The 72,089-nt window shown below is 33.5% G+C and overlaps 4 protein-coding genes across 4 annotated transcripts; 2 read left to right on the top strand and 2 right to left on the bottom strand.

Annotated features, from left to right (window-relative positions):
- Positions 1-7,058: 7,058 nt before the first annotated feature.
- On the bottom strand, positions 7,059-8,783 carry LOC116026572. Its single transcript, XM_031267894.1, has 2 exons — positions 8,326-8,783; positions 7,059-7,446 (listed from the first exon to the last, which is right to left on the bottom strand). Exons 1-2 carry the CDS (start codon positions 8,767-8,769, stop codon positions 7,315-7,317), a joined length of 576 nt encoding a protein of 191 aa, XP_031123754.1. The 5' UTR covers positions 8,770-8,783; the 3' UTR covers positions 7,059-7,314.
- Positions 8,784-20,006: 11,223 nt separating this feature from the next.
- LOC116027018 lies at positions 20,007-21,116 on the top strand. The gene is made up of 2 exons (XM_031268448.1): positions 20,007-20,820; positions 20,920-21,116. The coding sequence occupies exons 1-2, from the start codon at positions 20,007-20,009 to the stop codon at positions 21,114-21,116; spliced, it is 1,011 nt and encodes a 336-aa protein (XP_031124308.1).
- An 11,666-nt stretch (positions 21,117-32,782) lies between these two features.
- On the top strand, positions 32,783-33,487 carry LOC116027017 (protein SDA1 homolog). The gene has a single exon (XM_031268447.1). The coding sequence runs from the start codon at positions 32,783-32,785 to the stop codon at positions 33,485-33,487; it is 705 nt and encodes a 234-aa protein (XP_031124307.1).
- Positions 33,488-37,933: 4,446 nt separating this feature from the next.
- On the bottom strand, positions 37,934-44,728 carry LOC116027393 (pantothenate kinase 1). Its single transcript, XM_031268984.1, has 10 exons — positions 44,417-44,728; positions 43,645-43,854; positions 42,896-42,942; positions 42,246-42,362; positions 41,593-41,712; positions 39,804-39,898; positions 39,635-39,728; positions 39,059-39,190; positions 38,533-38,645; positions 37,934-38,362 (listed from the first exon to the last, which is right to left on the bottom strand). Exons 1-10 carry the CDS (start codon positions 44,478-44,480, stop codon positions 38,161-38,163), a joined length of 1,194 nt encoding a protein of 397 aa, XP_031124844.1. The 5' UTR covers positions 44,481-44,728; the 3' UTR covers positions 37,934-38,160.
- Between the last annotated feature and the right edge of the window lie 27,361 nt (positions 44,729-72,089).

Below are 72,089 nucleotides of genomic sequence, written 5' to 3'. Positions count from 1 at the left end.
ATAAATAAATAAATAAATAAATAAATTTAATTTTAATTATACTCCAGCAACATTAAATGGATCTAAAATTTGAGATTTTATATTTAGGATCCTTTTTGAAAACTTAGAAAATATCTTTTTGAAAAATGATTTTAAGAAATGTCAAATTTTTTAAAAATATTTTAATTTTCTAGTGTTTGGCTAAAAGTTAGAAAATATATCCTTTTTTTTTTGTTTGATTTAAAATTAAGAAATTACATTTTTTCTATTTGATCTTTTTTTTTAAATGAACATATTATTTGTTTAATAATAATAAGTGGTGATTGTGGTAATAATAATAATAATTTAGAAACTAGCTTGAAAAGAGATGAGAACGAAAAGAGAGACTGGAAAATATAAAATCTGAAAAACGTCTTCCCAATAAAAATCTAGGAAAACATTTTCCGCCAACCAGGAAATTCTTTTATTGACTATAATGAATATTTTTCTTTGATTTTTTTTTTTTTTTTTTTTTTTTTTTTTTTTTTTNATCCAAACACGAAAAAATCCTTAAAATGATTCCCAAATATCATTTTTTGGGTTTTGAAAGACAACTTAATCCGATACCTATTATTCATTCCAATGTACTAAAGATATTCTTGTTTCATTTGTTGCATATTTGTGAAACACAATGGGCCATATACAAGAATCTTATTGACTTGTAAATGGATCAAAATATAAAGTTTATTCTTCCACTCATTCTCCACTACATCAGTGGGGAATGGACAACAAAATAGGGAGGGATAAATAATATGATGATTTTATTGGGCAAGTCTATAATTAAAAAAGAGAGAGAGAGAGAAAAATAAATACATAAAAGAATTAATTCCATTTTTGGTCCTAGATTTATGGATGACAGTCTACTTTTAGTCAATTTTTATAAAAACATCTGCATTTAGTCCTAGTATTATTGTGGTATGACCATTTTTGGTCCATCGCCAAGAAAACCATTAAAATGTCATTAAGTACAATGACATTTCGATCTTTTTTTATACAAAATAGTTTGACCCGCTATATTTTTTATGTTTATATTTTTGAAAAAAATCAAAACTGAAGACTGAAATGTTCTAGTATTTGGCAAAATTTAAACTGTTTTGTTGATGAAGGACAAAAAATGACCATGCCACAATAATACTAGGATCAAAAGTGAATGTTTTGAGAGAAAAAATGACTAAAAGTGGACTGTCACCTATAAATCTAAGACCAAAAATGGAATTAACTCTACGTAAAACTATAGCGTGGTGTATGGTTCAAAGACTAAAAATATAATTAAAGGGAATAGAATAAAATTTCAATAGGAATGGGTTAATAAATGAATAGAATATGAATATTATTCTACTCTTTGGTTCACAAGTGAAATAAACATGGGATTATACGAGGTTATATGATTCTGTTTGGTTGGATTAGAGAATAAAAAAAGGAATTCATTTAGATAACCAAAATACCATTATTCAAAATAAAACGCATACAATGCAAATATATACATACTCACACGTACACCCTAAAATGACAAAATACAAAACATAATAAAAATTATTGTATTATTTCCAAAGCAATTCTAAATAAAGAAAGATCGAAGAAGAAATCAATATTGTTGAAGAATAAAATAATACAATGTACATTAACTTGGTTACGTTGTCTCTCCGGTTCATGTACGTAAACAAAGAAAATTGAATTATATATATTAAAATCAAATATTTTGGTTACAACGGGATGAGAGACAGAGCATATATGTTTGTACAGGATCTACTTGGAGAAGCTTTTACTTTCAGGATCATTTTATTGTGATATCTTTTCAGGATCTATACATGATTTTTCTAGGACGTAGAATGTTTACATAGAAATGGTAGCTCCTATTTATAGTTGTAGGATAGAAGACTTTGGATATGTTTAAACTCCTTTGATATTATCTAATTAAACAAATTAGAAAATATCAATATTATCCAAAATATATTCAAATATACTAATATTAAAGAATTATATTTATCAAATTTTCTGTGTCAACAAATGCCCCCTCGAGACTTGCTTGTACACTACTTGAGAGCATATGCCACTCGAGAGTATGCAGTGCATGGAAATCTCGACACTACGATTAAAGATATAAGGCCGTTTCAACTAGTGCCAATGAGTATCTTAAAAGATATGAGGCCATTCCAACTCATGCCAAGGAGTCTTGAGAGATATGAGGTCGTTTCTACTCGTGTCAAAGAGTATCGTTTAGCTTCTTCCATTCAACAGGGTTTGCCCCTATATCGGTTAAAATGCATGTGCCTATGAAGAGATGAGAAAGAATTGAATATATATATACATATATACATACAAAATTCTAGTTACAAGTAGTATCAATGCAGTATGAGTATAAGATCTCTAGATGGTCCTCTGATTCTTCAATTGGATACCTAGAACACTCCATTGAAGGGCCTTCAAAATTCAAGTGGCTTGATCTTCAAAGAAGAGATTATATGTTTGTTCTTCATTGAAGGGCCTATGGGTTCAAATAGCTTGATTTTCAATAGAGGTTTAGATCAACATGATTGACATAATCTTCATGGAGGGGCTTTTACTTTCAGGATCATTTTATTGTGATCACTGAATAATATTTTCAAGATGTTTACATGATTTTCCTAGGATGATTACATAGAAATGAGAGCTCTTATTTATAGTTGTAGGATAGAAGAGTTTGGATGTGTTCAAACTCTTTTGATATTATCTAATTAAACAAATTAGATAATATCAATATTATTCAAAATATATTCGAATATATATACTAATATTAAAAAAAACATATTTATCAAATTTTCATTGTCAACAAATGCTCCCTTGAGACTTGCATATACCACTCGAAAGTATGTAGTGCAAGGAAGTCTCGACCCCAGTTAAAGACATAAGGCCGTTTCAACTCATGCCAAGGAGCCTTAAGCAATGTGAGGTCGTTTTAACTCGTACCAAAGAGCCTTGAAAGATATGAGGCTGAGCCTTGAGGGATATGATGCCGTTTTAACTCGTGTCAAGAAGCCTTGAAGAATATGAGGTCGTGCCAAGGAGTATCGTTTAGCTTCCTCAATTTCAAATTTCATATAGGGTTTCCCCCATATCGGTCGAAATGTGCCTGAAGAGATGAGAGGTGGAGTTGTCCCACTGGGCGTGTAAATTTGTGAGCAAAGAAAATTGAATTATAGATATTAAAATCAAATATTTTCGTTACAACGAGATGAGAGGCAGAGCTTATATGTTAGTTCTTCATTGAAAGACCTCCAGGTTCAAATGACTTGATCTTCAATCAGGGACGGAGCCAGAAATTTCTTCTAGTGGGGGCGAAACATTAAAACAAAAGAGATAGTTAAAAAAAAAAAGAAAAAAAAAGAAACACTTAAGAAATATAATCATAAACATTGTTGGACATAGGCGAAAAATAAAACACATCAAAAATTTATAAAAATATTCATAACAAAATATGAAACATAATTAATTTGATAAAATAATTCAAATAGAAAACACATTATAAATTATGCATCTCATTATCAAATATCAATAATATATATATATATATATATATATATATATATATATATATATATATATATATATATATATAATGCTGATATTATGATAATTATCCACAAAATTCGTGTAAGAAACTTAAAGAAAAATATGGGATAATTGGAGTACTATCTGCAATAGTTGCTCCATTTGATACTTGTATAAGCTATGTTGAAATCCAAGTTGGTTACAGTTTGTGTAATTGGTAGAATTAGATCAAATTGTACTTGTAAACTTTTTCATAGAGTTTCATTGAACCTTGTATTGTAAAAATTGCGGGTTGATCTTGAGTGAAAAAGTTTTGGGCGTGACCCTGCTGTTTGGGAAGTGTAGCAAAAATGAGTGATGGTGAGTGTATGAGTTTGAAATGTCTTCCTCAAGGGATTGGGGGTTATGGCACGCAATATGCGATCACAAAACTAGGCACTAGCATAAAGAGATCAACAAGAAGCTAAGCAAACAACAATAAGGTAGAACAGATGCTTCAACAACCTATGGGTTAGGGAGAACAAATAACCAATGAATCAAGCGGGAATACACGTAGAAATCCTAGTCTATAAGTCACTTACATGAGCAAATTAACAATGATTAGAACAAGGAATTGAACCACTTTCTTGGTAAATCAACTCCAAGTTCTTCAAGCACAATTAGCATCTTAAACCCCCAATTTCCTCTATTTCCATAGAAGCAAATTGGGTTTAATTATGCAAGGGGTGGCTTGAATTCATCACTCAACTCTCATTGAGGCAAGGAATCCTCCAAATACATGCTAATGAATGTATGTGTACATCAATCATAAGCAAGATATAACTCAAAACCTTTACAAAGACATTAACCCTAGGTTAGGGTTCTTTCCTTTTTTGAAATAATCACAAATTAAGCATAAAGATAGATAATACAACCCTAACTCAAGTCCAAAAACTAACTATTCATGATTAAATAGCATAAAGAACACAAAATCACAAGTAACAACCATAAATCTTGCAAAAGAAAGAGATAAAAGATTAAAAGAAAGGAGAACTAATGTATTGAAAATGGAAAAACAATCTTGAAATGTTGGAATCCAAGATTACAAGCTTCAAAAGTGTTAAAGAACATAAATATAAACCTAATCTAACCTAAAAAAAAAAATATGAAAGGAAGTGAAGGAGAGTGTGTAGGGTTCAACCAAGGGTCAAAACCGAGTTGAAAATGCTCAAAATGAGCTTAAATACAAACAGGGGTGGTGACACGGGCATGGCCGTGTCAGAAAACAACAAAAACAGTGTGCGTACTGCCCTGGTTGACATTGCCAAGGACATAGCCGTGTCGGTGTCGTGTACCTCCTGCAACCAGAAATTTGTGCAGCTGCTTTGATTTCTAGGCTAGTTTTCACCCTAAAATCATTTAATTGGCCTTTGTGGTCTTCAACAAAGTTGTAGCCCTTCAAGTTTACTTTCCAATGGCACAAGAATCACTTCATTTGGACATTCGTAGGCCGATATATGGTTAAAATACCGAATAGTGGTCGAAATGAGCGAAAATTGAAATGCCATGATCTTTTGCTCTTCTTTTGTTTTGGTTTGCCTAAATGACCAAGACCATTGAAAACACCACTCTTGGGATCCCTTATAAGTGTTGCATCCATCTCCAGAGCTTCATATTTGGCCTCTACTTAACTCCAATGCCCACCAAAATACATGAAAATACTCATCTTTGCTTCCAATGCTTTCCAACTCATACTCCTTGCAAAATAACACAAATAAACACTAATTCTCATGAAAATTGGAATGATTAGCAAACAAAATTGTCTAATAAAAAAGGGGGACAATATGTACAAATAAACACTTATCAGTGTTCTCCAACTGCATCATCAAATTCAGCTGTGTACTTAATTTTGTGTTTTAATTATTTACTATATATTGTGTCTGGAATATTATTAAGGATAATTACTCCTGCTGATACTCCATCTAATTTTTAAATTGTTTATGTTTATCTGCATTATATAATTTCATTATTCACTTTTAATTTTTAACCCGATAACAAAATCAAACTTTATGTTTTCTTGTGATAGAAGCAAATTAAATTTCCAGCTTTGCATTGATATTATATGGAAATTCCAAGATATATCCCATTGCTTTCCTAAAATTCAGGTGCTTATTGTTTTTTTTAGACAAATAGTTTAATTAAGTTAGGAGTAGTAACACATATAGCTTAAAATATAATAAAAGTTAATGATAGTAAGGGTTTAATAGGAGATTAAAAATGTGTTACTATAAATAAATATAATGTTAATTTGTACATTGTATTTTTTTCTATTGTGATGGGGTTATGGGTCTTATTTTATTGAAAAAGTCTATGCCCAAGAAGAATGGGGAAATTTTCTTGGACTAGAGGTAGAGGAGTCATGGTCACGACCCAAGAAGGAAGGGAAGTCTTGATGTGCTAATAAGGAGGAAGATAGGGTAGCCCAAGAAGGATGAGGAAGTTATGGTGTGCTAGAGGTAAGGGGGTCATATATGGTGGCTCATGTAAGAGGGGAAGGAAAAGTGGACTGCCTTGGGGGCGGAACTAGCAACGGTTGGCCGCTTCGTTGGGCATATGGTTTGCATGCATGGCACGGGCGGAGGGGAGGGGGTGTTGTACGTGGGAGGAAGGCAAGGGAGAGAGGGGACCTAGTTTATGATGGACTCAGGTCTCGTAAAACCATCAGTTAAATATAATAACTTGTATGTTGTGTTTATATTCTTGTACATATAGAAATTAATCAATTATATAATTTATATATTATGTATTAACTATTTATATTATTTGTTTATAGTTTTATTATAAGATCATGTAGACATTCGGCTTGTTTATGTTAGACATGTATGCTCTAGGAGCCAACAAGAATGTTCTAGTCTATTCGATAATCGTATAACAAGAATCTCTGCCCAGAGTATAATGAAGTTGGATATCAGGTTAAAAATATTGAATAGACATATTGACTAGATTTATGGGTTTGACCAAGTTTGACCATGACTTTTACCTGGTTCAGAACAAATGTTGCGTGGGAGAAATGTTGCATGATATATGTAACGGAAAGATTCATTATAATATATATTTAAATATATTCATGGTCAACTAGGTAGTCATGACATACCGCTTGGTGTCACTAATTACTTACAAGTTATTTAATAATGAGTTATTAAATATTACTCGTTGCTAATTTGACTATGAACCTAGAAAGTCACACGGTTCGTGGAAATGCTGAGAACTTTAAAAGAATCGTGAAAATGCTGAGAACTTTAAAAGAAATCAATAAAGAGTTATCGATATTGAATTAATACATTAATAATTGATTAATGCATTAATTCAATATTGGGTAGTTTTGAGTTTTTAAAGGTTAGCACATTTCGGCCCAAACCAGACTATATATATATAAGTGAAAAAGAGATTTGTCTAATGTGACCTTTCACTTGGCAGGGCCACTGCCACTTGACCACAAGCTAATAGTTTATAACTAGTATATAACATAAATATGAAATAAAATGCATGCTAATTTTATACAGAATAGTACAAGGGGAAGGGGATTGGAGTAATAGGGTAGGGTGACCACGATTACATTTTTCTGAGTACTACCAGATCTGTTACAATATAATATTTGTTTATATATAATTTCTCAATCTCTTAAACTCATCATCTCCCCTTTAGAAGAGTCACTTCATACCACTAAACCACAACAACAATCGCATTTTAATGACTAAATAATTTGCTATCTTGCTATTGTGAAATGGATCAGTCTGCTTCATCCTGCGGTGACTCCGTTAAGCCTGCTGAATCCAAGGCTTTGGAAACCGCTCCATGGCAAGACCCCACCGCCTTCTCCGCCTCATCTTGAGCCTTGAAAGGCTCAACGTTCATATCCACCTATAGGTAGTCAAACTCAGAACAGTTAAAGCTAATCACATTTATGCAATTATCTCAATTGCAAGATGTTGTGTAAAATATATATATATATATATATATATATATATATATATTTTTTTTTTTAATTTCTCACTTGTATAGTAAGTTTGCATATTTTGCAAGCTTGCAACACTGAAATGAGAATTTGTATCTTTTCTTTTTTATTGTCTTGCTTTATATAGAAAGAAGCATTTTGTGTAATTTAAACCCACTTTTGAAAGTGGATTAAATTTGCAAGACTGTATAAACGAATTGTAAATTTAATGATGTGGAGGTAAAACACAATTTTGAAAGTGAAAAAATATTTAAAGAATAACGTTAGTCTAATAGTGTCATATCACTCCATTTCAGAGTCAATAAGCGCTTAATTACACCAAGAAAGTTCAATTTTATTTCTATATAGACCGTCATAATATTTTCGAGAGGCATGGTGCTGGACTTGGCCCTTTACTGGCTTCCGCCCAACAATTTGATTAGATCATTTTTATCCAGCCCGCATGGACTTATTCAATGGTTCCATAGACAGTATTTGAAAGAAGAGACAATAATTGAAACTGGAATGTAAAGATTATGTCTAAAGTAGACAGATTCATTGTGCGCTAGCCACCGAGGTGATTATTTTTATGCTAACAAGTTAATTAAATTGGGAGGGGCCAAAGACCTTGTGGTCTAGTGGCACCCGGTGTTCCGGAAAATACTCTAGATGAGTGGGTTCGAGCCTCAGTGGAGGCAGGCAACTGTTGACCCTTTGTGCTTCAGTAGGTTGAGAAAGTAGCTACATTATAACAGAGTCAGTAACACTCAAAAAAAAAAAAAAAATTGGGAAGGAGGGAGGCTTACGTTGAAATGTTTGAGGGCGCCGCTGCACTCGTAAATCCCTGCCCAAGCGGTGTAAACCACGCTGTCCGTCCTAACATAAACGCCGCGGCGGATCCGCTTGAGCGAGTGCTTCAAATTGTCCAGCGCGTAGTTGTAGCCGCTCTTGCATTTCTCCGCCACGTCCGCCCTGTCCGATTTGGGGATCGTCGGCGGCAGCTTTTCTCCGATGGTCTCCGCCTTTGACTGCTGAGCTTTTACCTTCGCCATTGTCGCCAATATCATCTTCACCACCGCTTCCTCCCACTTGCTTTCGCCCTTCAAAACTTGTGAGCAGAAGGGGACATTGTCCGCCGGCAGGCCCTCGCAGAATGGGCTCAGCTTCTCCGCCGCGGCTTCGCTTGCATAAACGCCTATTAAGGCCAAACACAAAGGAAGAATAATAATGTGATTTCTTGAACCCATCATTTCGATCTGCTTAGCTTTTTCTTCTCTCTTTCTCTCTCTCTCTCTCTCAGCTTTCTGAATAAATATGTATACATGGAGATTGAACATTCCATGAGAGAGGCTGTGCTTGATTTTCTCTTCATCTTTTCTCCTTTATGGATCCAAAGGCATTATATTGATCGTGATGATTGATGATAATCTACGGTGTGGTGTTGGACCATGATCCTATTACAATGTATGTATTAATTGTAACGTCAGATTTGAATCTTTTTTTAAACAAAATTTTCAAATACTATACAAAATATTTATACCATCTTTAATTTTCAAGGGTTAGCAGAAAGGAGAAGTGTTCAGTAATCAACTAGTGTTTAGGTGGAGGGGAGCTAGCAAACCCCCTCCAAAAAAAATCTAAAAATGAGCTAGAGCTAGCCAGTGGGCATGTAATGCCAATCATTATTGCATGGACTATGGTTCACACACAGGATCATAAATAAAAAGTGCATTTTTAATATATTAAAAATACATTATTATTGTACATAAAATATATTATTTAATTTACTTTCAATACAAAAATAATATATTTTTAGTATAATAAAAATGTACCTTATATTCATGGTTTACACAGCTATGTGGATCAAGACCCACACAGTAATTTGCCCATGTAACGAAGGTGGTAAAAGATCATAATTAGACCCACATACCAGGAATGCAACCCGAAGGTCTACGAGTTGGGAAGGCAATGAAAAATCATAGAAGGCCCATATGCATGGAAGATGACCCAATGGGGTAACATGCAATCATTATTACATGGACCATAAATAAAAAGTATATTTTTAATATACTAAAAGTACATTATTTTTGTGCATAAAGTACATTATTTTAGAGTACATTATTTTTGTACTAAAAGTACATTATTTGATATATACTATCAAATAATGTACCTTCAATACAAAAATAATGTACTTTTTATTTTTGGTCTACACAGTTGTGTGGACCATGGTCCATGCAATAATTTGCCGTTAACATGTAGGGAAGATGATGAAAATACTAGTTTGGCCTACACGTAAAGAATGCAGTCCAATGGGTTTGCAGGTAGAAAAGGTGTCAAAATCTTTGTTGGGCATACACATTGGGAAGACGGCCAAGATTGGGACCTAGAAAAAAAAAAAAAACTTGGTCCATTTTGTTGGCTTGATTGCTTGAACGGCAAATTATGCCGTGGACCCAGGTTGTGGATTTAGGTCTAATACAACGCCGTTTTACTATCTTTTTAAAAAAAAAATTACTAAACATATAGCTCTGAAATGTGTGAATGTGGAGGTTTCAAATTATGAATATGGAGTATAGAATTTGTGAATGTAGAGTTATGAATGTGTGAATCTGTAGTAGAGTTAACAGAGTTCTAGCAGCCCTGAAATGTGTGAATGTGGAGGTTTCAAATTGTGAATATGGAGTATAGAATTTGTGAATGTAGAGTTTTGAATGTGTGAATGCATAACAGAGGTAATATAGTTACTAAACATATAGCCCTGAAATGTGTGAATGTGGAGGTTTCAAATTGTGAATATGGAGTATAGAATTTGTGAATGTAGAGTTATGAATGTGTGAATCTGTAGTAGAGTTATAACAGAGTTCTAACAACTTATAGCCCTGCAATGTGTGACTGTGGAGTTCCCAAGTTATGAACATGGACTATAGGACATGTGAATATAGAGTTTTGAATGTGTGAATGCATAACAGTGATAATATAGTTACTAAACATATAGCCCTGTAATGTGTGAATGTGGAGTTTTCAAATTGTGAATATGGAGTATAGGGTCTGTGAATGTGGAGTTTTCAAATTGTGAATATGGAGTATAGGGTCTGTGAATGTAGAGTTTGTGTTCTGTTGCGATGAGGAGTCGTTAACGCCGTTAATTTTTATTTTTTTTTAAAAAAAAATTGCGAAACGGCGTCGTATTGGACCCAGGTCCACGGCATAACAACTGTGCTTGAACTCACCGCCTCCAATGTGGAGTGCAATCGGTGTCACTAGATCATAAAGTCTTTGGTCTAAAACTAAACATTATCAATTAAACCCATTTATATTTTAGTAGGATTGTTGAAATATCATGTAAACCATCATTTATTTATAATTTCACGTATAACATAAAAGCATAATATTTATTAAAATCGTCCATTAATTAGACTCAATTCATATTGCATAAATTAGAAATTAAATAATTAAACTCTATTCACATATCAATGAATTAATTAATTGATTAAATCTTGCCAAGACCTTGTGGTTTAGTGGCACTCGGTTGCACCCTCATATGGAAGGGGTCTCAGTGGAGTCGATATTAACTCTTTTGTGCTTTAGTAAGTTGAGAAAGTAGTTATAAACAAATACTACATTGTAATAGAGTCAGTAGTACTAAAAAAATTGATTAAATCTTACTTTATAAAAAATCAATTTCTTAATATTGCACAATTATGCCACGTTAAATTTCGTTCCAATGTTGAATATTACACTTGTTTTGCCAATTTGCGTATTGTGTATTGTCAAATGCTTACCTATTTATTAAGTAAAGAACTTATATCTCTATAAATTAAGGTACATGTGCTAGTTGTTATGCCATGGACCCGGGTGCACCTTGCAAGTGAACTCATGTTTGTGTTCACAATTTTAGAACTCTATGTTCATAAATTTTTAACTCTATATTCACAATTTTTGAACTTTATATTCATAAGTTTTTTAACTCTATATTCACAATTACGAAACTCTATGTCCACAATTTCAGAACTCTATATTCATAATTTCAAAACTCTATGTTCACACTTTCAGAAATTTATATTCACAATTTTATAACTCTATTCAACAGTATAACACAGTTTTTGAATCTATATAACAAAATTGTGAATATAGAGTTCAAGAATTGTGAATATTGAGTAATGTAATTTTATATATTAAGATTTAAAATTTTGAACATATACTTCTAAAATTGTAAACATAGAGTTTTGAAATTGTAAACATAGAGTTTTAAAATTGTGAACATAGACTTGAGTTCACATTGCAAGGTGGCTCAGATTTATAGCATAATTTGCCAACAAGTGCAATAACCGATATTGCACTTGACCAATATTAGCCCGATCCCTTTAAAAAAATTCTTAGGGTGTGTTTGGTTCGCATATAAGAATCGGAATCGGTATGGGTATCAAATACTTGGTAAGGGTAATGGGTTTTGGTGAAAGTATTTTTCATGTTTGGTAGTAGGATGAAATAGGAATGATTATTAATAGTTGGGGAAGAAATGAGGGAGGGGAATGAGACCCTTATTTCATTAGGGTATGGATTTTTTTCCAATTAATGGGGTATTCCAAACCCATAGTAGTATTCTAAAAACCTATCAATCAAACAATAACAATCACTTGAATACTTATACCTTATGCCTAAACCCACCAACCAAACATACCCTTAGTTCCGCCCATGTGTTTCAACGTCAACTATAATCTATCAACCTTACAATAAAGTAGTGGATTAAGTTTTTATAGAACTATCTTCAAAAAGAAGTTTCTATAGAACTAAATTTTCTTGGGCGAAGCAAAGCTCAAGAATTAGTTCAAATTGTAATGATTATATTGCAAATAAAGTCATAGAATGTTGTGGAAACGAGAGTGCTATATAGAAGAATGTTACATTTTATACTTTACTACATTATGGACATGATCTAACTACAATTTACATCAGCCTATTGGACCTTCGTGGCCCAACCCATGTCCATAAGGCCCCACTTCTCACCTCCAATAGTTATCGTAGTCCATATAGCTTTATCTATGGACCACAATCTAATTAAAAATAACATTATTTTGTGTAATTTTTTTCACACAACCTATTACAATATACATTTTTATAACTCATAATGTACCTTATTCTAACTTATAAAGTACATTATCTTATCCCAGAAATTTCATTATTCTAATACAAGGTACATTATTCTAAAACATAAAGTACATCATTCTAACTCATAAAATTCAACGACATCGTTTTGGACCCGATTCACACAATAATTTGCCTCCCACCTCCCTCTTGGCTCAATCTTATCATCTTCAACTCTACCAAACCTTCCAAAATTGATATGCACACCAAATTCACCATCTTGAAATATCCACATCCATAAATTATTATTAGAAGCAATTTTGTGAATTATCCTAGTCTATTTATTTATGGCAATTTAGTGTTGATAATGCTAAGCGGCAAAAGTAGAGCAGATCAAATGAAGCCATCTATTTATTTCTTAATGTTTGTGGTCCGTAATATTCCATTGTGGACATGGATCATCTGCTTGCTTCTTGTCTCCATTCTTCCATTCTAACTATAAATAGAATTCATCTAGGTAGTTCTAAATCATCAAACACAAAACATTTTCCTTTCCTCCTTCCTTTCTTGTTAACTTTTGAGTAGTGTTTAATGCATTACTAATACACGTTATTACAGAATAATTGTATAACTTTAAAAAATAACATCGTTATGCCTTGCACCTAAATACCAGAGAAATTGTTTTAAATGACAATGATACTTTTTTTATACCATAGGCTTTGTCTTTCTTTCCCAACATTTAGTACCACTATTTAAGAGTCCGTATTATTACTTTTTGTATTTAAGAATATTTATTATTGACTATGTAACTAATTCTATACATTTATCTAAGATCAAATCTTGTAATACTCCTTAAAGATTTCTTCTTCTTTTCTTTTTTTTTTTTTTAAAGAAAGAAAAACACTACATAAAACGTCCAACTACCCCCATCCCAAAGTCACTATTTGACTTCCAATTAAAGATTTCTGAATAAATAAAAGCATAAATTAAAATATTCAGCATGAAATTTCTGGTTAGTTAGAAGTTAGATATTATCCAAAACATGACATTAATTTAACCCAATGATGAAAATTATATATTCAACAACAACTCTTATTCAACTCATAACCAAATGTGGTGTAAGTGTAGAGACTTTTGTTCCCTTTAATAATATCTCAAACTTAAATTTTATGAATAAAATAACAGCAAGGACGTACTCTCAAAATGGGCTCAAAAAGATAATTTTTACTTAAAATCACTGTTGTAAAAATCGACATTTTCCCTAGGCCGAGATGAATTATCCCCTAAGCGGTTGGCTGCCTTGGTTCCCAAATCCCAACTCGGCCAAGTTGGCGGCGAACTCAACCGAGTTAACTCTTCCAATTCAGCCGAGTAGCTGAGTTAGTTAACCGCTTATGCGCTAGGTGCTATTCCCGTCCTACTAATGTCTAGCGACTAGTGCCTACTGCAACTATGCTTAAGATATAGCAATTTTTTATATAGTAAATGTAAGATACATATTAATATTTAGCCAATTTATTACAGTATTATGTTATTGTCTAATGACTCAAACTTAAAATTTTAAAAAATAAAATAAAATAAAATTCAATTGTCAAATTTCATACGCACCTAGACTTGAAGATAATTAAACAATATCATATATTCATATCATGTTAGTCATACTTTGAGCCTAGACTCAGATCAGAACTACTAGAATTTCAATGAATGCTGTTCACAACTACCATGTATGTCCAGTGTTCAACGAATGATGATCAAATAAATGTTTATTTTCAAGGATTAATCATGTTAAGCAACCCTTGGAAATGAAATAATTAACAATATCTTATGGATATATGACCTGGTCATTTATGCCTTTACCTAAATGAATAACATGCATGTCTTTAGTAATATATACTGACTTTCAAACAAATATATATATAATAATATAATGTTCAGTTGACATATGGAATCTCTAATTATAAAATGGAACATAAACCAATAATTTATTTCAGAGAAAATAATATTTTTAGTCCCTGAATTAATTTACTTTTGAAAATTTTTTCTCCGTTAATTGATTTAAACAGATTCAGTACTTAATTGTCCACTATGTTACACTATCAGTTTCTGGTGTTATATAATTATCAAATTATGTTAACAAGTTTTTTATGAAGTTCTTTTTTGTCATTTAGACTTAATATTGCCAGAGAATGGATGAAAACCAGGCGATTTTGTCCAGTGAAAAAAGGGTGGAGAAAGAAAAGAGATGCACTCAAAATGACTAAAATACCTTTTATTATTTTAAATATTCGTACACATAAGTTAAACACATGTATTTGAAAACAAAATCTAAATCTGTTAACTTTTTTAAAAAATTATTTAATATTTTAATGATGAATGTGACATTAAAATACAATTATTTTAAAACAAAAGTTAAATATGTTAATTCTAAAAATTATATTTGTGTTGTGCGTAAAAGCTTTCTTAAGTTGTAAATCTTCAGTGATCGTCGCTTGTAATGTGTATTACGTGATTGTACTAGAATACAGATAGAGAGAGAAGAGTGCACAGGAAAGGTTACGGGGAGAAAATACTCATTCATCTGCATTAACTGTTACAGGATACAAAGTATATACTTTCCTACAATGTAGGAAACTAACTAACTACTAATGATAATGGCCACATGACTAAATCTTCATAACACTCCCCCTTGGACATTATCTTCCTGTGATCATGCCTCGTTAAAAACCCTGCTAGAAAAACCCTGTGGGAAAAACCTAGTCAAGGAAAAGAGTACATGATATATGTAAAATCATGTGTTATAGTGGTTGTCACAAAAAAAACTTTGAGTTAAGAAAACCCGGTGGGAAAAACTTAGCTAAAAGAAAAATACAACCATACACCAAACATAAACCTTCAATCTTCAAGATTTTTGGGGTTTGCCTACGGAAAAATTTATTTGCAACTTTTCCCCTTTTGATATTAATTATTATGTTGCACTCATGTCTTGTTAAAAACCTCACTAGAAAAACCCAGTGGAAAAACTAGTTGAGGAAAATAGTACATGATATATATGTATTCATGTGTTGCACTAGTTGCCTCGTTAAAAAAACCTTTAATTAAGGAAAAAGAGTACAACTGGTCTCCAAGTCCAATCTTCAGGATTGATTCAAGTATAATCTTCAGGATTGATTCAAATGAATGACACCCCCCCTGAAGATAATAATCTTCAAAGTCTACATAAAATATTGCCATATATCATTTGTGCAACACAAGCTTTATTGTCCTCATATATAACCGTGGTGGTGAAACAAAGTATAACCAGTTACCAGTTTGGGGGTTGGCATTATGGGGATAAAATAAGACAACCAATACCCAAGTAGCCTAATAAAACCATACATTGATTTTTCACGTAAATTCCAAAATCTTTGTAACTCGAAGATACTAGAGGATATGTTAAACACCATTTCAATGTTTCATTGTAGGAGGAACACAAAATGTTGCTAGCAATTTCAACAATATTAGGCTTGATGCGATTATAGAACTTCAGGTCCTTAAATGGTGTTCTAACTACAATGAAGTAATTGATTTTTGGTCTAAAAAATATCCATATTATGTTCTTTGAGTCTAAACGGTTCCTTATCTACTTCGAGAGATTGAACAACCATTAATGTGACAAGTAAAAAATCTTCAAGACATTTTTCAAGTAGGCTAACTATTGTATAAAACTCCTTCAAGGAGAAGCTCAATCTTCAGGTCGAGACAATATTTGGTTTCCCAAGTCTTTTATTTTAAACCTTGTTTTTAGGCATGAGCTAACACCATTAAGCTCTTTATATATTTCATTGTATTTATATCAATCATATGGACTAAGTAGATGATAAATAACTCCATTAGCAACTCCTTAATGAGCACATAATGGCACATATTATCTACATATTCCTTCTTCAATCGAAAAAATACTTAATCAATTATTTACGTTTCGGGTCATATAAGGACCTTTAATTTGCAATTTGATAATATGCATTTTGCATTCTTCATTTTTCTCATTTCGAGAACTTTAAATCCTTTAGGGACTTGTCAAAATAAATATTAGCTGCATATCTGATTTGCTATTTACTGCCAATGATATTAAGTAGCGGAACTTAATGCCATTTACCGTGGGAGAGTATTTGATTAAAATCAATCAAGGGTTTCTGCGTAAACCCTTAGCTATAAAACTCGCTTTATCACACCACCTCATTATCCTTATTTCTCTTACGTACAAACACTGATTTATAACCAGCAGGGTTAACCTACAATGGTGTACGTGTTAAAAAGAGAATTTATTTTTGCGAGTTGATCTACGCCTTAATTGCTCATTATATGTTAAATAGTCATGGCACTTCTGGTGCCTAACTCTGAATCCAGATTATCATATCATGGAGCAATTTGTAAAGGCAATCATGTTGTCGACAACTATAAAATATTTTCATAAATTTCTCCCATATTTATAAATTCATGGCAATTTCTAAATCAACCAGATTGTGGTTATTTCCCAAAGATATTTTGATCTGGTCATTCCGCATCCCCAATATTATAATTATTTGGTATACCTTTAAGTTTACTGGGGATTTTCGCCTTCAAGACGAATGTCTTCAGGACATAATTATTCAATATATTTCAAGAGTGACAAAGTTTCTTTACTAGATCTAGTATTATAACTCATATCTTTTACACTTATAGATCTCCTACACTTCTGGCATCAAGGAGTATCTTTTATCTGGTCCAAGTTGGGAAAAGTTTACGGGACCTAGTCACTCTTTTATGATCAGTATGATCAATAGATATATTTGGCAGATTGATTATCACCTGAACTTCCAGTTCAGTCTAACTAGTACGTGGATTTTAAATAACGAAGATCTTTCCACTCCATGGAATTTCTCGGCATTCTATTAACTATTGGACTCTTATCTCCCCCTAATGCCGAGAAACGATCTTCATTAAGTATGTAGTCAGTGTACCTAATTATATATTGATCCCCTATTATGGGCTCTTGGTTATCAATAGACGGAGGTTTCATTGATATGATAGCCTTTTTTAGAGGTACACTGTGGTGGTGATATATGGAAATAAACTACACACTAAAAATAATGGCGCAGATAGGGAAATGTTTGTTTTGAACCATGTACTAGGTGTAAGGGAGTATAAATTTTAAATTAAATCTCAATATATGAGATAAAATTCAATATTCAAGACTCATGTCGAATAGTTTCTATAGCCAAAACTAGCAGTATAAATAGGCTTGTCCTTCGACAAATAATCATTGACTTATGAATCAAGAACAAGTCAATTTGATACTAGAGTCATATAGATTATATTGTCCCAGTGCTCTTATCATATAATAACTGCTATAAAATATAGGGTAAGAGATAAATCATAGCCTATAGCAAATAATTGTTATCCTTGGGAGCAAACTAATAAATGCTCCACTGTGATAACTCACATTGCCATAATGCATGAGATAACAATATGCGATGACATATGCACAAACCACAATTTGCATGCATTACAATTATACAAAATATCCTTTTAATCAATAAACATACACATTATCATATCTCATACATATATTAAAACCATAATTATATAAATTATGCGCATTTCAAAACTTAAATAATATATAATCTACTCAAAAGATGCCTAAATAATACTCCGTATATCATTTATATACACACAGGCAAATTCTTCAAGAAGCAGATTATACATACAAAAAGGCAACCACAAAACAAATAGAGTTAATTCCACTTTTGGTCCTAGACTTATGGGGCGTTTGACACTTTTAGTCCTCCATAATAAAAATGGTCAGATTCTAGCCATGCTTTTTGGACGTCGGACACTTTTGGTCCTCCGTCAGGTGTGCCGTCTGTTGGCCGTGAAGTGGATGGGCAATTTCGTCTTTTCACGTGGTCTTCTTCCAATCCCTCTTAGTCCACGGTCGTCTTACTTAGAATATTCCGGAGACCCCTAAACCAACACCAATTCGAAGAACCCTAATCAATTCGACAAGCAACATAGCAAAAATTCCGACCTAATCCGAACCAATTCCTACGTAATTCGAGCAATTCCCCCCTAATTGGAAGACCCACACCAAGCGAGGACGAAGAACGGCCAAGCACAATGGATGATTTCGGAGAAGGCGACAACGATACTCCAGGTAAAATTCGATTATTACTTATGTGTGATCTTTTTTATGTTCAGTAGGATTGTAATAGGTTAATTTGTTGTGGGTTGTTGATTTTAGATATATTTGCTGAGTTGTTGAGTTCTGTGCGTCTATACTGAACAACTAGTGCAAAACCCTAAGTAATGATGTGAAATAGGTTAAAGAAGTGTGGATTGTTGCTTGTATATATAGTTTCTGGTTATGTGTGTATGTAATAGAATAAGTTCAAATGCAGTAGCTTTAGATATACTGTACATGTCATTGACTGCCTGCTGTTTGCTAATATGGTGGGGTTGTTTGTTGGGGTTGGTGTTGCACTTTATGAAGTGCAGTACACTTCCCATTCATGTGGTGGTGTTTTCAAAACTTTGTATGTTTTTTAATTCAAACTGCTATGGACCACATTTGCTTTCTTTTTTAACACATGGGGACCACAAGTTGCTTTCAAACCTAAGTAATCCCTGTTTTTTGTTACACATGGGGACCAAATGTTCCAATCTTAGTGCCTTTTTAGTGCATTTTTGCTTGTATTGGCTGCCTTGTTGTGCTATGGTAGTTAAATGTTGTCTCCTTTTTGTAACCTTATTAAATAGATGGAGGATGTAGCTCAGGTGAATTCACTTTGAAGTTAAGACATGGTGGTTCTCTTAAAGCACAGGGAATAGGATATATAGGAGGGGTTATTAACAATTATAAATTGGACATTGATTTGTGGGGAATGATCACTCTTAGGGAAACAGTTGGGGAGTTGGGGTACAACATGTTAGACAAGTATAAATATTTCACAGTTATTGGGAGTGGCAGTTTATTTGAATTATCAAATGATAGTGACTGTTGGGCTATTTGCGATGTTGGAATGTTTCCCGAAGAGATTGAGATTTGGGTAGTAGGTGCTGTAGAAGGTGACGGTGGGGGATGTATAGAAGGTGAGGGTGAACCATCAACAGAAAATGAGGGTGAGTCAGAATCTGAGGAGGATTTAGATGACTTTGAGAAAAGTGGTGATAGTATTGGAGATGACCTAGAGTATGAGGCAAATGTAGATCAAACTGTGGAGTTTGAAGGGGTAACACAGAGTGGTCACCCTGATTCCAGAGGGCAGGCAACTAGGGTGAAAGGCAAAGACACTGATGAAGGCCTTCATTTGTCTGATGAAGACAGTCAGAAAGGTAGTGATGATGATTAAAATTTAAATGGCCTGAATTTAGGGCTAGTACTCAAATGCAATCCCCTAAGTTCTATGTTGGTTTAACATTTGTATCAAAGCAAGAGTTTAGAGATGCAGTTTACAATCATGCTTTCAACAATGGGAAGGAATTGAAGTTTATTAGAAATGACAAGAATAGAGTCTATGTTAGGTGTAGACAAACCGGTTGCCCATTTAGAATTAATGCTTGGAAAGTTAAAAATGCCATGACTTGGAGAATTGCCAGTTATCATGAGGAGCATGAGGGCTGTGGTTGGGTGTATGAAAACAGTATGGTTAAATCAACTAGGGTTGCAAAGAGATGGGTGAAAGAGATTGGACACCATGTCACCTGGACAACTGCAGAATTTAGAAAGAAGGTCAAAGTTGATGAGGGATTTGAGTTGTCTAGCAAGCAAGCCTACAGAGCAATGAAGAAAGCAAAGGCAATCCTTGATGGAGAAGCTGAAGAGTCTTTTAGAAAAATTTGGGACTACTGCTTGGAGATTGACAAAACAAACCCAAATACTTCATGCCATGTGAAAAAAACAGAATTACTGTATGATGGAAAACCAAGATTTCTAAGGATGTATTTCTGTTGGGAGGCTTCAAAGGAGGGATACAAGTTTTGTAGGAAGCTCATTGGAGTGGATGGTTGCCATTTGAAAACTAAGTTTGGAGGTCAACTGTTAATTGCTGTTGGGATTGATGGGAATGACAGTATCTTCCCGTTGGTGTATGCAATTGTTGAAGGGGAAACCAAGGACTCATGGAGCTGGTTTTTTACGTTACTTAAGAAAGACTTACAAATCACAGTAGAAGCACAACAGCAACTAACATTTATCTCAGGTGACTTTGAATAAGTGCACTTTGTTTGCTGCCTAAATGTGTAATCTGTCAATTCAAGTGAGTTGTAACCCTTTTTTTTGTGTTTTGTTTTTGGTGCAGACAAACAGAAAGGGCTCCTTCCTGCATTTCAAGAAGTGTTGCCTAATGCCTCACACAGATTCTGTGTCAGGCATCTACATGGTAACATGAAGCTGGCAGGATTTCTAGGCAAAGCAATGAAGGATGCTTTATGGGCAGCAGCCAAGGCCACAACAGTGAACAGCTTCAGTGATGCTATGACAGAAATCAAGGACTAAGATCCAGATGCTTTTCAATGGCTGGCTGATAAACACCCGTCAGAATGGTCAAGGTCACATTTCACTCCCTTTTCTAAAAGTGATGCCTTAGTGAACAACATTTCTGAGAGTTTCAATGCCCTTATCTTAGAAGCAAGGGAACAACCACTGATTGCTTGGGTAGAAACCATTAGGAAATTATTGATGGCAAAATTCTTTGATAATAAACAGAAAGCTAAGAAATGGAAAGGTCCATTTTGTCCAACAATCATGAAAAAAATATCTTTAGTTGAGAAGGCTGCTAGTGGTTGCTTAGGTGCCCAAAGTGATGAGAACTTATTTGAGATAAGGTGCATGTCAGGGTTAGGGGGGATAGAACAACATACTGTGGATCTGTTTAGGGGCACTTGTAGTTGTAGAAAGTGGGACTTAACCGGGATACCATGTAAGCATGCTGTGTGTGCCATTTGGATTAGACATGGTAAAGGTCCAGTGCATCATTATGTACACCCTTGTTACTCCATTAGCAACTACTTGAACACTTATGGAGGAAGGATAAACCCACTAGCTGGTCCAAATGAATGACCCAAGTCAAATAAGGAACCACTTTTGCCTCCACTGTACACAACCAAACCTGGAAGACCAAGGAAATTGAGGAAGAGAGGCAAAGATGAGATCACTAAAGATGGCACCCATGTAAACCCTTCTTTGCTTGTAAAGCACTGCAGAAAATGCAACAAAACAGGCCACAATTCTAGAACATGCCCTGATAATCCAACTGCAAAACAGGTAATATTCTTCTTTTTTATGGATATGAAATTTTAAATGCACTTATATATATTACATTACATTGATCATTCTGGTTTTTATTAGACTGGCAAGAGAAAAAGGAACCAAAGAAGAGAACTCCAGCTCAACCTCCTATGCCTCTTGTGCCTCCTACTGATTCTGCCCCATCAGCCTCTACAACAGTGATGGAAGAAACTAATGTGGACTTCTGGAATGAAGCATCAGAAGTGGCAGCTCTATTTGACAATTTGCCTCAAACGGGTGGCACTCAACCTGAAGAAATCTCTATCACTCAGCCTGAAGGTGTATTTGCCAACAGTCAGCTAGAAAACATTGCTCAGGCACCCTACAACACTCAAGCTGAAAGTGAACCTCCTCCCAGAAGGTCTAAATTACCCATAAAATCAAAGAACAAGCAAAACAGTACTGCTACTGTGAGGTTGACAAGATCCAAAACAACTCTGAAGTCCATGTTCACCAACACACCTGACAAGCCTCTAACCATTGATTGAACAATTAAAGGATGGTTTTATTTTGCCACAAGTCTGGAATGTTATTTTGCTACTTTCAGGATGCCTTTTTTGGTTACTTAGTATCCTACAACACTATGGTTTTTTAGTTTGACACTATGGTTACTTATTTTGCTACTTTCAGGATCTGTTTTATTAGCATGACATTGTCTATGTTGTTTTGTTGCTACAAAAATGTTATGGTAGACAATTGTGAGCAAACTGTTATGGTAGCAAACCATTGTACAAATGGCTTTATTAGAATGACTTATTATCTTGGTGAACAGCTCTGTGTGTTTGTTTGTTTGGCCTCTTTTATTGGCATGACACTACCAATTCAAACCAATACTAGTAGCATGACACTGCCAATAAAAGGTAATACTACTATTACATTGCATTAACACTGACAATTCAAACCAATATTACCATTGCATTAGCACTGCCAATAAAAGGTAATATTACTATTACATTGCATTAACACTGACAATTCAAACCAATATTACCATTGCATTAGCACTGCCAAATGGCTTACAAAACATAGTCAAACAACATTACAAAGCCAACCAAAATACCAAATGCCTTACAAACAATAGGCACCTTACAAACACTACCAAAATACACACCGTCAATTGCCTATGGCCATAACACTACTTGGGCTCTCATTGTTTGCTAAAACACTTGTAAAATAAGCAATTAAGAGTACAAACAAGCCACCAACAATAACCAACATCATGTATCTACATTTTTTGCTCCTACCTTGCATATCTTTGATTTCACCAACTTCCCCACTCGATACACTTCTAAGTTTGAATTTTAACATTGCAATCTCTTCTTCATTTTTGTTAATTCTCTTCAATAACCCAGGTATAATCCTCTTTGATCTAGGGCACATTGGAGGATCATGCCACTTCACAAATCTTGTGCGTGATCCAGCCTGAAATTTGCAAATTTGAAAAAAAAAATTCATTTCGATTATGCAAATCAATATTTAAATTAACCCTCATTGCAAAAACCATAAAAATTCATACTAACCTTACATCTCGAGCATTCCCAATACCTCCTACTCGGGTTATCATTTGTCCATGAAGTTCTCAAAATCAGTTCTTCACCACATTCACATACTTCGATCGAAATCCATTCCCCATACATGTACATATTTCTCGTTGTTGAAGAACTCAAACAGTTGCAGCTCTCTACCTTAGATCCTGCCATTTCGTTGTTGAAGACGTTTCTGAGAAGTACAGTTGCAGCACTCTCCCTTAGGGTCTCAAGCTCTGTTCTCGTTGAAACACACTGCAATGGACGAATAAAAGAGGGATTGGAAGAAGACCACGTGAAAAGACGAAATTGCCCATCCACTTCACGGCCAACAGACAGCACACCTGACGGAGGACCAAAAGTGTCCGACGTCCAAAAAGCGTGGCTAGAATCTGACTATTTTTATTATGGAGGACTAAAAGTGTTAAACGCCCCATAAGTCTAGGACCAAAAGTGGAATTAACTCAAACAAATATTATCATCAAAGCTTTTCATGCCCAATTAACCACATAATTTTCCTGACCAGAATATAGATATACAATATAAATGATTATATTAGGCATATTATACGTGTCATTAGTGCATGTCACCTATCAGTATCCACCAAAGGTTAAAATGATCAAAGCAGGGAGAAGATGGGCCAAAGCGAAGCAGGTGTCGCCGTTCTGTTTTAAGAAAAACGAAGACGCCGTCGCAATCGCCGCAGTGATTAAGCTCCATCGCAAACGCACACTACCTGAACGATTAATTTGTTGCAGAGATGGACACACCGCCGCCGGACTGCGATCACCCTTGATCGCCGCCTGCAACAAAAACCAGTCGTAGAGATGGAAAATCGCTTAGAGAATCGCCGGTTGCGCAACGGACTTCGGAAAATTCGGAGAGCTCCTATCGACAATCTGATCAACTAGGGATGTTCTTCGGAAAACCCCAACACCATCTAAGCCCTCCGATCGGCCATGCAATGACTAGATGACAAAACTTCCTTCGCCGCTACCCAAACGTCTCGGACGCAATCGATAGTTTCCTCCGTCGTTCACCGAGATTGTTCACCAAGGTAATGAAGCCAACGATCGGATAATGTATAGGCAACGATCAGGTCGAACAAATCCAACGGCACATCATAGTATATCACAGTATATAATCGGATCGGACAATCCAAGGGCATATATTAATTAATCATGTATAAGGTACTGTATAAACAGCCATATAATTGCAATGCCATAAAAGTATAAAACAGAACATTATATATTCCTAGAATATACTCATGCATAGCACATAGTTTCACATTGAGTAGGGGGGGAAGAAATCGGGGTTCAAGGTAATCGTACCGTTCACCGAGGATTGACTGAGAGCGTCGTGCTGATAACGTGTTGTGCGTAAAAGCTTTCTTAAGTTGTAAATCTTCGGTGATCGTCGCTTGTAATGTGTATTACGTGATTGTACTAGAATACAGATAGAGAGAGAAGAGTGCACAAGAAAGGTTACGGGGAGAAAATACTCATTCATCTGCATTAACTGTTACAGGATACAAAGTATATACTTTCCTACAATGTAGGAAACTAACTAACTACTAATGATAATGGCCACATGACTAAATCTTCATAACAATTTGCGAATAAAATGAAATTTTAAAATGGTAATCGTTATTACTCCGTTTAAATTTTTTATCAATATAAATTAAACTTTGGGGGTGTATTCAATCACGACTTTCATGAACTTTTAAATACTTTTAAAGTGATGGATTTTAATTGACTTTTGTAGAGTTTTTGTAAACTTTCCTAGAATTTTTTAAACTTTTATAAACTTTGTAAGAGTTTATAAATATCCATAGAACAAACATTTATAAACTTTTAAAACCTTTTTCATATTAAAAAGTTTACAAAAGTCATTAAAACTCTAAATTGAATACACCCTCACAAACATTCCATAACTTCTATTAATATATTATCTATAAATTAGTGCATTGTAAAAAAAAAAAAAAATACTGATGTCACAAAAATAGAGTATATTATTCATAAAGAAAATATAATCAATTTTTATAAATATAACCAATAAAAATATTTCTTGAACTAATGAAACAACTAATGCTGAGTAATATAATTATCAAAATGTTTATATATATATAAATTAATAATTAATAAACATACAATTATATAAAATTATAAACATATTAATTAAATAAAATTTAAAAATTATAAATTAAAAAATTTGATGCTACCAGCGGCAACTTGCTGCTGGTTGCAGCAAATATTTTTGCTATCTTACTGTTGTTCGCATAAATCTGCTGCGAACAGCAGCAGATTCTTGCTGCGATCGTAGCAATTATTTTGTTGCGATGGCAACAAAAAATTTGCTTGAACATTAAAAAAGAAAAAAAAAGTATTTATGAAAGATTTGAAACGTACCGTAAAATTGATGAAAAATTTGCTTAGTTTAGATAGAGGAAAAAAAGTTTGTAGAGAATGTTGAAAAGTTTGGGGTTGGAGGGTTGGATTTTGTAGAGAATGTTGAAAAGTTTGGGGTTGGAGGGTTGGATTTCATCTATTTATTTGAAAAGTTTGGGGTTGGAGGGTTGGATTTCATCTATTTATATTAAAAGTTTGGGGTTGGAGGGTTGGATTTCATCTATTTATATTAATGAAGAGAAAGTCTATAGAAATCCTATTCTGACAGAGTTTGTGAAAGTCAGTAAGTTTTTGAATACCAGTAGACTATTAATAACTCTATAAAAGTCTGAATCGAATACATGTATACTTTTAAAGAGTTTTGAAAAGTTTGAATTGAATACAGGTAGACTTTTAAAGAGTTTATAAAAGTCTAAATTGAATACCACCAAACTTTTAAAGTTGATAAAAGTATTTAAAAGTTCATGAAAGTCGTGATTGAATACACCCCCCTTATTTTTGTTTGTATAGGACTTTAAAATAAATAAATAAAATTCTTTACAAAATCATGAAGATTATGCCCCGAAGGTATATAGGGTTGTACTCTTTTTCTCTTTAAATAAAAAACTTTTTTGTCATAGAATTTTCTTATGGTAAGGTTTTTAACGATGCAACAGAAACAACATTTGAATTACTCATATATCTTGTAATTTTTTTCGTCTAGATTTTTTCCACAGAATTTTCTAGCGAGTTTTTAATGAGACATAATTATGGTAAGATAATGTCCAAAATAGGGTGTTATAAATATTATTAATTGTGGACATTATGTGATTTTACACCTTATCTCTCTACTTTTCAACTTACATTATACTTAGGGATGGCAACGGACCGGGGCGGGGGTGGGGAGTATACTCCCCGTCCTCGTGACCCCGTCCCCGTCCTAGACAAGGAATTGAAAATATTCCCTATCCCTATGGAGAATTAGGCGGGGGACAGGAATTCCCCATTCCCTGTCAACTAGGAGTCAAAATGTTAAATAAATGTAAATTTTAATAATAAAAAATTTTTAAAATATAAATTCTAGTTTCAAATTTTAAAATAATATATATATATATATATATATATATATATATATATATATATATATATATATATAGAGAGAGAGAGAGAGAGAGAGAGAGTCATTTTCATTTTTGGTCCTACTATTATTGGAGCATTGCCAATTTTAGTCAATTTCATTAATTTTTGCCACATTGTGACCAATCTTATTTAGTCATTGCCACTTTTAGTCCACCGTTAAAATTTTCGTCAAATTGACGTCCAAAATGGGGGTATTTTTTGTATTTTCATGCTTTGGTCATCTCCTTAACCCTTTGCAGTGGTTTTCCTTTCACAGTTTCATCCATTGAAGAGGTTCGGCGAAAGCCATGTGAGCCACATTACAAAGCCATGGGTTTTGCCAGACCTCTTCATTGGATGAAAATCTGTAAGGAAAACCTCTACAAAGGGTAAACAAGATGATCAAACCATGAAAATATGAAAATACCCCTGTTTTGGATGGTTATTTGACGAAAATTTTAATAGTAGACTAAAAGCAGCAATGGCTAAATAAGACTGGCCGCAATGTGACAAAAATTAATGAAGTGGACTAAAATTGGCAATGGCGCCCCAATAACAGTAAGACCAAAAATAGAAATGACTCTATATATATATATAAGGGATCATGTGAAATTAGTTCCTTAGGTGAGAAATAGGATGAAATATAGGCCATTGGATTTAATTTTGATAGATGATCTCAGCCATTGCATTTTTAAATTCTCGCACTAATTGAACGTAAGGTTGATTAAAGTTTGAGGGTACAGTTGTTATTAGCATTTTTCACCCATCTTTTCCGCTTCTCCAGTTTATCCACTACAGATTTACAGCGAAGATATCTCTGTTACATCTTGATCAAGATACGCTCCGGCGAAGAAGGCGAAGTGAACTCGATGAAGGCGACGAAGACAATGAATTCAGCGAGCAAATTTCAGGCGAATTCAACGAAGACTACGATACGGCAAAGCTTTGACAGTGTCTATCATTTTTGTGTTTCGTCTTGAACAAGCTACTCTCCAGCGAAGAAGACGAAGTAAAGTCGATGAATTCTACGACTGAACAACGTGCACTGTCAGTTGAGAAAATGTGCACTACTAGGCACAAAAATTTGCACTATATGGTTGAAAAATATGCACTGCAAGTATTTATGAAAAAATAGTGTGTTTTGAGCAATTTTATTTGATTAGCCACAAGAATGTGCACTGGTAGGCACAAACTTTTGCTCTGTATGGCACAAAAAACATGCACTACAGAGCATAAGACTAAGCTAAAAGATGGATGATAGCCCAAACTCTACTACTAAACAATGTGTACTGTTAGTTGAGAAAATGTGCACTACTAGGCACAAAAATTTGTACTATATGGTTGAAAAATATGCACTGCAAGTATCTATGAAAAAAATAGTGTGTTTTGAGCAATTTTATTTGATTAGCCACAACAATGTGCACTGATAGGCACAAATTTTTGCTCTCTATGGCACAAAAACATGCACTACAGAGCATAAAACTAACCTAAAAGATGGATGATATCCTGAACTCTACGACAGAACAACGTGCACTGTTAGTTGTGAAAATATGTGCACTACTAGGCACAAATATTTCCACTATTCCGTGAAAATTATGCACTGCAAGTATTTATGAAAAAATAGTGTAATTTGTGCATTTTTATTTGATTAACCATAAGAATATGCACTGGTAGGCACAAACTTTTGCTCTGTATGGCACAAAAACATGCACTACAAAGCAAAAAACTAACCTAAAAGATGGATGATAGCCTGAACTCTACGACTGAACAACATGCATTGTTAGTTGAGAAAATGTGCACTACTAGGCATAAATATTTGCACTATACGGTTGAAAATTATGCACTGCAAGTACTTATGAAAAAATAGTGTGTTTTGTTTAATTCTATTTGATTAACCATACGAATGTGTACTGGTAGGCACAAACTTTTGCTCTGTATGACACAAAAACATGCACAGAGCACAAAACTAACATCCTAGATGGTTAATAGCATGAACTCTAAGACATAAAACGTGCATTGTTAGGTATAAAAATGTGCACTACTAGGCACAAAAATATGCACTACACGAGTTAAAATTATGCACTACAAGTAACTATGAAAAATAATGAGGTAATTACAAATCTACCCTTAATGATGCACATGTTTTAAAATCTGGAAGGCAATTTCTTACGTTAGATTGAATTAGATCTATGGCTATAATTCCATCTTATTTCTCACCTAAGGAATATAATGTACATGAGTCCCTTCCTCTATATATATATATATATAATTAGTTGGGGACGAGCAGGGCAGGGAGCGGTATTATATATATATATATATAATTATTTGGGGACGGGGCAGGGCAGGGAGCGGTATTCTGCCGGTCCATCCCAACGAGAAATTTGTGAAATTCTCCATTCCCGTTTTCGATCCTTGAATTTTTATTTTTTTTTTATTTCCGTCCCCATTAGAAACAGGGAGGGGCACATTGTCATTCTTAATTATACTATTAATCTAACCCGTTTTATCGGGGAGCACTCCGAGGTAAGGAATCAATTACAACAGTAATATAATTTTGAGAGTGAAATTTTGGATTATCTCGTTTTCTCTTTGTCTGCTAAGTTCTAACCAACATATTAAAATAAAATTAAAAAATAATAATAAAATAAAAGTGTTCTTCTAGATGGGGTATACTTAGCTTGCCACGCACGAGCACAACTGAATAGGAAAAGGAAATTGAAGTGGTGAATCATGTGAATGTCAATGGTCAAGATCCAATATATAATAAGTCAATTTTGTGAAGCCTTCCCAGCGTGAACGGCTGACACGCCCAAACGTTTTCGTTCCCACTTCCTTATGTCTCAAATAATTTTTAGCATTAATTAATCACCCTTCTATCTTAATAGGGATAAAGTTTAAATGATGTTAGAAATAAATGATAAAAATCAAGCACTCATAATAAAGTTTAAATGTAAAATATATTATAAATTACAAAAAATTATTTTGATAGACTATATAATAGTTAGGGGCAGAGTAAAAAATATATACTTGAGTACGATGAAAATGTGAAATTTTAAAATACTTTGAAATGTTATAAAAATATTATGACAAAATATGAAACACAATACAATCAATTAGATAAAATAATTTGAATAGAAAAGATACTATATTCATAAATATTTTTTAATTTTAGTTAGATCAACTTTTAAGTTTTTCTAAATTAATTCGAATACAATGAAGTATAATATAAACTTGTATACTACATTAATTAAATGGTTTATAAAAAGTGAACTAAAAAAAATGGTTTATAAAAAGTAGACTAAAATAACATTTCTTTTGTTAATTAAATGAGTTTATATAAAGTATAAAGTAGACTAAAAAACATTTATTTTGTCTTGTGAAAAGATGAAAGAGGTAAAATAAAAGAGAAAAGTTAAAGGCAAGTGCTGCTAATAAGATTCAAACTCGTGACATAGGCTATTTAACATCAAATTTAGAGTTCCAACCAACTAAGTTACTCAAAACATTTAGTACTTTATACATAAATATAGATTTTAGAGTTAATTTCATATTTTGTCCTAGATTTATAGGCGACAATCCACTTTTAATCCCTTATTATTAGAACATCCACTTTTGATCCTAGTATTATTGTGGCATGACCATTTTTGGTCCTTTATCAACAAATTAGTTTAAATATCATTAAATATAAGGATTTTTATCTTCAATTATGAATGTTTTCAAAAAAAAATAAACATAAAAAATATAGCGATTCAACATACTTTGTATAAAAAAGATTGAAATGTCTTTATATTTAACAATATTTCAACAATTTTGTTGCTGAAGAATTAAAATTGGTCAAGTCACGATAATACTAGGACCAAATGAGAATGTTATAATAAAAAATGACTAAAAGTGGATTGTCAATTATGAATCTAGGACAAAAAATGAAATTAACTCTAGATTTTATATACAAGTTAATATTATATATGTATATATAAACACACACACATATAAGATGATAGGGTGGGAGAAGGGAGTCCGGAGACACCTAATTCTAGGTTCAATTTATGTTGGCATTAACGTTATAATGTAGGATATATGTTTTTATACTTTCTCAATATTTTCAACTTAAAGAATTTAAGTCTCCACCACGGGGTTCGAACCTATGACCACCTATTTGGAATGATAATTAGGGATGCCATCACATTACATGGTAGTTCGTTGGTAGGCAAAAACTTGTGTGAGACCGTCTCACCATGAGACGGTTCGAGTCGGGTCGGACAAGATGCAGATGTAACACTTATATGCACAAATGTCATACTTATATGCTCAAATGTAATACTAATCAGGAATAAAATTTTTGTTACTTATAAGGGTAAATGTAATACTTTTAAAGGAAAATGCAATACTTTTACATTTCAATTTAAAAGTATTACATTTTTCCTCAAAAGTATTATATTTGCCCTTATAAGTAAGGAGCACTTGTCAACATTATTTATTATGAAAAATGTATTACTTTTTCTTTTATAAGTAACAAAAATTGTATTCTTGATTAGTGTTATATTTGAGCATATAAGTATAACATTTGCACATAAAAGTATGACATTTGCATGGTGCGTTGACCCGACCCGACCCGTCTCACGAATAAAGATCCGTGAAACGGTCTCACACAAGTGTGACTCTCGTTGGTAAATACAAAATACATTTTTTTAGTAAAATACAAAGTACTTTAATTTACTCAAAATATTATAATCGAATGGTAAAAGCTTATAATTTTAAAATAAAGAATTAAATTTTGTATGAGAAACTGTATCACGTACGATATGTACTTCATAATATTTTTTAGATAAAATATAATTCCTTTCTGAGATCTATAAAAAAAAAAAGATATTGTACTTTACTTAATACCTAAAATAACCCTTAGCTATTAGCCAATTCAAGTAAATTGTAGCTTAATGACATTTCTGTGACTCTCGGTTGGAAACCCAACCTATACAAACTATACATAATTCAACTATTGCATCTTTTATTATGCAAATCTTGTCTGGTTCTACCAAAATAAATATAGCCCATGTTATTCTCATGTATACGTGTGGGATTGTGGGAACTATAAATTAATCTATGACAAATAATAGATAATTCTACTCTTCTCCTCTAGTCTTTTCTTTTTATTTTTTTTTATTTATTTTTAACGAGTTAATTCTATTTTTTCTTTTTTTTTAAAAAAAAAATTTATATTACACTTTACTTAATGTTATTATGGCATGACTATTTCTGTCTTCTTTCAGCAAAATCGTTGAAATGTCGTTAAATACAATGATATTTTTGTTTTTTATACAAAGTGGATTGACTCGCTATATTTTTTATTTTCATTTTTTCTAAAAAATCATAATTGAAAAATTAAATGTCCTTATATTTTACATAATTTAAACAATTTTGTTTACGAAGAACAAAAACCGTCATGCCACAATAATACTAAGACCAAATAATAATGTTTAAAAAAATTAAAAGTAGATTTTCAAAAAAAAAATAAAAAAAATTAACTCTATTTTTAAACTCTCTAAATCTCTAACTCCTCCATTTTCTGTGTCATTTCGTTTTGTTCCTTCCCAAACAAGGCAGACACGCATTAATCTTCCCAAAATAAATAAATACTATTCCATATTCGAACTTTCTAAGCGTACAACGTAATAATAACATACTAAATCAAAGTTTGACCCTACGGCCAACCACGCAATATATATACACATTTGCCCCTCTCCTCGTTTCTTTCAATCCAAATCCCATTCCCATTCCCATCTTCAACTCTGCAACGTAACATAACACGTTTTACTGTTTTATCAAAACACCAAAATCTCAAGCCGCCATGGATTCTCTAGCTCAAGATTTCTCCAATCAGATCAACTTCGATGAAGAAAAAGTCGACGATAATAATAATGAAGTGAAGATTGATGATCAAGAAGAAGAAGAAAATGATTATGAGGACGAAGATGAAGATGACTTTTCTTTTGTTTTCGACGGGGTTGAAATGGCCGCCGAAGAGACCCGTCTGGTTTTTCCGTTGTTTAACACAGATCTTCTGTTGACCGACAGGCCGCCGGTCAAACATGTTTACGCGGCGACAAGGAACGAGAATCTAGTGGAAACGGCGGCGGCGTCTTCTTCAGGGGACGACGCCATCGCCGGGCCTTGCTGCGAGTGGTCGGCGGCGGCGAAGAAGAGCAACTCGACGGGGTTTTCGAAGCTTTGGAGATTTAGGGATTTGGCCCACCGGAGCAACAGCGACGGGAGGGACGCGTTTGTGTTTTTGAACGCGGCGGAGAAGAAAATCGGCGGCGGCGGAGTCAAAGTCAACGGCGGAGAAATTAACAACGTAACGGCGGCGCAGCAGCAGCAGCAGAAGAAAAAGAAGAATAATAAGAATGTAACGGCGTTGGCTCACGAGCGTTACTTGAGAAGTAAGGCGAAGGACGAAGAGCGACGGCGATCCTACCTTCCTTACCGACCGGAGCTTGTTGGGTTCTTCACCAACGTTAACGGCGGCTTAACGAGAAACGTACACCCATACTAATTTTAGTTTTATTTTTTTCTTCTTTCTTTTTTTCTTTTATTTTGAATATATATGATTGGAAATAAAAATTTGTATAGAGAAATGAAATGTTTTTTTCTTGGATAAAATTTTTATTATCCAACTAACTATAGCAATATAATGCACATTACAAATTGAAATAAATAAATAAATAAATATATATATATATATATATATATATAATATATATATATATATTAGAATAAGCACAATTGGTAACCAAACTTTTAGAATCGTTGATGAATATCTTGATTTCATACCTCATAATGTTTAATTTTTGAAGATGTACGTTATACTAGTTTAGCATAAGGTGATGAGGAAATGAGAGTTTAAGAGATTGCAACTATTTGCAACTAACATTACTTCAAGTTTGATGGCATATAGACGTCGGTTTTAGAATATTATGAACTAAAAAAAAAAGTAATAATAATAATAATAATAATAATAATAATAATAATAATAATAGTAGTGTTAACTATATTATGGTGGAACTCAATACCATTAGTTGTTAGTTATACTTATTTTATTTATTTTTCTTAAGGGAGAATGTGGGACATCCCAGTCAACAGCCTCAGAGTATCTGTTCATAGCTACTTTCTCAACCTACTGAAGCATTGTGAGAGTGTAAATCGGGACACCGGGTGCCACTAGACCAAACCACAAGGTCTTTGGCCTTGATAATTTCCTTTGTTATTGATTAATGTTCATTTGAATCGAGGGCGAACACATAATTTTTTTTTCAATGGGGCAGATATTAAAACAGAGATAGTTTAAAAATAAATAAACAAGACACTTATAAACAAAACACTTAGGAAGCATAGCTATAAATATTGATGAATATGGACGCAAAATAAAATAAATCAAACCTTTATAAAAATAATCAAAACAAAATATGAAACATAATTACTTTGATAAAATGATTCGAATATAAAACACGCTATAAATCACACATGAAGGGTAATAAATGTAGGTAATGATTCGAATATAAAAAACGTTATAAATCACACATGAAGGATAATAAATGTAGGTAAAGCTAGCATGCCTTACCAACTCGATTAACTCATATTTTCTTTATCTTTATCTGCATTATTTTATACTTATACCTCTATTATATGGGTCAAGCTCAAGCAAGAATCTCACGCTTTGTTAGTTTCTCTCTCTCTCCCACACGATTGTTTCTCCCATTTGATGATAAGTTGAAGCTGCATGCAATCAACATGCTTATTTGCAAATATGACTGCGGGTGGCTGCGGGAAAAAATGAGCTTGCCTATCGTGAGTCTCATCAAAACTCTACAACTCACTTCTAAGAATTTTAGAAGCTTTCACCAAGAGTGAATTGACATGAACTGAGTATGGACTTGTATGCTTAGCGTGAACCACCAGGCAAACAACTGGTTTTTGTAGAGAATTTATTTTACCTCCCTTTACTATCAATGAGACAATAAACAGATCATTATCAAACTCTTGTTAATGTGTAAATCACACCAAATATTTATAGACACACATATAAGTGTAATACTTTATATCACAAATCTAATACTTCATAGCACAAACATAATAATCAGTCTGTAGGTAGGTATAATAAATACTTTAAGCATAAACATAATACTTTATAGCACAAATGTAATACTTCAAATCACAAATATATAATCAATACTTTAAACATTAAACATAATATTTCATAGCACAAACATAATACTTCATCTACAGGTAGATATAATCGATGCTTTAAACTTTAAACATAATAATTTATAATAAAAAACTTATACTACATAGCACAAATATAATACTCCATCTACATGTAGATACAATCAATACTTTAAGCTTTAACCATAATACATTATAGCACAAATCTAATACTCAGTATACAAGTAGATATAATTAATAGTTTAAGCATAATACTTTATAGCATAAATCTAACACTTCATAACACAAATATAATACACAGTCTATAGGTAATATAATCAATACTTAAAGGCATTAAACCTAATACTTTATAGCGCGCACAAATCTAATACTCCACATCACAAACATAATACTTAGTCTGCAGGTAGATATATTTAATACTTTAAGCATTAAACATAATACTTTAACGCATAAATGTAATACTTCAAATCATAAATATATAATCAATACTTTAAGTATAAACATAATACTTTATAGCACAAACATAATACTTAGTCTGCAGTATATATAATCATTACATTAAGGATTAAGCATAAAACTTTATATAATCAATACTTTAAGCATTAAACATAATACTTTATAACACAAGCATAATACTCAGTCTGCAGGTACATATAATCAATACATTAAGGATTAAACATAATGCTTTATAGCGCATATCAAATACCCAGTCTACAAGTAGATAAAATATAATACTTTATAACACAAATCTAATACTTCATAGCATAAATATAATACATAGTCTACAAGCAGTATAATCAATACTTTAAGCATTAAACATAATACTTTATAGCACAAATCTAATACTTAGTCTGCAGGTGAATAAAATCAATACTTAAACATTAAACATAATACTTTAGAACACAAATATAATACTTCATAGCAAAAATATTATTCACAGTCTGCAAGTAGATATATTAATATTTAACCATTAAACATAATACTTTATAGCATAAATCTAATACTCAAGTCTAGGGATCAAGAAAAATGATGTGGTTTCTGTCCTGGCCCCCAATATACCAGCCATATACGAGCTTCATTTCACAGCGCCAATGGCAAATGCAATTCTCAACACCATCCACCTCTGCCTTGACGCTAAAATAATTTCCGTCAGTGCCATTATCTCAACGTCCCGTTTTAGTTCTCATTACTGACGAGGAAGATGATGAGAAGAATGCTGGTGGAAAGGATTTGTTTCATTACTTTCATGATTGTTAGGGGAATTGGTACGAAGAAGCGAATTGAAGGAGATGGGAGGAAGAGAAACTCAGAAGAGACAGAAGAGATAGAGCCAAAGGTCGAAGGAGGGTGGAGGGGTTACACTTGTGTGAGACCGTCTCACGGATCCTTATTCGTGAGACGGGTCGGGTCGGGTCAAAGCACCATGCAAATGTCATACTTATATGTGCAAATCTCATACTTATATGCTCAAATATAACACTAATCAAAAATACAATTTTTGTTACTTATAAGAGAACAAGTAATACATTTTTCATAATAAGTAATGTTGACAAGTGTCTCTCACTTATAAGGGCAAATATAATACTTTTAAGGAAAAATGTAATACTTTTAAATCGAAATGTAAAAGTATTGTATTTTCCCTTAAAAGTATTACATTTACCCTAATAAATAACAAAAATTGTATTCCTGATTAGTATTACATTTGAGCATATAAGTATGACATTTGTGCATTACATTTACCCTAATAAATAACAAAAATTGTATTCCTGATTAGTATTACGTTTGAGCATATAAGTGTTACATTTGCATCTTGAACCGACCCGACCCGGCTCGTCTCATGGTGAGACGGTCTCACACAAGTTTTTTCGCATGTCGTGTTACATTTGCATCTTGAACCGACCCGACCCGAACGTGACAGATTTAAGATCTTTCTCAACCCACTCCCATCATCCATGTGGGAGTGTTAACCGAGACACCGGATGCCACTAGACCACAAGGTCTTTGGCCACCGTATAACATATCTAATTGTAATCTCTCTTTTTTTTTTTTGAGTTTCCACCGTCGAACACAATGACTAATTCCCTTACTCGTTGAATTATAGTCACCTCTATTGGGTGGAACAGCTAACCGAGAAATTTTAAAATTGCTCAATACCCAAAGCCAAGGATCAAATCCTTAACCTTTGATTAAGGATAGATAAGCCCCTTCCACTTAACCAAACTCTCCAAATTCATTTATAAAATATATAATCTTTTTTAGTTGAATGGTGAAATTACATTTCACATTTTATTCAATGACTAATTGACTCATTCCTTTATTTTATATTATTTAAATGATTTAAGAATGGAAACAAATGATAAACCTCAAATTATGATGTTGACTAGCGATCATTATTGCATGGACCATGGTCCACACAGTTGTGTGGACCAAAAATAAAAAGTACATTATTTTTGCACTGAAGGTACATTATTTTTGTACTGAAGGTACATTAATGTACTTTTTATTTTTGGTCCACACAGCTGTGTGGACCATGGTCCATGCAATAATTTGCCGTTGACTAGACTCCCCACACAGCCCCACTAGGCAAATTATTCTATGAACACGGGTCCGCCATACAAAGTGGACACGAGTCCAAATACATAATTTACATACTAATTGTTCACAATTTATATACTAAATGTTCACAATTTAAATATTGAATGTTCACAATTTAAATTGTGAACATTCATTATTTAAATTGGACGAATCCACCTTATAATGTGAACTCGGGTCCATGGTATAACTATTGTCTCCCCCAAAAAAAATCAATCAATGTAACTTTGCTACATATTCGACAAAGTTATGTAAATATTACCTATTCCATGTACTATATTTGAACTAAATATTCATCTTTCAAATAATTCATGAAGCAAGCTAGCCATACAGACCACCTTAATAATCAAACAGATCCTATGAGGTATAAAACTGGTCTATGTATGATTTCCTACTCCAACCTGCACTCTGGGATCAATTTTCACTAACACTCACAAGCGTTGAGCTGTGAAATAAATCTTCTACGGCGCCACCTGAGCTCGTTGGAAGTTGTTGTTGCACGAACCGATGGGATAACAAGTCACCGAGATCGTCCTGTTTGTAGTTCATCAGAGCACCTAATGCGCCCAGAAATCCTTCGTGCCTCAAAAACAACGCCTTTGCCTCGCCCTTCGACCTGCGTTATAATTGTATAACAATAAGTAAGAATCATCAACATTTTATGCCTTTGCGGGGAATGAGATTGTGTGTGTGTGTGTGCGTGAAGGTGATTTAAAGGTATGGCATGATAGATGTTCAATTGGGTAAAACAGGCAATGACAATGAGAGTCTGGAATTGAGAATTACCAAAAGTCGACTCCCACAGAAATAGTGTCCATTGTGTAAGCATGACCCCGAATGAAAAATCCTCCAAAAAATATTCGCTTGAGTCCAAAACGTAATGCATTCAAGTAAGCGATCTGCAGAAAGTAAAAAATCAACCGAGTTCAAATATGAGACACAAAAATGAGAATAATTATTTTAGCCATTTCCCAGGTCGCCCCCTCCGCTAGGCCAAAAATCAACCGGGTACAAATATGAGACACAAAAAAAGAGAATAATAATTTTAGCCCTTTCCCCAGGTCACCCCCTCCGCTAGGCCGGCCCTCCCCCAGGAGGATTGCACCAAAAAAGCGGGTAGCCCCTCCTCTAGGGCTCCCGAAGAATAATCATTATAGGCTTATAGCCTTTTCCCAACTTAAGTACCACTCCACAATCTCTTGTGGAGCCGATGTGGGATCGTATCAGAAGCTCTAGCCTTTTAAGTATAGACTGAACTCAAAGAGAAGAAGGTTATCGATGATAAGATATCGTGCAGGGGTGTATCACCGACCTGTGCAATGTTGTTGGAGATCATTCGTAACAATGACCGGGAAATATCTTCAGTTCTGTACTCATCAAGCTCTTTGTTGTCTGAGATTGCCTTTCCAAAGCTAGAAGCGATGGCTGTTGATGTAAGTCCAATCTGTCATCAAGTTCGAGCAAAACAGAATCAATAACTTTTTGTCAGTCCATATTGGAGTTTATATTACATCGGTGTTCCAAAGCAGTAATAGCAAGACAAATTGACGAGTCATCATTTTACTCAAAAACCAACAAATTACTCACTAAAACCTGCAAAATGTTCAATTAAAATCACTAAAACTATGAGTGAACTAAAGGGTCCCTAAGTACAAATCAATATCAATCAATCATATCCTTGAATGGAAGAATCGAGTATCGTTACTGTCCTCAAAATATATACAGAAATCAGCAATTCAGTATACAAATTACGAGTAACTCCTTTAAGTACAAAACTGATAAGAGACTGTTGCTCAAATCCTAATTAAGCAATTTGTTCTGATATAGAAAATAAAGCTTACCAATATTACCTAATGCCAAAAACAAAAGAATCGAGCCTCGAATTTACCTTTGAATAATCCGTTCCACCGTAAATGTCTCCCACAAGCATGTCTACAGCCTTGTTATTTCCTCCATGACTCATTGCCAGTAACTCATCAAAACTGAGCAAAAAATAAACTAATTTTCGATTAGAAATAAATTTTACGAAGCTGAAAACTGTGTGAACAAAGGCTTACCTCTTGCACTGTGTCAAAAGCTTCCCCAAGCCCCAGAAGGTGCCGCCTCCAACACTAGTCCCGCTTACTCGCTCGAACTTGTTGTCCCCATCCACCTAAATGCAAGAAATTAAATGTAATTCCCAAAAATACGGGTATGCAAGGATGAAATTCTGAAACGAATTACACGAAAATGTGTTCTGGTTCTTGTTTCTCTATCCCAATAACATCTCTATTCGCACTTTTCTTCTCCCAAAAGCTTGAATCCCCAATCCCAAGGGCCCGATAGAGTATTTGGGAGTTGAGCCAAATGTGTGCCGGTGCACAGAAGGGATCTGTCCACTTTGGACATAATCCCCACACTGTCACTGTCGAGTTTCGAACCTTGGTCTCTTCTCTTAAATACTGCCTACCTAAACCAGTGAGTTAAGCCTATGCGGGAACCGACATCTCTATTCGCACTCTGTTGGTATAGAAAACTACTCTATATTCCCACTCAATCTTTACCCTAAGCAGGGGGGGTTGGGGGGGGGGGGGATAAGCGTTAGTTTACCTTTATCATGCTAACACCAGATCCAATATTGACAAGAAGATAAGGGTATAAATCACTGTGAGCAATTTGCACATATTCCTTCTGACCATTTATGTGTGTAAAAGCTTCATGCTGGACCGCCTGGTCAAAAACAATTAAGGTAATGCTTAGAAAACCTAGACAGTGGAATTGAAATGATTGTCATACTATGTTCTTTGATAGGTAGATATTGAAACATCACATGCACAGAAGAAGGGAAGGTAATTAAATAGAGAATGAAAACACGAAATTAAAGAACAATAATTTAAGCTATAGAGAAGTCTTGCATACCAAATATTTTATATTTCTTTGATAAGTAGAACACCACAGATTTCACATTTTAAATAAATAAATTGTGATTTTCCAAGATCTATACTAACCCGAAAATAAGTAGTTTTCTTTCTCATGTAACCATCGGTCAAGTGGTAAGCGGTAACTATAAAACACAAAAAACCCACCCCAAATTCCATGCTGGGAACGAGAATCAGAAAATGTCGAGAGTCGAGATTTTAGAACCGAGAGTCGAGAGTCGGGATTTTAGAAGAAAATAACATTAGACTTGGATGCTTCAATTCTAACGGGGGGATGGGAAAACAAACAAAAAATAGGAATACTGACCAAGACAAAAGTCCCACCTTAAGCAGAAAATTTGCTCCTGCAACAAGACAATCCATCTCATCTACCTTGTCCAGAGTAATTCCAAGCTTTTCTTTGAATAAATTAGCAAACTTGAACGCACCACCACCTGTCGCCTTCACAACCAAAACTAATAATTAATAGGTGATGCAGTTGGCCGTCGGTCCTAAAATTTGACAACCACCACAATATTTTATCCTAGATTCGGAGAAATAAAATCAAGAAAACAAAAATTCTCCTTTTGAATCAATAAGTTAAATGAGGGTCACATTCGGGTTAAAATTATGATCTCGCCCTTAAAGCCCAAACCATATAGCTAATCCTTTGAGAATAACCAAAGAGCGTTAAATCTGTTAAGATTAAACGTTTACCAATGCCAAAAGCTATAGCTCGTAGCGAAGGCGTAACTTTATTTCCTTATACCACCACATTTTTTAGAGGCACGGTGCTGGACTTGGCCCTTCAGGCCTCTGCCCAACAATCCCCTAGCCACCTGGTGTTGGACTTGGCCTTCACCGGCCTCCGCCCAACAAAATCAATGGCCAGAGCACCCTTATTTTTNGGGGGGGGGGGGGGGGGGGGGGGGGATAAGCGTTAGTTTACCTTTATCATGCTAACACCAGATCCAATATTGACAAGAAGATAAGGGTATAAATCACTGTGAGCAATTTGCACATATTCCTTCTGACCATTTATGTGTGTAAAAGCTTCATGCTGGACCGCCTGGTCAAAAACAATTAAGGTAATGCTTAGAAAACCTAGACAGTGGAATTGAAATGATTGTCATACTATGTTCTTTGATAGGTAGATATTGAAACATCACATGCACAGAAGAAGGGAAGGTAATTAAATAGAGAATGAAAACACGAAATTAAAGAACAATAATTTAAGCTATAGAGAAGTCTTGCATACCAAATATTTTATATTTCTTTGATAAGTAGAACACCACAGATTTCACATTTTAAATAAATAAATTGTGATTTTCCAAGATCTATACTAACCCGAAAATAAGTAGTTTTCTTTCTCATGTAACCATCGGTCAAGTGGTAAGCGGTAACTATAAAACACAAAAAACCCACCCCAAATTCCATGCTGGGAACGAGAATCAGAAAATGTCGAGAGTCGAGATTTTAGAACCGAGAGTCGAGAGTCGGGATTTTAGAAGAAAATAACATTAGACTTGGATGCTTCAATTCTAACGGGGGGATGGGAAAACAAACAAAAAATAGGAATACTGACCAAGACAAAAGTCCCACCTTAAGCAGAAAATTTGCTCCTGCAACAAGACAATCCATCTCATCTACCTTGTCCAGAGTAATTCCAAGCTTTTCTTTGAATAAATTAGCAAACTTGAACGCACCACCACCTGTCGCCTTCACAACCAAAACTAATAATTAATAGGTGATGCAGTTGGCCGTCGGTCCTAAAATTTGACAACCACCACAATATTTTATCCTAGATTCGGAGAAATAAAATCAAGAAAACAAAAATTCTCCTTTTGAATCAATAAGTTAAATGAGGGTCACATTCGGGTTAAAATTATGATCTCGCCCTTAAAGCCCAAACCATATAGCTAATCCTTTGAGAATAACCAAAGAGCGTTAAATCTGTTAAGATTAAACGTTTACCAATGCCAAAAGCTATAGCTCGTAGCGAAGGCGTAACTTTATTTCCTTATACCACCACATTTTTTAGAGGCACGGTGCTGGACTTGGCCCTTCAGGCCTCTGCCCAACAATCCCCTAGCCACCTGGTGTTGGACTTGGCCTTCACCGGCCTCCGCCCAACAAAATCAATGGCCAGAGCACCCTTATTTTTTGTAACACAATTTTCACTCTATCTAAAAGACACAAACCTTTCTCCTTACAAAAACAAAATAGGAAGATAATGCCCATTAATCTCTTACCTTAATGATGTTCTTGTTTCCGGCAAGAGCCTCTGGAAATCTACCACCTGTAATTGCCTTAAGTTTTAAACACTAACCTCACTTGTCCAAAAACAAAATAAAACAAATGAACTAAACTTGAAAAATCTTGCAAAATTAAACATACTAAAAACAATAGAAATCATAGAAACTGCATTGAATTTCTCAAAGTAAAAAAGCATAATCTCTCCTAGTAGAAAGCTCACCTTTTGAGTTTTAAAATATATTACAACTTTTTGTGTGTGTATTCTAAATGGCATCATGATCCAATGGAAAAAATTTTACTTCTTATTGCTAATAGTGAGCTAGAAGATGGGCATATTTAATGGAACATTACAGAAGTCTCAGCTATTCATCTGAGACCATTCATTTCTCGAGTCACATCTTAACAATAAGTTTTGCTACCATCCTTTTTAAGGCATGGTTTAGAATACTCTTTTGTGATATAAAGCAGCCTTTGATGAGTATGCTAAATCTATCAATAGTTTCCAACCAATATAATACAATGCCCTAGAGGGCTTCTTTTTTCTACAGCACATCAATAGTTTGGCACCCCGTGATGCTCAATTAATTCAAATGTAGTTATATTACAAACAAATAACTAGGATTGAATGAGCACTAAATTCACACAAACAAAATCCATTTATCACCCCCACATTGTTCTCAAGCTTAGACTAGCTCAAGTAATATACCAATGTTATATCGAGGAATACTCTACCAAGGACACGTACCATTGCAGTTAAGCTGCCTTGACGAGAGAAATTTTATACATTCATCAATCTTGGCTGTTTCGAACTTCACAAACTGAAGCCTGCCATGTAGAAAGTCGTAGTTCACATCACCATTGGAGTCTTTTTGCTTTTCTTTTATTACCCTCATTCCATTATCATCTAAAGTGCAACTGCTGTTACTTGAGAAGTACACCAACTTAATGAGAGAGCCTGCAAAAAACAAGGGTTCTTGGGTGGGAAATAATAATGCAAGTGTCATAAAAAATGAGTAATCAATTACTTGATTGAGTGAAACACAAAAAGTTAACTCAAAATGAATTCTCAAATCAAAAGTCCTCTCCTCTCCTCTTTAGCTCTATTGCTTTTTGATTAGCAAAATAACCAAATGAATAAACAAGGCCAACTCTACTGTTATTCAGCAAGATTCCCAGAACACACACACAACTCATTTTAGGAATCTCACAACAAAGCACACAAATTTTAAGAAAGGGGATCGCTTCTTCTGTGTAGGGGACCCCCCAAACCCCCACCCCCACCCCTTCAAAGCTAAACTCAAAATTCGAAGCACCCAGAAGGTCAGGGCATAAGAAAAGACAGAAGAACAAGAAAGATCACTTTTTTTCCCTCAAAGAACAAAAAAAAAAAGGTTTGACCCACGGTGGAGAAGAATAAGAAAAACAGAAAACTAGTAAAAGATAGTAGAGATGAGTGTCGTATAATTCAATCGATCAATCAAACAAAAAAGGTGCGACCTTTGAAGATTCAAAATTACCTCCAATGTCAATAGCCAAGTGTAACATCAGATCAGAGTTGGAGCTAGTAGCAACCCTTTCCATCTCTGTATAAGAATTATTCCCCCAAGTCTCTCTCAAGAAGTTCTATCTCTCTCTCTCTCTCCTCTCTTTATCTATCTTTCTCTGTGTCTCGCTGCTCTCCCACTCAACTTCCACCTTATTCTTATATAGAACATCGTCAAGAAAGGCTGCTGATTATAGAGCTGCGTTGTGAAGCTCATACCCACCTAACCACATAGTCGTCAGGAAGGCGTGATAAACCAAGTTCATAGTCTTTCTATTCCTATTCTTGGTGCCTTTCCCTCGTGGCCTATCCTCAGAAAATGACTGTCTTTTCTGTCCAATTTTTTTTTTTTCTTTTTTCCTTAGACTGTACAAACAACAAAGTACAAACACACAGGTCGTTGCTTGCGTGTCTTTCCAAATGTGGTGGTGTGCTAATCTTTTTTTTTTTTTTTTGTATTATCCATACAAATCGTACTGGGTTCAAACACGTTACATCCCATTTTAAAAAGTCACGATTATATCATTTGACCTCACGATTTTTAGCATGGTGGGTTAATCTTTTAAGCCTCCACCTTCAACTCAATTTTAGCTTCTTCTTTTTTTTTTTTGGTTTCTTCTTAAACCAAAAGTGTTGTTTGGTTAGACAATTTTGTGTATATTATTAAATTTGATTCTACTTACACTCTTTGTTTATTTATTTAGTATTAAGTTTGTTATTCAATTGGTCTTGTGAAAGGGCATCTGAGTAAAAAGTTGTTTACATATCACCAGCACGGACAGTTTAATTGATTCTTGAATAATAGATTGTAGACAAAGACACAGGATCGAACGTTGGTCCTCTTAAGTCTTATTAACCTAATGGACCGCTGAGTTGCCCTGATTTGGTTACATGTTTTTCCAAATTGATGGTAGGTTAAAGAGGTTCAAACACTTTTTTTTCTGAAATAGAACATAAATTCATTCCCATAGATAAAACATTACATAGTGAGAGTTAGAAACCCACTTCATATAATCAGACATAGAAAAAGACTGCCTAATAATAATAATCATATAAGCAGTTCGGATAGCAGATCGCTTAACGAAAGATAAACTTACATGGGAGAAAACGCCCACTAAATTTTTGATATCCCTAAGAATGAGATGAAAATAAGAAGCTGCACTAAGGACAAGTCTTGAACTACTAGTAGAGAGTTTGATTCAACAAGATTTTCTCTAATCGCCACAGCTTCAGCTTCCCTTGGTGAGAAGATTCATCTCCATTATATTGAACTCCTTTAGCTGCAATGAAGGCTTCATTTTCATCTCTAAGAATATATCCAACTCCCATTGTTGACGAAAACAGAACAACAACACCCACCAAAAGGTAATGAGGAAAACTCATCTTTTGATAAAGACAAGAAGGACACATATCATAGAAACAAAAGACAAACATGGAATAACAAAAGCAATAACAAGGGCTGAGTTGGCTTTGAAAACCTCAAAGCCACTAATAGGCTTCCCACAACCACTTAAGCTTTACAAAGGGAGAAGTGGGAGACAACCAGCACCCTTGGCAAACTCTAAAGCCACTAAGGACTTTTGTACGAATTTTTAAAACCCACAAAAAATGAAAAGAAATATTAAAGTTCAAGGAGACAATGCAAAAATACACGGCCATCGGACATACTACAAACACACCAGAGAAGCACAAACGAGAGAAAAACGGAGAGAGAAAACCTAAAAGAAAAAAGTAAAGGGAAAAATAAAGAGGGCTAGGAAACTTGTTTGAATCTGGTGAGACTCTCCGTAGGGTGACCAAGGGCACTGCCAGCTCAAAGCTCCATTAGAGCTTTGGCCATAGACCGACGACAACGCGCTTAAAAATCACCAAGGCCAAAGAAATATTTGAAAAGAAGAGAGAGAATTGATAGTTCAAACACAAATTTTTAAGCTTTTGCTACTCTAGTCTACTATCAACCTCAAATTAGTTGTCTTTGTTTTTTTTTCTTCTTAAACTAAAGTGTTGTTTGGTTAGACAACTTTGTATTATATTATTAAACTTGATTCTAATTACCTCCTTTGTTTGTTTATTTAGTATCAAAGTTTTTTATTGAATTAGTTTTGTGTAAGATCATCACATATGAAATGAGTAAATAATTGCTTACATGATTGTCTTTCCAAATTGATGGTTGGCTAAAGAGTCTCTACTACTTTGCTACCAACCTCAAATTAGTTGTCTTTGTTTTTTTTTTTTTTAATTCCTTCTTAAACTAATAAGGTGTTGCTCTGACACCACCAACATTTATGACTATGTAGGCATTGAAATTTAAACCTAACATCACTATAATCGGGTTGCGGGTTGTGGGTTGCGATTGATGATCCTCGAGATCTCCATAGGTTTTCAAATCAATTTGGAAATGACAACATTTACTTTGAATAGAATGACAAAGAGAAAATAAAAAATTAAAAAAATAATGAGTCTTTGACGACAAGTGACATTTTTTGCAGAAAAATAGAAAAAAAAAAGTGTTTCATTGCTAACCTTGATTTTCTTCTCGATGACAACATCAAGGGAGAGAATTGTAATGAGTTCCTCAATGAAAATGTCGAATTTGGGGGAGAGTGAAGTGAAATCAACGACTCGTTAGGCTCCAACCATTGTAAGAAGAGTATGGTGATGCACTTCGTGAAGCAACAATGATGCTGCTTAGTTCCAACTGAATTTGTTTACTCATAGTACTTGAAAGAGGTAGGGATATCGTCTACAATTTGAGAATTTTGATTTTTAAGGGTTAGTTTTTACTTTTGATAAATAACTAAATAAGGAACTTGACATAAAGTGATGTTTGGTTAGACAATTTTGTATTCTATTATTAAATTATTACATTCTTTGTTTATTTATTATCGAGTTTTTTATTCAATTAGTCTTGTGTAAAATCATCACATACGAAATGAGTAAAGAGTTACTTACATGTCTTTCTAAATTGGTGGTAGGTTTAAGCCTCAACCAATAACTTCAAATTGATTTTTTTTATAATTTCATTCTTGTTTTTTTTTTTTTAAATAGGATAAACTTAAGTAACATTTGGTTAACTAATTTTGTACCCTATTATTAAATTTGATTCTAATAATCTTCTAATTGTTTGTTTATTTAGTACGGAATTTTTTATTTTATCAATTTTGTGTGAGATTGTCAAGCATAAAGAGAGTAAAGAGTCCTTTCAAAAAAAAAAAAAAAGAGAGAGAGTAAAGAGTGTTTTTTAGTAAAAAAGAGTAAAGAGTTATTTGCACATCTTTTTAAAAGGATGATGGGGTACATTAAAGGGTGGAGAGTCAAATTTTTTAAGTCTCAACTAACAACATCAAATTAGTTGTTTTTTTTTTTTCTTTAAAAAGGAGAAACTTAATGGCATTTGGTTATATTTTTTTTATTCTATAACTAAATTTATTTAAGTGCTCAAATATAATGTTATAATCCATTTTATTTTGGAAGACTGACACTATAACGCTCCTAGCACTCTCAAGAGGTAGTGAATCAGTTTTAAGGAGAGTGAGAGTACACGTGACTTGTATTTTTCCTTCTTACGTGTTCTTTGGAATTATGACTTAGATTCAAAATCATGTTATTGTTTTTATTTTATATGATTTAATCAACTTATTCCACCTACAGGCATGTACCCCTTCTATCTTATTTTATCTGTCATATTTAGTATTTATTGGCTAAACTAACTATTTATTATTTGCCTATTTTCTTTAGTATTTAAAAAATATTTTTAAATTTAATTTTTTTGTGTGTTTAATAATACTTTTAATATAGTTTCTAAATATATAACTTTTATATATTAATATTAAACTTAACATTATGCAAAAAATTGATTAAAATAACTTTAGTTAAGCATCATTAACTGAACCATACACATAAAATGGGACGGAGAGTAACAATTTTTCTATTATAAACTACTAAAGTGATTAATTTCCCTTTGACCACTAAGCATCCTCAAGAATTCAAAGGGTTGACTTCAATTCATATGGTCAGTCAAAGAGATTTTTGTGGACTTGACTCCCCAGTAAGTCAGTAACCCAGTCAAGTTTTGGAGAAAAAAAATCCGCAAAAAAATGTCATAAAATGTATTTTATATTTCTTATTTTGGCATAATCTTAATGGAGACAGTAACACTTAAGTCTTACCTATAGGCTATACCAAATAAGACAAATGAAACTTCTTTTATACATTATACTTCATTGTTTATACAAATAATGTTGAAATAAGTCATCGATCTACAATATAATTGAGTCATTGAATTTTTAAAAAAAATATAATTAGATTTCAAAATTAATCAATTTGGTGCAATTCGTCTAATTTGTCGGTACATGCCATTACTATCTCGTTACTGCACTATGTCGGAAGCCACTTGAATTTTTTTAAAATAATTAATTTTAAGTATTACATTTTTTTCATATATGTAATAAACATTTTATTCCTGATTTAGCAATATATTTGCTAGTATAAGTATTACATTTTATATTGACCCGACTCGTTTCATGGACAAGAGACGATCTCACGCAAATTTTTGTGAAAAGAAAAAAGAATAATTTGACAATTGAATGTACTACATTTAACAGCTAAACGAAGACATAGACGAAACTATAATTTATTCTGAATCATGTATTATGGAGAAGTTCAGTCAAAACAAGTCGACTTGACTTGTTTAGATTAATCATTTCAACAATAAATTGAATTTAAATTCCCAAAAAAATTTAAAAATAAAATATAAACTTCATCCAAGTTTCTGAAAGCTAAAAGTTAACTGAAAGCTAAAAAGTAGTTGAAAGCTAAAAAACTATAAGCTCGAAGCTGAAATATGAAAAACTGTTAAGCTAGTTGTTATGTTTAAAAGTGTTTGGTAAAATTAGCTTTTTAATAAGTTGATAAATGTAAAAAGACTAAAAATGACATCTTCTTAAAATTTAAATAGTTTTAAATTTAAATAGATTTGTTTACATATTAAAATATAAAATAATAAAATCAATATATTTTAATAAAATATAAAGTAAGAACATATATTTGAAAATATATAAAGTAAAACAAAATGTATATACTTCATAAAATTAGTTCATACAAAAATTATTGTTCAAACACAAACGTCAAATGGTTTCGTTACAAGGGGTAAATTAAATGATGTCATTTATTTAATTTTGTATGGTTTTCAAAAAAATAATAAGGATAAAGATGGAAAAAAGTTAAGAAACTACTAGCTTATTTTTTAAAAGCTACCTGAAGTAGCGTTTCAAAAAATAAACTCTTATTTTAAGCTACGAGCTTATTTTGATAACATTACTAAATAGAGCTTATAGCTTATTAGTAGTTTAAAATAAGCTATAAGGTCTTAAATAAACTCTGCCAAACATAGCCTAAATCTACTTGATTTGCAAAGCCAAACTAATTTAGGATCCATTTAGATACCCCCAAAAAAAAAAAGACTATAAATTATTTTTTGAAATTTTTAGTATTTGGTCTAAGAAAAATAAAGTTAACAAAAAATATAAATTTTGATTAAAGGTAAAAATGTTCGTTTTGACAGAAAAATATCTTTTTACATTTAATTTTCATTGGAAAGACATTTTTAGATCACTCTCTTCATCTCTCTCCCTCTCTCGTGCATAGAACTCTTGAATTCATACCCTTCACTGAAAGCGACAAAATCTAGGTATGTATTTATATTCTTTTTGTTTTATTTTTATCTTTAAATATATGATTTTTGGTATCTATTTGTTAAGTTTTCTACTTTTAAACTTTGTTTTAATTTGTTCATTATTTTAGGTTAAAACCTTTTTTTTTTTTTTTTGCCAAAAACCATATTTATGGATTCTACCCCCATGAGAGCAGAAACCAATTTTTTTTTTTAAATTGTTGTCTTCACAAAGGCAAAAATAAAAATTAGATAATAATTTGGTTTACTTTTCTGTTCTAATTAATCTTTTTTTTTAAAAAAAATCTTTTTTCATTTGTATAGATGTATAATTAATATTTTATAAGAAATAATTTGTAATAGATTTATATATAGTCATTAAAAAAATTAATCAAAATAAGCAATTTTAAAATTTTCAGTTAAATATTAAAAATACAAAATTTAATATTTATTAAATGTTAAAGCAATAAAATAATTTATAAAATATACATTGTTTTTTTTATAAAAATTATATATTTTAAATTTATGTACAAGTATATAATCTATTAATCCAATCAGAACATAGAATGGACCTTCATCCACAAATAATTTGCGCAACTTGTTTAGCCTTGCATGACCGGCTATGTGAGCCCAAAGGTCAAACATGGCAGGCTATGAAAATATATAATAAATGTGCACAATCAACCACATGAGTAATGCAGCTTTTCTATATATATATATATATATATATATATATATATATATATATATATATATATTTTGGTTCAAATGCGGCTGTAATCTCCCGTGCGGCCGTGCGGTCACACACCGTTCAATGTTAAGAAATACACCACTCAATGTTAAGAAACACACCACAGTGCATATTTGTGTGGTGTGTTTCTTAACATTAAGTGGTGTATTTCGTAACATTGAGTGGTGTGAACCGCACGGGAGAGCACAGCCGCACCTGATCATGACTATATATATATATATATATATATATAAAATTATTAGACCCCTTTTTTTTGAATATATTATTAGACCTCTTAATCACAAAGAAAATACCATATTCTTTTACTAAATCACTATTTAATACTCTTTCGTCCTATTTTATATGTCTAGTTTATTTAAAAAGGTTTGATTAAAGTTATTTTTAATTTAATTTTTCATAATGCTAAGTTTAATATTAGTATATAGAATTTATATATTTAGAAACTACATTAAAAGTACTATTAAACAGAAAAAATCAAATATAAAAATAATTTAAAATACTAAAGAAAACAAGCGAAGAAAAAATGATTGGTTTGACCAAAGAATAATAAACATGACAAATAAAATGCGAAAAATGGAAGAGTAATTATTTTTTACATGGTATAGTTACATTGCGTTTATGAGCCCTAACAAGAAAATAAACTCATTGTATTCATTAACCATCTATAAATTCACTAAAAATAACACTATTTTCTATTCATAATGTTCATACATTGATGTAGTAATAAATTTTTTTTGAGTAACGAGAATAATCTTTAGCCACTATCATAGGCACTGGCGGATCCAGCATGGGGGTAGTGGGGGCGGTTGCCCCCACTCCCCCACCCCATATATATAGTATATATACTAAGTATATCAATATTTGAATAAAAGTTAATTAGCTTAGATGGTAAGGCTTTATTGATACCATATGAAATCGTCAATTGTTTGAACCCTCCTATCAACATTAATTTTGTTTTTAAATTTTTTAGTGTCAATAGTGAGATTTCAATGTCTATTGTTCGAGCCTATAGCATTAGCATTGAATTTTGTTTTCAATTTTTTAAATATCAATACTGATAATTCTAATTGAATTTTTTATTATAATATTGTGGGGTTTTTTTTTTCATTTCTTAATATTAATAGTGAGATGAGTGAAATTTTGTTTTTATCATTTTTTAATATTAATAGTGAGAGTTCTAAATAGATTTTTTATTTGTAACATTGTGACTTCTTCTTTCTTTTTCCTTTTTTTTAATATTAATAATCAGATGAGTAATTAATAATGTGTTTTCTATTCAAACTATTTTATCTACTTAATTACCCCATATATTTTATATTTTGTTTAAAATATTTTTTATCTTGATGTATTTTGATTTTTCATCTCTAGTTAACAATATTTATGATTCGATCTCTAAGTGTTTTGTTTTTTTTTTCCAAAATATATTGGCAGTTTATCTTTTGCCCCCACTGAGGAAGTTTTCTGGATCCGCCACTGATCATACGGTATGCACGGGGTAACTACCACCACTTTATAACCTTAGTTGGTAAATACTACAATAAGGTAAACCAACCTAGATTTTCATAGATGACCGACTCAAATCATTAAAAACAATAAGTTGCTCCCACTAAAAATCGAAATTGTAAGCTTTTTTTTTTTTTTAAATAAAATTTATTGAACATTCATTAATTGAACGTTCATTAATTGTCATGCACAAGAAAGCAAATATTATAAGATAAAATTTTACAAGGGAACATAACATTATTCGTTTGCTCGAGTTAATTAGATAAATACAATACATAAAAAATAGTTTATGCATTAATTAGATTTTTTTTTTAAAAAAAAAAAGAAGAAAGAAAAGAGCCCTAAAACAATGTAATGGCAAATTGTACAGTGTATGGTCCACATACATTGCAATGTAAAAAATTGATAAATGTTAATTTTTAATGTATTGAAAGTTAAATTTTAGATAACCAGCTTGGTTGGCGTGAGTGGCTTGACACTCTTGCCCTTTAAGAAGGCAGTCCTTATACCGTGGACCATGGTCCACAATGCATTGTGGATCATGGGTCATGGTTGATACTGCAGTTGTGTTGAAAGGATATTGTAGTTGTATTGAAAGGATACTGCACTTGTGTTGAAAAGGAACTGTAGTTTTGCGGAACAGAGGCCGTGTCATTCATATGGAACTGCAGTTGTGTTGAACGGATACTGCAGTTGTGTTGAAAAGATACTGCAGCTGTGTTGAACAGATACTGCAATTGTGTTGAACGGATGAACGACCTCTGTTCCGTGCAACTGCAGTATCTTTTCAACACAACTGCAGTATCCGTTCAACACAACTGCAGTATCAATTATGATCATGGTCCACAATGCATTGTGGACCATGGTCCACGATATAATTTGCGTTAAGAGGAGGTCGGGAGTTTGATTTTTCCCTTGTATGGAGAAATCAATATGGCTAGCACTTTATCCCTTAGTTTGGTCGGGCCTGCTTAGGACACATCATGGACCTTCAAATTTTTTTTTTTTAGATAATATACCGAATAATGAACATTCATTACATAATAAATGAATATTTAATGTACTAAAAATAAACCTTTAGTATATTAAAAATGACTAAGTGAAAACAACTGATACTACATTGTAATTGAGTCAGTAGGACTAAAAAAAAAAACTTTATATTAGTGATCTATTTTATTAGTACTGAAAGTTAATTTTTAGATAGTATATCATGCCTTAGGCGCCCAGCGACTGGGCGCTACACACGCTGTGCAGTAATGCATTCCAATTAACAATTGGGGCCACAAAAAATTGGTCATTGCAGGAGAAATAATCAGGTACAAGTTTCATGAATTTTGAACTTGTAAAAACTATTAAAATTTTACAAATGGAGTTGCTTTAAGCTTAGAAAAGTGTGAGTGGTTCTAAATTCTAATCACAAAGCAATCAATTATTGATCTCATTATTAACAAATAAATATTATAATACTCAGTAAGCCGGCGCTATTAAATTTGTTAGGATCATAGTCATCACTCATCAGAAATGGTTGAAAGGGAAATAATAGGCTTACAAGATTAGCTAATAGCTATTAACAAGTAGGGCCATTAGGTTTAGCCCTTAACAATTTAATGGGTCCTAGAGAATATCTCAAAGAGAATTTGGTTCATAAGTTTCTCACTCTACTATCAAATTTGTTTCTAATTACTTTGGACTAGTTTATTTTAATTTTTAAGTTTTTATTTCTCAATTTTCATTCTCTATTTTTAGTTTAAAGACTATATTTACTAACCTTTCATTTTCCGAATTCAATTTTTTTGGATTATAACATGATAAGAATAAGTTTAATATTTTGTGTATATTTTTTAGCATTATATTTAAAATATTTTTAAATATGTTCATTTTAAGCATAATATATACTTCCTCTGTTGCCGTTTACCCGTCTTAATTACTATTCGTTCGTCAAACGATCTATTTCTTTATTACTTAATTTCATTAGTACTGTCTTATGATTTTTAAATTTGATTTCTTGTGTTTAATAGTACTTTTGATATTGTTTCTAAATATATAAAATTTACATATTAATTATAAACTTAATTTTATAAAAAATTGAATTATAAATAACTCCAGTCAATCCTCGTTAACTGAATCAGACACATAAAATGAGTCAGAAGGTGTCTAATTTTATTTTATTTTATTTTCAAGTGTACTATATGCGAGATTTTGACATTTGAGGTACGAATCACATTTATATCCGAATATAACATAATTAAAACTATCAAAACTAATAGCTTATTAAGTTCGTTCAAAATTTAAAATCAAATTTGATTTTGAATTTTATTTCAAAAAAGTAAATAATTTTTTAACCTGATATTAAAATATTTTCTAATATGTCCACTTTGGGTGAAATATATATATAACTATTTTTGCCAAGCACCTTGTGCTTAAATGGCATGTAGTGACTCTTCTATATGGGAGGTCATGAGATCGAGCCCCTTAGTAGAGGTGATATTGATATATATATATATTGACAACAAATTAACAATTAATCGTGGCCATTCATCTATGGATTTCAAAGGCTTGGATATATATATATAACTTGTTATCTTTTGCTTCATAAAATCTGTGATTAGCTTAGGTAATACGATGGTAATGTGAGATTTTGGGAATGTAAGATTACCTTGTATGCTTGGTTTGAATTATGGGAATATGACATTACTTTGTTTAGTTAAGCGTTACATTTTAGATTATATCGATTGATATCTACTATTTTGTACAATAATTCACTCCTTATTTTAGTTGTTTTAATGCTTATTTTCTTTATCCTAATGAAATTGAGAATTATTTGTGTGTTATATTGTTACAAGGGTTGAATTATCCACAAGGAGTAGCAAAGGAAGAATTTTGGAACATTTTGGATAAGTTTTGGAAGAAAATGAAATTACCAAGGAAGAATAGGAAACAAGAATAAGAATTGGAAAAGAATTGGAAGTTGTCTCATGGGCCCATGACCCATCTATCTCTTATATATTCTACATATTCTCCACAATTTAGGGAGTTTCAAACCCTAGTTAGTTTTAGTTTATTTTTCCCCTTCTCTTTATATTTCCCTGGCATAGTTTAGATTATTTTTAAATTAGATTATTTAATTTCAAGCTTGGAATCTCGGATTGAAGTTGGATTTGTTCTTCATCAGTTAAGTTCTCTTATTCTTTTATTTACTTTCTTCTCAGATTTCTTGCAATGTTTATGGTTATTTATTATTGCTTTTTTTTGTTTACTTTTATGATGCATGAGTAATTAGATTTTGGGTTTGGATTAGGGTCCTATTGCTATTCTTGATGCTAGATTTGTGATTATTGCATAAAGGGAAATAATTGTTTACCTAGGGTTTATGTTTGAGTTGGATTATATTTTCCTCTTATTGATAATTGATGCGCAGCTTTTATTGATTTGTTTTGGAGAGGATTTAATCACAACGAAAGTTGGGTGAAAGACTCAGCCTAACCAATTTCAACCCAATTTTTCCTACTATGAGAATATAGGTAATTTGGGGGCTTATAATGCTTTTGTGGTTTAAGGTTAAGATTGATGCATCACGAAAGTGGGGTAATCTTAGCCTAATTCTTGTTATTGATTACGAAAGTAGCTAACTTGAATTCTTGAGTGCATTGCCACTAAATCCCTTGGTTAATTGTTTTTCCCTAATTTTGAGATTGTTAGAGCATCAAGATTGCAATACCCCTAATCTGACCCCACTCTTTTATCATATAGTTTATCCCTTATTTATTTTGCATTATTTTGTTTCCACTCTTTAATCTTAGTTTGCTTGGATTCTAGTGAATTCTAATACTTTAGTGCCTAGGATTTAATAATTCACACAATACGTGCCATAACCCCAATCCTCAGCGGAACGACATTTACACCCTCTTTTACACTCACAATTATACTCATCATGGATCAATTTACAATAATGTCTTCAATAAAAATTTATATGTGTGTGTGTGTGTGTGTGTGTGTGTGTGAACACCTTCCCGCATGAGAACATGATAACACATCCTAATCGTCCAACAAAGAGATTGGTTCATATTTTTCATTATTTTTTGTATCCTTGTTTGTATAATTAATTTAAAGGGGTGAAATTGTAATTGTGTGAGCATTTAAAATTGTATTAATTTTTAATGTATATTTTACTTGATTTTATGACTTTTAATTATGGTAGAATTGCAGTTTGTCTAGTAGAATTTTGACGTTGCACGAATGCTTGAGGATCCTACCGGTGGAAGGGCGATGATGAAGACGATGGAAAACAAAGGTTAGTTCAATGTCTGTTTATTTTTGGGCATGTGTGTTGGTCTGTGTGCAATGCTATGACCGGCTTGAAGCTTTATAGTGTCGTATCCGGTGTATGCATGGTATTATATCCATTGGGAATATCGGGGTAATGGGAATAGGGATGGAGCGTGTTGCCACGCTGTAGTCTGGTGGAGTAGTACCAAAGAAGACGATATGTGTGCACATGCTCCAGCAGATGTGTGCATGTGTGAATGATCATAGGGGGCAAGTATTGGAGTTTGGGCTTGTTTGCAATAATGGTTTCATGCCGGGTTGTTATCGCCTAGCATATTTTTAAAGAATTTGTATAGTTGTTTGGTCCGTTGTGTGCATTCTAGGAAGTTTTTGCCACTTGTGGTGTAGTGTGGTTTGTGCTTCTTATGTATGATGTGTGTATTTGTTTGGTGCGTTGTGTGCATTATAAGTTTTTGCTTTATTTTTTTTTTCTGTGTGGTGTTTGGCAAGGGAGTGGGGCTGGGTGTGTGATTAAGAAGGTATATGGGGTTGTTACTATGTATTTGTTTGGTGGCTTGTGTGCATTTGATTATGTCTTTGTGTGGATTTTTATGGTGATGGATTTCGGTGGAGTGGTTGTGCATTCTACGGTGTCTAGGTCCTCGGTGGAGCTGTTGGTGTGTAGTTGGTGGTTCATGTGCACTTGTTTGGTCTATTATGTGCGTTGGGGGGTGGGGGGTTTTGCCAGCTACGGTGGAGTGTGGTTTGTGTATCTTATGTATGGCGTGTGCATTGTTCAGCAGCGATGGGTTTTGGGACTAGCTCTGTAGAGTTGTTGGTGTTTCTTATTTGTGTTTTGTCATTGTTTTTGTTTTTTTTTTTAACGCATGGAGCTCAATCGGGCGCATTGACAGGTGTGTTATGTATGTTTCACCCGGTGAAACGAAGTACTAATCACCAACATGAGACGAGTCTATAACCTTTTATTGAGTAACATTTTGATAATTTGGAGCATAAGGCTTTGTTTATATATGCATTATGAATAATGTACACTTCTTTGTGCTGCTGTATGCAATTTAGACACATTGTGAGACATTGGACAAATAGCACTAGATTAACATATTTCAATACATTGGGCATTTTTTAAGTGGTTGTGACAACGCAACACACAAATGCACATAAATAAAACAATAGAACAACAACGGAACACATGCCTAAAAGATGATACAATGTATGAATAGTTACATGTCTTCCCATGTAGAATGTAAAAAAACGACCACGTGGTGCGCACAACTGCAAGCAACCTATATATGCACAAGACAAGTGCACACACAGGTAACAGTGTGCATTCGTCCGAAGCATAACAAAGTGCAAACAATATAGCATAAAGGTGCACTCACATCAATACCGTAAACTTGATGACATACAGAACAAATCAAAGTCAACTATTGAAATAAGTACTGAGGAAAAAATTCCTAAATAAATAATACAAATATAATAAATAAAAGGTGGGAATCTCATATTTTTCCATATTCTACCATAAATAGAAGGAGGCAACTTCAAAGGCCACCATCAAGAAGAATCCTATTCTACACTAAATAATTCTTAAAATCATGCATAACATCATATCAAATAATTTTTCATTTAAATGGATATTCAAATTCCGTATTTGCCCTTATTAATTCAGTCACTATTAATTAATCTCTATATTTTTGAAATCATTTCATCCATCCAAATCTATAATCTCAATGGCTACGATTTGTCATTACGTTCTCATATATGTAGGAGGTGTTCTCATGTGAGGTTCCTGTGCAGTTAGCCGTCTCCGATGCGATTGTTTATGTGCGTGGTTATTCTTCTTAATGTGCGTGGTTATTCTTCTTAAGATGCGTGGTTTGTGTGGTGCATCAGTGTTGAAACTTAAGATGTGTCAACCTAAAGCTTTAGGTGCATGGTTTTCATTCTTAAGGTGCATGGTTTGTATTCTTAAGGTGCGTCAGTGTTGAAACTTAAGGTGCGCCACTTTAAAACTTTAGGTGCATGATTTGTGTTCTTAAAGTGCTTTGTTTGTGTGTTTAAGGTGGTGTAGTTTGTGTGCAGAAGGTGCACCATTTAAAAACTTTAGGTGTGTGGTTTTTATTCTTAGTTTAAGGTACGTGGTCTATATACTTAAGGGGCTTTGTTTGTGTGCTTAAGGTGCATAGTTTGTGTACTGAAGGTGCACCATTTAAAAACTTTAGGTGTATGGTTTGTGTTCTTAGCTTAAGGTGTATGGTTTGTGTACTTAAGGTGAGTCATTTAAATGCTTAAGGTACGTAACCGCACAACCGCACGGGAAGTTATACCTGCACCTGAACCCTTGGTGTGTAGCAAAAATGAGTGATGGTGAGTGTACTGGTGTAAACTGTCGTTCTGCTGAGGATTGTGGGTTATGACACGCAATATGCAATCACAAAACTAGGCACTAGCACAAGGAAATCAACAAGAAGCTAAGCAAACGACAATAAGGTAGAACACACACATATAAACAATAGATAAATACAAAATAAAGAAATAGGACTCAAGTTAGGGGCATTACCATCTACATGCTTTAACACTTAAGTTTGGGGGAAGAACATTTTACCTAGGGTCTTGAGGCAACCACAAATAAATCCTAGTCAAGACAAGGATTAGAACAAGGATTGCCCCACTCCCGTGGTGTATCAACCCAAGTTCTTGAAGAACAAAAGCTATTTAAGCCCTAATCTACCCCTATTTCTACAGAAGGGAAATTGGGTTCGAGAGTGGGAAGGCTCGAGTCTTCCATCCAATTCCCATTGAGATGAAAGACTTTCCAAACACAAACAACAATTGCTACGTATCAACTATTGCAATATAGATTAAAGATCCAACTCAAACACATGAACCCTAGGTTGGGGGTTCTTCCCCTTTTTCACAATAATCAAAACCTAAGCATCAAAATAGATAATACAACCCAAACTCAAGCCCATAAACTAACTACTCATGATTAAATAGCATAAAAAACACAAAAACACAAGTAATAAACATAAATCTTGCAAAATAAAAGAGATAAGAGAAAGAAAGCTTCTCTATTGAAATGAGTGGTAGAATCTTGAAATCTAAGCTTCAAATCCAAGATTACAAGCTTCAAAAGTGTTTAAAAAACATAGATCTAAGCCTAATCTAACCTAAAAATATGAAAGGAAGTGAATGAGAGTGTCTAGGGTTCAACCATGGGTCAAAATCGAGTTCAAAATGCTCAAAACGAGCTTAAATAATAACAGAGCAGGTGCCAAACGGCCTCATAAACGGCCGTCTGTGCCGGTGTGCAAACTCCCTAGAAATTGCATTCTTCACTGTAAATCAGAATTCTGTGCAACTACTTTGACTTCTAGGCTATTTTTCACCCTCAAAACCACTTCATTGGCCCTTGTGGTCTTCAACAAAGTTGTATCTCTTCAAGGTTTCTTTCAGATGGTGCAAAAATCACCTCATTTGGACATTTCTAGGCTCAGATATGGTCCAAATACCAAACAGTAGCGGATTTGGACGAAATCTGTAAGTTTGGACGATATTGACCCCTTTTTCTTCCTTTTTGAGCTTTAATATCTTCATAAAAGTTGTAGCACTTTGAGTCTTCTTTCCAATGACACAAGAATCACTCAATTTTGATATTTATAGACTGAGATATCGTCCAAATACCGAACAGTGACTGGTCTATGTGATGCGAGAATTTCAGCTTTTCGGCACTTGCTCCACTTTTTCCTTAGTATGTCCATATGATCAAAACCATTGAAAATACCACTCTTAGGCTCCCTTGTAAGTGTTGAATCTATCTCCATAGCTTCTCCTTGGCTCTCATTGACTCCAAATGCATCCAAAATGTTCCTTTAATTTTGACTCTAGTCCCTTCAAAATGCATGAAAATATTCATCTTTGCTTCCAAATCCAAAATCCTTGCAAAACAACACAATTTAGTCATACTCTCATTAAATTTGGAATGATCAATAAACAAAATGACTTAGTGAAATGGGAAAAAATATAGACAAATAAGCACTTATCACCTATACAGCAGTTCCACCACCTCCTCAAGCACATTTGGGGTTCGCTTTTGCATAGTGGACTGACAGGAAGCCGGCCATCTAGACTCACCCTCTCTTTCTAACCGTGGTGACCGCTTTCCCTCACACATTGTCCTGGTTCTATCTTGGTGTGGTCCCTTGGTGGATGACACCTCGGCGCTTAACTGTGACCACAATCTCTACAGGATTGACACCCTCTCGCCCAACCTCTGTTGGTCGATGTTCAATAGAGCCATCTCATTGAGCTCCTTCCCCTTGGCCCTTCACCTCTCTTCCCCTAGAACAAAGTTGAGTTTTAGGGTGGCTTCCCATCACGTGGGTTGCACCTCGTTGTCGGGTTCTCTCTTTCCCAAGGGACTCCACCTTAACTTCCTACTCTACATAGCAGGGGCATTTGACCTTGAATCCTAGCTACCAAATACCAATTAAGCTAGCGCTGTCGCTGCTTGTTAAATGGTCTAGGCAATTGCTTGGAGGTTCATAGGCGGGACTGTTGCCTTAGGGCCTCCACCACGGTTTTTCTTGAGCTGGTTCCAAAGGTCCCAGGAGTTCATATGTCAGGCATCCATACATGCATTGTCATTGTGGTCCAGGTTACAGGAACCATGGGAGCAGTTTGATCCTTATCGTGCCATCTTTTTCTTGGTATGATAAAAAACATGAACATTTTAGCTGAAAGTTTTTTAGCCGCTTGAGAGTTAATCTCATACTCTCAATGAAAACACCAATGACGGTAAATATGTTACCGAAGTATATTATGAAAGATGAAACCAATTAGTGAAGTTGTATAGCCTAAGTCTGATTAAAAGAACTACTATCACAGGGGCTTGACTTTTATATTACAAAAATAATTGTTACACAATAAGTACAATGTATCCTCTCAATAAGTGCCATACTCCTTAGTAATTGTGGCGCTCTCCTCCATAAAAGCATTGGTCATCCATAATTGTACGCTTGCTCGTTGATGAGGCGGGGCTCTTAATAAGTGCGTTGGGCTCTGCATAACCATTTCACCTACTCTATGCTATACTCTTGATAGTTACCATTTGACAACCTTAATTGCCTTTGACGGGTCGAATTGGGTCTATCATGCCCAATTATCATGTCAGAGAGCAAATTAATTATCTGGCTTTATCCACATCAATATAGACTTCTGCAAACAACATGTGTGTTGTGAATTAATTCAGATGAATTTTTGAACCTTAATTATTTACTGAATAAAATTTTGTCTATATGATAGATGACACTGTTAGAGATAAAATCAACAATTTATCAGTACTCAAGGATTCTACAAACTATGTACATTAAGCTAACACTAGAAATCCATTTATGTGTATATTACCTTTCCTTATAGAGCTTTTTCAGCATAAAAAACTCAAATTCATTCTAAACCCTCAAACCACCCTAGATATTACTTTGCTTATTATATGTATATATTGTATTTCTATAACATATTTTTTACATTTTTTAGAAATGGAAAATCACATATTTATCCCTCAAATCACAACTGAGATAAGACAATGAAATTGTAAGGATTGTGTTATTGAAAAGTTGAACACAAGAGAGTCAAAGAACAAACCTGGAACCTTATGCAAACCTGTAACATTACAAGATTAAGCGGTTATTCCTAATATCATTTTGAATTTTAAAAATAATTATATTATGCATATGTTATGATTATGATTATTTTTATTAATTATTAACTATTATAAATTGTTGATTTTGCCCGTTGGTCCATTAGCTACTAACCGGTGAATTGCAAGCAGTATCAAAGTATATGCTTAGAGAGTAGAGAAAGAATGATAGGGAGAAAAGAAGCAGTTTTCCATTATTTCTTCGTACAATATATATTACAAGGCTAATAGTAGTTACAAATATTAACATAAATTCTAAAAAATACAATAATAATGTCTATTAAATAATATTTTATAACACTCCCCATGACATTATTTGATCTTAATCATGCATCGTTAAAAACTTGCTAGGAAAATCCTATGGGAAAAACCTAGACAAGAAGAGTACAAGATATACAGGGTCGTTCCAATAAAAAATGGGGCCCTGTGCAATATTTTAAATTGGGCCCCTTTTTTCAAATAATTTGTATATGGTCCTGTTTGGTAAATGGCTGATTGGGTTGGCTGTTTGGGTTAGAAGGTATGATTAGTTGATAACATTGGCTGATTGTAGAAAGTTATTTGATAAATTAGCTGTTAGCTGATGGCTGTTTGGTATAATTTCTTTTCTCAAAAAGCTAATTGGAAAGGCTGCTTTGAGTAGCCTTTTTAATTTTAGTATTTTGAAGTTACAAAAAGCTTATTAACCAAACAACTAATACTGGTTAAATAAGCCAAAATTAGCTGATAGGCTGATTATTTACCAAACAGGGCCTATATAAATAATAGTTTCTCAAAAAATTGTTTCAAAAATTCAAAATATAAATATTGTATAAAAATACATCTAAAATTTCATTTAAAAAGTGTCATGCGCCGTGCACATTTAGACGCAAAATCATTTACCAAACTTTTGATATCAACTTCTTCCAAAATCTCATTTTCAATAGAGATTAAAGCTAATTCATTGAGTCTCTCTTGCAACATACTTGATCGTAAATAAGATTTCAATAATTTCAACTTTGAATATATTATTCTGAAATAAGAATTATTAACTCATATAAATAAAACAATAAACAAAAATTGTGAAATATTTAGTAATTTTAATTACCTGAGAATTGAAAGATTTGAAAATTTGTGACTTTGAACTTTGTACGATCAAGAAGAATTCTTCAATTCTATCGAACACAATATAAATATATAGGATAATGAAAGTAATGGACTATTGGCGCAGCATTACAGATGAAAATTGGGGAAAGGGATATAAATATATATGAATACATAGAATTGCCGCATGACATAAAAGGAAAAAGAATGCCTAAATTGCCTAAAAAATGCCTAAAGAAAGGGAGTTGCCTGCTTCTTGCGTGAACTTCTTGGAAACTAATTGCCTAATAATATTAATATACTACATATATAATAATTTTTTTTTTTTAAATAGGAGCCCCCAAAAAATTGGGGGCCCTGTGCGCCGGCCATGGGTAGACTTGCCCAGGGCCGGCCCTGGGACCGAACACAAACAATCTCTTCGTTTCTTAAGATTTTTAGGGTGTTCGTATTCGTTTGTTAAGTATCCGTTAACATTCGCGAACACATTCACAAACGTGTTCCCTTAACGTTAGCGAACACGTTTATGAACACATTCACGAATGCTAAACAAACAAACACGTGTACACGTTAATGATCATAATTTATTCGTGAATAAGAAATAGTCTATGTTCACGAACAATAATCAACCAAACAACATAACAACTATACAAAATTAGGCTAAACTAAAGTAGTATCTTGAAATTTAAAAAAAATAATAATAATACTAAATTGCACTTAAATGAGTTTGTTCGTGAACAGTCTTAAATGAACACTAAATAAGCATGTTTGTGAATATTATTAAATGAATATGTTCATGAACATTATTAAATGAACACTAACGAATGCGTTCACGAGCTCATAGCAAACGAGCATACAAATGTTCAGACTCTGTTCATTTATTAAACGAGCTCTGAAATTTGTTCATTTATGTTTTTTTACCTTAATAAGTGAAGGTAAACAAACGCTTACCAAACACAAACACGAGTAGTTTATCGAAAGCAATTGAATATAGAGTACATGATATTTGTAAAATCATATATTGTATTGGTTGCCTCACTAAAAAGCTTAACTTAAAAAAACTCTATGGGAAAAAACTTAGTTAAGGGAAAAAGAGTATAACCATAAGCCTTCATGGCATAATTCTCAAAATTTTGGGTTTATCTATTTAAGTATTTACTTGCAACTTTCCCCCATTGACATTACTATAACATACTCATGCCTCGTTAAAAACCACACTAGAAAAATCCAATGGGAAAAATCTAGTGAGGAAAATAGTACATGGAATGTATATGTTGTAAAAAGTACATTTAGTCTTTTAAGACCCAATCTACTGTATTGATTCGAGTGAATGTACTTCCCGTCTCCCCTTGAAGATAACAATCTTCAAGTTCTACATGGATTAAAGTAAAGTCATTCTTTCAAAAGAGTATAGAGAGAGAGAGAGAGAGAGAGGATATAGCACAATCTTCAGGATTGTCATTAGAATTTATCATTTTATTAAAATAATCTTGTGACTCTTCTAGAGCATGTGGGGGTTGAATATTTATATAACTTGTCAACTATCCTTCAAATATATCCACTTATAATTTGTATAAGACAAATTTTAATTTATTACATAGGGTAGTGGAGGTAAAGCAAAATATAACCAGTTGAGATTTGGCATCATGAGGGTCAAAACAAAGAGTCAATATCCAAGTGGCCTAAGAAAATCACACATTGCTTTATTGCATGAATTTCAAAATCTTTTTTTATAAATCAAAGGTATGGGAGGATATTTGAATATTATTCCAATATTCAATTGTAGGAGGAGCACTAGGTGTTGTTAATTAGTAATTTCATTGAAGGACAATGTCAATCATGGAATTTCTGGTTCTATGATAGTGCTCCACTAGCGATGAAGTAATGGACTTCTAGTCCCAAAATGTCCCCATTAGGCTGCCCATTATCTAGATAGTTTTTTATCTACTTCAAGAGATTATTAGACAACCGTTAGTGTGATAAGTCAGTGGTACTTATCCATAACGTGTCAAATACATTTTTCTAAAATAGAGTAAATAGTGTGTAAAATTCCTTTTAAGAAAATACTCGATCTACAGGTCAAGATAATACTTGATTTTTCAAGTCCTTTATTTTTCAAAAAACCCCTCAGTAACCTAATGGTACGTATTCATTTTTACAATTTCCTACTTTAGGAGGAAATTACTCAGTCAATTGCTTTACTATTTCAAGTTAAGTAAAGTCTTTGTACTTCAACAACAAACATGTTGTGATATTTACTTTCTTCTATTTTGAGAATTATAAATCTATCAAGGATTTTACAAATACACATTAGTGTTTAATGACCCATAGTTTTAAGGTCATGACTTTAATAAGCTACATATCTAAATTTTTATTATTATGCCAATTATGTAGCAGAACTATTAATAATATTCATTATGGGAGAGTATATTTGATTAAAATCAATTTAGGGTCTCTACGTGAAACCTTGTGCTACAAACTTGCTTTGTCTGATTTTGAGAGATTATGTAACCATTATAAAAGGGTGGTTTGTGAAAAGTTTTTATATTAATCCATTTTCAACTTGTTATCTCCCCCATTTTTTTGTTGCATGTATCACAATGATGCAGTCTACTGGTGCATCTCGATGTCCCCCGGCACAAGAAAAGGTGGATGGCAATTTTACAAAGAAAGAGGTTCAACAACCGTTGCATTTTTCGACTAAACCAAGGATGAGGGTTGAGCGATTGCCAAGCCCAGCATGGTCAGGGGTACCACTATTCCCGCCAGTGAGAGGGGTAAAACAAGTGACCGTAGAAGGAAAAAAATATAGTTGATACAGATAGTTCGGAAGAAACTGTTACGTCTCCTTTCTATAAGGAGAGAGGCTTAAGGGAGATGTGAAACGATGATACGCGTCTGTCCATTTGTGGTAACAATGCCTTGGACAGTAATGCTGATCATCACAACGATTCAGAAATCAAATCATATAATGTATGCCTTTATGGACCTACTTGTTCATGGCATAACAAGAAATGAAAAAATTATTATTTAAAATAAATAAATGAAATAATTATAGGACAACAAAGTTCAAGGAATGACTTATCAAAATAATATTTAATTGATGGAATGCTCAAGCTATATTCCACATATATTGTCTATAATGCATTAGTCGCTTGTGCTAATAAATTTTTCAATGTTCCATATGAGAGATATATATATGTTTGTTTGGTCAATTAATAGGAGAACTCTTATACAAGATGTCAATGATAACAACCAATTGAATTTGCAATCTCCTTCTAACATGGATAAAAATCATTTGGACAATTATATATCTACAAATATATAACTGAGCTTATATTCTTTCCATATGTTTTTTTATTTGTGAACATTTATTCATATTTAGAACATATTGTATAAACCTAATTGTATTATTGTTCGTAAATATCATTGGTGTTGTGATTTTTAAACTACCAAGAGAATTTATTGTCACTAACATGATATGATAGCAAAAAGCTAATGACTTGATGAAGAGTATGTTCTTCAGTTTATTTAACTTTAAATGTTTTTAATTGTTGAATATAGATTGGGATGAAGCATGATAATTTTATAGTATATTTTATTTTTTATTTTTAGATTATTTTCATATGTTGCGTATCAACTAAAATATTGATTAAATACCCAAAATGACCCTTCGACTATAGCATAATTTACAAATTAGTCATCGATTATTGATTGGTCCTTCGTCAATTCCTCTGTCTAAAGATTGTCAACTCTGAGGTCATAAGCTAATTTCATTAGCTCCTGGGTTATACAAGAAACTATCCCTAAAATTAAGACTTTATACGTCCGACTCTGTCTCCTCCAGCAAGAACCATGGTCGGCGATGACAAAGCAAAGGAAGAAGATAAGAAAATCTACTATTAAATATGCTCAACCTCCAAAACCATCTCGATCCTGCCACCTCACTGGTCTCCGAGACTTCGACTCCACCTCCTTCGCCACATCTCCTACCTCTCTCCTAACCTCCACCTCCATAGCTCCTCTTCTCTTCTTCACCATTTCCTCTGTTCTCTCCTATGCGCCTCCTCCTACCCTCCCAAGAAAAACGCAAATCTTCTTCCAACAAACCCTCATCTCCTTCCATCGCCTCATATGAAAAAATTGGCTTGCGTTTGGCCACCTCATCCCTTTCTTTGGATGTTTACCGACATTATGTTGCTCACCATAACGTTATCTGCCCAGTTGAATGTTATTGACTGTATTTAAACACAATTTTTCATGAATATTTTTACAGTAAACATATGAATGCAATGAGTAATACTATCTCCATCCCATTTTATATGTGTTAATTTCCTTTTTAGTGCGTCCCAAAATATTGTCCACTTTCCAAAAATATCATTACATTTTTGCTTTTCCCACTTTGCCCTTTAAAATTTTCTTGTACGGTTGTACGTACTCCAAATTTAATTAGTGTGTCATAGCTATTATGTATTGTCAAATAACATGTACAATTTTCACGGAGTACTATGTGTTTACCTTCATCCTTCCATCTTCTTCGTTCTTTTATTTTACCCATTTTCAATCCTTGATCTTTTATTCATTTTCAATCTCTCTTCCTTTTTTTTTGGAGTTACAAGCACTCTTTCGTCTTTCTTTCTATTTTTAATCTCTTTTTTTTTTGTTAATCAAATCAATGAAATGCATATGACATTGATGTTAGAATAATTATATCACATGTAACCATAATATGTGATAACAGGATCGTACTAACCTCCAGCCATAGCTCTTAATCAACACAGGTTGAATGATCCGGACTGCAGCAGAGTTTCGCGTAAGCGTTGTTGTCTCTCACTGGGCTCAGCTCTCTCTAGATGGTGTATGAGGAATGTAGTGTGAGCTGTGAGAGGACTTGTGACCCTATATATAACCACTGGCCATCATTGTGGTTGTATTCCAATAGGTCTCCTAAACCCTAACCAGACTCCTAATCATAATGGGAGTCCAGCTATTAGGTTATTAGTGTTGCACCACATATCAATTACTTAATATTATTATAACTAATCCTAATGTTATAATAATTATGATAATAATAACAGGAAAACGTTACATTCTCCCACTTGGTGCAAACACTCTTGCCCCAGAACAGAAAAACACCGACCATAGTGATATGTCCTCATTAATACAAGTAGTATCCATTATGATCAAATGCAAACTGCCCTTAAGCACTTAATTAGGAAACAGAACTTAATGAAACAAACCCTATGTTTATTTCAAGTCCAACTTTAGTACATTTTCTCAGTAATATAAAGCAAATGCAGGTGTACACACTCTTGATTGAGAAAATGTCTGAATGCAAAAGAATTTTATTGAACTGAATGTATATACAAATTACAAAATAGATGAAAGTCCCATTTTCTGAACCAGATCCTTGAATTTAAATGGAGGCATGCCTTTAGTCAAGGGATCTGCCAACATCAGCTCAGTCCTAATGTGTTCAATGATTACAACTTTATTCTTGACACGCTCCCTAATGGCTAAGAATTTGATGTCGATGTGCTTACTTCGACTCCCACTTTTATTGTTCTTAGCCAGGAAGATTGCAGCTGAGTTGTCACAGTAGACTTTCAATGGCTTCGATATAGAGTCCATAACTCTAAGCCTTGAGATAAAATTCTTTAGCCAAACACCTTGAGAAGTAGCCTCGAAACAGGAAACGAACTCGGCTTCACATGTAGAAGTGGCTATTAAGGACTGTTTGACACTTCTCCATGAGATAGCCCCACCGGCCATAATAAAAACGCACCCAGAAGTTGATTTTCGAGAATCAACACAGCCAGCAAAGTCAGCATCAGAATAGCCGACAACATCTAGATTGTCCGTCTGCCTAAACCTAAGCTTGTAGTCTTTGGTTCCTTTTAGATACCTTAGAACCTTCTTCACAGCTCTCCAGTGGTCTAATCCCGGATTGTGCAGGTAACGTCCGAGCATTCCAACTGCGAAAGCAATGTCCGGCCTTGTACAGACTTGAATATATCCAAGACACCCAACCGCTGCAGCATAAGGGATGTTCTCCATGGATTCTTTCTCCAAGTCATTTTTCGGACATTGATCCAAACTAAATTTGTCCCCCTTTGCAATGGGAGCAACGCTTGGTGAACAATTTTTCATCTGAAATCTTTCTAATACTTTGCTTATATAGGTTTCTTGAGATAAACCCAGTATGCCCCGGGACCTATCTCTATGAATTTTAATGCCAATAACATAAGAGGCATCACCCATATCCTTCATGTCAAAGTTCTTAGAGAGAAATTGTTTCACATCACGAAGCATCCCCTTATCATTGGTGGCAAGTAAGATGTCATCCACATATAAAACAAGGAAACATATTCGACTCCCACTCACCTTCTGGTATATACAAGGATCTAAGGGATTTTCAACAAAACCAAATGAAGAAATTACCCCATCGAATTTGATATACCATTGACGGGAAGCTTGTTTTAAACCGTATATGGATTTCTTAAGCTTACAGACTAAATTCTCACCACCCCTAGAAGAGAAACCTTCAGGTTGTTTCATATAAACCTCCTTTTCTAGATCACCGTTAAGGAAAGCAGTTTTCACATCCATTTGTTGCAACTCAAGATTAAAATGTGCAATTAAAGCCAGTATGACTCGAAACGAATCTTTCTTTGACACATGAGAAAAAGTCTCCTTGTAATCGATTCCTTCCTTTTGTGTAAATCCCTTTGCAACAAGTCTGGCCTTGTATCTCTCTATGTTGCCTAATGAGTTTCTTTTAGTTTTAAAAACCCATTTACAGCCAATGGCCTTGGCCCCATTAGGCAACTCAACAAGATCCCAAACATATGAAAAAATTGGCTTGCGTTTGGCCACCTCATCCCTTTCTTTGGATGTTTACCGACATTATGTTGCTCACCATAACGTTATCTGCCCAGTTGAATGTTATTGACTGTATTTAAACACAATTTTTCATGAATATTTTTACAGTAAACATATGAATGCAATGAGTAATACTATCTCCATCCCATTTTATATGTGTTAATTTCCTTTTTAGTGCGTCCCAAAATATTGTCCACTTTCCAAAAATATCATTACATTTTTGCTTTTCCCACTTTGCCCTTTAAAATTTTCTTGTACGGTTGTACGTACTCCAAATTTAATTAGTGTGTCATAGCTATTATGTATTGTCAAATAACATGTACAATTTTCACGGAGTACTATGTGTTTACCTTCATCCTTCCATCTTCTTCGTTCTTTTATTTTACCCATTTTCAATCCTTGATCTTTTATTCATTTTCAATCTCTCTTCCTTTTTTTTTGGAGTTACAAGCACTCTTTCGTCTTTCTTTCTATTTTTAATCTCTTTTTTTTTTGTTAATCAAATCAATGAAATGCATATGACATTGATGTTAGAATAATTATATCACATGTAACCATAATATGTGATAACAGGATCGTACTAACCTCCAGCCATAGCTCTTAATCAACACAGGTTGAATGATCCGGACTGCAGCAGAGTTTCGCGTAAGCGTTGTTGTCTCTCACTGGGCTCAGCTCTCTCTAGATGGTGTATGAGGAATGTAGTGTGAGCTGTGAGAGGACTTGTGACCCTATATATAACCACTGGCCATCATTGTGGTTGTATTCCAATAGGTCTCCTAAACCCTAACCAGACTCCTAATCATAATGGGAGTCCAGCTATTAGGTTATTAGTGTTGCACCACATATCAATTACTTAATATTATTATAACTAATCCTAATGTTATAATAATTATGATAATAATAACAGGAAAACGTTACATTCTCCCACTTGGTGCAAACACTCTTGCCCCAGAACAGAAAAACACCGACCATAGTGATATGTCCTCATTAATACAAGTAGTATCCATTATGATCAAATGCAAACTGCCCTTAAGCACTTAATTAGGAAACAGAACTTAATGAAACAAACCCTATGTTTATTTCAAGTCCAACTTTAGTACATTTTCTCAGTAATATAAAGCAAATGCAGGTGTACACACTCTTGATTGAGAAAATGTCTGAATGCAAAAGAATTTTATTGAACTGAATGTATATACAAATTACAAAATAGATGAAAGTCCCATTTTCTGAACCAGATCCTTGAATTTAAATGGAGGCATGCCTTTAGTCAAGGGATCTGCCAACATCAGCTCAGTCCTAATGTGTTCAATGATTACAACTTTATTCTTGACACGCTCCCTAATGGCTAAGAATTTGATGTCGATGTGCTTACTTCGACTCCCACTTTTATTGTTCTTAGCCAGGAAGATTGCAGCTGAGTTGTCACAGTAGACTTTCAATGGCTTCGATATAGAGTCCATAACTCTAAGCCTTGAGATAAAATTCTTTAGCCAAACACCTTGAGAAGTAGCCTCGAAACAGGAAACGAACTCGGCTTCACATGTAGAAGTGGCTATTAAGGACTGTTTGACACTTCTCCATGAGATAGCCCCACCGGCCATAATAAAAACGCACCCAGAAGTTGATTTTCGAGAATCAACACAGCCAGCAAAGTCAGCATCAGAATAGCCGACAACATCTAGATTGTCCGTCTGCCTAAACCTAAGCTTGTAGTCTTTGGTTCCTTTTAGATACCTTAGAACCTTCTTCACAGCTCTCCAGTGGTCTAATCC

This window comes from Ipomoea triloba, chromosome 8, assembly GCF_003576645.1.
Source record: "Ipomoea triloba cultivar NCNSP0323 chromosome 8, ASM357664v1".
In the NCBI taxonomy this organism is placed as follows: Eukaryota; Viridiplantae; Streptophyta; class Magnoliopsida; order Solanales; family Convolvulaceae; genus Ipomoea; species Ipomoea triloba.
This window is presented reverse-complemented; position numbering and strand designations above follow the sequence as displayed.

What these genes read in the sequence shown, in the direction of transcription:
- LOC116026572 (XM_031267894.1), bottom strand. Translation starts at nt 8,769, where the DNA reads ATGATGGGTTCAAGAAATCACATTATTATTCTTCCTTTGTGTTTGGCC. An exon ending in GCGCCCTCAAACATTTCAAC is followed by an intron (nt 7,447 to 8,325) that starts GTAAGCCTCCCT and finishes GACTACCTATAG; the next exon opens with GTGGATATGAACGTTGAGCC.
- LOC116027018 (XM_031268448.1), top strand. Translation starts at nt 20,007, where the DNA reads ATGCAATCCCCTAAGTTCTATGTTGGTTTAACATTTGTATCAAAGCAA. An exon ending in GCAACTAACATTTATCTCAG is followed by an intron (nt 20,821 to 20,919) that starts GTGACTTTGAAT and finishes TTTTTGGTGCAG; the next exon opens with ACAAACAGAAAGGGCTCCTT.
- LOC116027017 (XM_031268447.1), top strand. Translation starts at nt 32,783, where the DNA reads ATGGATTCTCTAGCTCAAGATTTCTCCAATCAGATCAACTTCGATGAA.
- LOC116027393 (XM_031268984.1), bottom strand. Translation starts at nt 44,480, where the DNA reads ATGGAAAGGGTTGCTACTAGCTCCAACTCTGATCTGATGTTACACTTG. An exon ending in CTTTTGACACAGTGCAAGAG is followed by an intron (nt 39,729 to 39,803) that starts GTAAGCCTTTGT and finishes TTTTTTGCTCAG; the next exon opens with TTTTGATGAGTTACTGGCAA. An exon ending in TCTGTGGGAGTCGACTTTTG is followed by an intron (nt 38,363 to 38,532) that starts GTAATTCTCAAT and finishes ATTATAACGCAG; the next exon opens with GTCGAAGGGCGAGGCAAAGG.